At 41.0% G+C, this 72,089-nt stretch overlaps 3 protein-coding genes across 5 annotated transcripts in view; all 3 read right to left on the bottom strand.

Moving 5' to 3' along the window:
• LOC149322605 (keratin, type II cytoskeletal 7-like) overlaps window positions 1-4,151 on the bottom strand; it is a 17,520-nt gene extending 13,369 nt beyond the window's left edge. The window contains exon 1 of the mRNA XM_089529516.1: window positions 3,789-4,151. Within this exon, the coding sequence (XP_089385642.1) occupies window positions 3,789-4,151 (363 nt within the window). The remainder of the gene's footprint in view (window positions 1-3,788) is intronic.
• Window positions 4,152-15,240: 11,089 nt separating this feature from the next.
• Window positions 15,241-26,957, bottom strand: LOC149322604 (keratin, type II cytoskeletal 7-like). Its single transcript, XM_089529438.1, has 9 exons — window positions 26,211-26,957; window positions 24,375-24,586; window positions 23,340-23,400; window positions 22,060-22,155; window positions 20,481-20,645; window positions 19,762-19,887; window positions 16,287-16,507; window positions 15,834-15,862; window positions 15,241-15,728 (listed from the first exon to the last, which is right to left on the bottom strand). Exons 1-9 carry the CDS (start codon window positions 26,955-26,957, stop codon window positions 15,241-15,243), a joined length of 2,145 nt encoding a protein of 714 aa, XP_089385564.1.
• Window positions 26,958-37,984: 11,027 nt separating this feature from the next.
• Window positions 37,985-58,951, bottom strand: LOC149322603 (keratin, type II cytoskeletal 75-like). 3 transcript variants are annotated; one of them, XM_089508603.1, is made up of 11 exons: window positions 58,660-58,951; window positions 58,370-58,623; window positions 47,039-47,253; window positions 45,611-45,671; window positions 44,409-44,504; window positions 43,123-43,287; window positions 42,588-42,713; window positions 39,722-39,942; window positions 38,443-38,477; window positions 38,278-38,346; window positions 37,985-38,226 (listed from the first exon to the last, which is right to left on the bottom strand). In XM_089508603.1, the coding sequence occupies exons 1-11, from the start codon at window positions 58,949-58,951 to the stop codon at window positions 37,985-37,987; spliced, it is 1,776 nt and encodes a 591-aa protein (XP_089364729.1). The 3 variants fall into 3 exon arrangements, with proteins under 3 accessions (XP_089364729.1, XP_089364720.1, XP_089364711.1); XM_089508594.1 differs by having other exon boundaries at window positions 37,985-38,346; XM_089508585.1 differs by having other exon boundaries at window positions 37,985-38,346; window positions 58,370-58,951.
• Window positions 58,952-72,089: the final 13,138 nt, after the last annotated feature.

Below are 72,089 nucleotides of genomic sequence, written 5' to 3'. Positions count from 1 at the left end.
CTACAACTTTCAGAAGTCCTCAGAGATGTGTAGTTTCAATAATACGGATCTTTTCGTATTTTTGGAAATGTAGTGGAAGGGATAACCAATTACCTAGGCTGAAAAGCATTTTAACCCACTCAATCCCATTGGAATTACTCTGTAATCAATGGCTTGAGTATTGTGACCTGAACTGTGTAATTCCCCAGTCCTGTGGGGTTAACAAAAACCAGGTAGTTTAATGGAAATCATAGGGGCTTTCTACATTGCCATTTGGGACGTCCTCCGGACGTCCCATTTTAAAAAAGGGGCGTCTCTTTTAGACGCCCCATGGCCTAGTACGGACTCCGTCCGTACAAGATGGCGGCGCCCCTTCTACATGGGCGCCGCCATCTTTACGTATCGGACGCACAGCGTCCAGACGCGTCGCGCCGCTGCTGACGTAGCGAGCGCGCCCCTGGCGCCTCGCTACGTCGCAAACGCGACGCAAAAAGAAGCTCCATTTTGGAGCTTCTTTTTTCGGTCCGCGCGGGAGTCGGGCCGTCTGAAGGCTCCGGCTCCCCCGCGGACCTTCTGGCGGCGGCGGCAGACCGCCGCAAAGCGGCGGTCTGTACCCCGCCTTAGAAAGCTAGCCTTTGAGTAAAGAACCAATTGGGTAATGCAAAATCTGTTGACTCTTTAGCACTTGCTTATTTAAATAAATGATAACTGATAATTTAATTCTGAGGAAATGTTTATGCTAGTTTATGTTCATGCTAGTTCAAGCAGTTTAAATCAATCTAATAAAAACAATAGCTAATAAAAAAGTTTAAGTTGCCACTTTTGTTAGCAAATGTTCAACTTCATTCATAATGTAATTGGCTCTAATTAGTTAACTCTTACCGCTATGGAGTAATTTGGTCTTTATGTATTATCAGCATTACTGAGAGCTAAGTGAAGTAAGACTAAAAGAATGTTAAATACCATGCTATATAAAATGCAAAGCATGCACCTGAAAGATCTTTCAACCACCAATAAATATATAGTCCTTATCCACACTGGATCTACTCCATATGCAGGTAGGGGAGGGATAAACCCTACCTTTTAGCTGCCCCCACCTGCAAAATGTAATCCACTTGTGTGAGTTATTTTAAAAGAGAATAAAAGCTCCATTAGTGTCAAGGGATTTTTTTAATTTGCAGAATTCGGGCAAGGGATTATATGACTGGCCTGTACAAGGTCCTCACCCAACTTCAATTCAGTTCAGATCTAATTATTCAGATTTGACCTTCATTTGTTTTGGACCAAACAGACCCAACCTGACCCCATTCAACAACCTAAAGTTTAATTAAGATTTCAAAAGCAAATACAGAAAGCCCTAATCCAGTGTGTCCCATTTTTTTCAGCTGCATCCACCATCAATTTTTGATAGAACTTGTTTTAACAAAATTATTAGTTAATTTTATTGTAATTTATTGTTATGCAATGTATATTTTATTGGGTTGTAATCCTGCCTCAACCCACCTGGAAGAGGCAGGAAAATATAAATAAAAATGTTATTATTATTATTTTAAATGTCCCCACTTCAAGTTCACTCTCCTCTTTCCCCACTTTCCCTCTTCATCTTCATCTTACTTCAATTGCTACAAAATTAATTAAAAGTACAATAGTAGTTTGCACACAGTAAACTCAGCAGGGGGAAAGGAGAGGAGGGGGCAGAGCCTTGATCTTCCCAGTAGGTTCAGGCAAAGGCAAACTGCTGCTGCATCTCCTTGCTTATGTGTTCTTCATAATGAATACATTTTGCCATCATGACCCCACACTGATGTTGTTTAGCCTTATGAATCCTGGTTTTTCACTTGTGAAATGTTGAAGAATAAGATGCTGTGAAAGCACAGATTGCATATAGATGTACATGGAAATTGGAGAGGATGAAGCCTTATTTTTCAGTGAAAACTCAGTTTTTATTGAATTCTATATGTACCAAAACCTGAAGTAAATCAGCCATTTTCAGAATGAAGAGAGCCATCATGATGTAGTGGTTTGAGTGTTGGACTCTAGAAAAAAAAGGTTTGAATCCTTACTTGGCCATGAAATCCCCTGGGTAAGTTACACTGTCTCAGCCTCAAAGGATGGCAATTCCAAACCCCCTCTGAAGAAACTTGCCAAGAAAACCCCATTCACCTTAGGGTCACCAAAAGTTGGAAACAACTTGAAGCCGCCCCCCCCCCCCAACATATATGGCTCATGAGAACAAAGCATTCCTTTTCCTTAGTCCAGCTCTCCCTTGCAGATCTCTCCCCTATTCACATAACACCAGACACCTTTATCATCTAGAGAATGATTAATCTTATGGGTTATGACCCACAATCCTATTAAAACTGCTTGCAGCAATATATTGAGTACCACTGCTAAAAATGTACAACAATAGTGCGCAGACTATTCCTAGCCTGATCCTCACACACACTCTGGCCTAGAGAAATATAGTATCTAGATCAAGAGAAATAATGGTACCACTCTATTCTGCTTTGGTCAGGCCTGGAATAGTTTGTCTAATACTGTTTTGGACACCACCACTCAAGAGAGATACTAAAAACTGGAGTATGTCCAGAGCAGGATGACCAAAATGACAAAGGTCTGGAAATCATGCCCCATGAGGAGCATTTTTAGGAAAATGGGTATGTTTAACCTATAGAAGAGAAGGTTAAGGGGTGACATGGTAGAGATGTTTAAATACTTAAAATGATGTGATATGGAGAAAGGAACAAGCTTGTTTCCTGCTGGTCTGGAGATTATGACATAGAACCATAGAGTTGGAAGAGACCACAAGGATCATCCAGTCCAACCTCCTGCCATGGAGGAAATCACAATCAAACACCCCCAACAGATGGCAATCCAGCCCCTCTTTAAAGACCTCCATAGAAGGAGACTCCACCACACCCTTAGGGAACGTGTTCTACTGTTGAACAGCTCTTCCTCTGAGAACGTTCCTCCTGATTCTGAGGTGGAATCTCTTTTCCTGTAGCTTGCATCCATTGTTCCATGTCCTATTTCTCTGGAACAGCAGGAAACAAAACATGGAGCAATGGATTCAAGCACAGGAAAAGAGATTCCACCTCAGTAATTAGGAGGAACGTTCTCAGAGGAAGAGCTGTTCAACAGTGGAACAGTCTGCCTCAGAGAGTGGTGGCATCACCTTCTTCAGAGGTTTTGAAACAGAAACTCAGTGGCCATCTGTTGGGATTGCTTTGATTGTGAGTTCCTGCATGGCAAGGGGTTGAACTAGATTTCCCTTGAGGTCTCTTCTAATTCTATGATTCTAAGACTCATTGAATCAATGGGATTCAGCATTCAATCACTGAGTTAATGGGTCTACTCTAGTTGGGACTATTCAGAAAGACCCATCTTCCCCCTTTCACAATTACATCAGAAGTTTCTTCTAAAATTCCACACCTGAAGTGTCCACCAAATTTCTTCTAAAGCAAAAAATTAAGAAGAGCTGGAACCAACATGCTCAGCGCAAGGATCTTCAGGAATTCTGAGAAAAATTATAAGAGTTTTCCCAAGATTAGTTAAATTACTCAAGGAGGTTTCATGCATATCTAGCAATGTTACATAACATTTGTTGGACCAATGTACTAACGTAGATTTTTCTAAAAGGTATCAGTTTTTACACTCTTGAAGGAAAAATGACAATGCTACCACCAGGTGCCCTATGGAAAAGATCATTAGGAGTTTACTACTGATCCATTCATTCATTGAATGAATGGATGAATGAATGAATGCACAGATGGATGGACGGATGAACAAACAGCCATTCATACTCTAACCTGGTCAATGAAGTGAGCAAACTGGTCATTGAGAGATTTCATCTCTTCCCTCTCTTTCACTCGTATTTTCTGGATCTCTGGATCAACTCCTACGCAGAGTGGTTTCAAGAGCTGTTCATTGAAGCTGATTCCATGGATGTGGTCACTGCAATAGCTGCCAGCATAATTTCTGAGGTCAGCACAGCTCCTTGGAACACCATAATGCATCTTACTGTAGCTCTGACTGCCACAGGTAACATGATGTCCATGTCTCAGTCTTCCATAGCCCACAGTCTGGTAGCCTTGACTACCTAGGTTTGAGAGGCTACAGCTGCTGTAGCCACCAATTCTGCTTCTTCCACCAGTTAGGGATGTGGGAGGCATACTTGGTCTACATCTTCTTAGGCCACATATGTCAGAAGCAGAAGAGAATCCTCTTCTTCCATAGATAGAATTTGTCACATACAGCTGTTGACTCATGCTCAAGCCGTGAAAGATAATATTGGTACTGAAAACGAAAGGAAACCCTGAAGCTTATGCTTTATATCTCTTTGCAATATCTGGGCTTGGTTGATTCAAGGGAGGAGGGGGAAACCATAATGTGAGACCTTCCTTTGGGTTAGGTTTTGCCTGCCAGCAATAAATGCCATTACAAAATAGCAAGGAACCATTGAGAAAAAAAATCACAATGAAAAAGTAAGGGATATATATGTAGGTGTATATTTAAAATGCTTAGTTTGCATATTCAGTAAGCAGAAGACATTATACATTTTAAGGATTCTTGCCATCTAAATTAATTATAGTATGGGAGTCTTGTACCAGAATTTCCTGTAGGTTTGTTTGGTGGGCTGATATGTTCCCAAAGCATATTATGTAATGCTGATGACATTATCTCATTGGAACTTCATGACGAATCTTCTCCCTCTTTGTCTGAGACCTGGATATTATGCTAATTCTGTATTTTAACAGATCTTGAAAAATTACTTTTTTGAGCTACCACTCCTATAATCTGCCAGGCAGTATACCCACTTCTTCCATACTCTACATTTGGGCATGCTAATATTCTTAAGAGCCAGCATGGTACCTCATGTTAAAGCAAGCCCTGAAAGGTCTAACATTCAAAATGGGGCAACTGCAGAAACAAGGGGACTCATTCTCCTGTACTCCTTGTAGAAAGAAAACACTTGATTCTAAGTGCTAGCTGGGTGAGTCAATTCCAGTTCCAGTTCCACTTCATCCCACAGATGAAAATCAGGACATGTGTGGCCAAGCAACCTTAGAGTGCAGTCAAGATGGTAAATTTTATCAACGAGGAAGAATATGTAAGCTAAGAGATGCTGCAGCAGTTTGCTTTTGCCTGAGCCTACTGGGAAGGGCAAATTTCCCCTCCCCTCTTTTCCTCTGCTCAGTTAGTTACTACTTTTGCCCTTTGAACTCAGTCTGTAGCAAGAGAAGTAAGTTGAGGACAAAGGGAGGAAAGAGAAGCAGGGAAGAGAAACAGGGACATTTTAAAATCAATTGAGAAAAGGGAAATGACAGGATATTAATCAGGACTGTCCCTGCCAAATTAGGACTGTTGGAGGGGATAATAATAATAATAATAATAATAATAATAATAATAATAATAATAATTTATTTTTACTCTGCCTATCCATCCAGAATCAAGGTGGCTTACAATAAAAATCACCCCAACTTTCCAAGCAAGAATAACAGCAATGAGGAAACCAAGCTGACCCTTACATTGCTTGAAAAAAAGAAGATGAAAAAGGATGAGGAGGCTGTAGAAGCAGCAGAAAACTGGTTTTTCCCTTCCCTGTTTGAAAGAACACAGGCTCCCACTACTTGTAGTCCGGGGATTGCCAAACAAGAGGAAAGAACATCCTCCTGGCTCCATCCATCAACAGCTGAAGAAACAAGAAACTAGAGCTACAACTTGCTATTCCAGCAAGAGCAGCAGTAAAGGGAAATGCACCTGGCCCCAACAGGATACAAACACTGTTTACATCTCATTACCTTGTTCTAGGCATTGAAAAACTAGTCTCCGTTTTGTCTCTTCTTGCCATTCCTTTCCCCTTACCTGGTTTATTTGAAGTGTAAGCCTAATGGCAGGGGCTCTGGGAGACAATATTAATTTGGGAAGTAGGATAAAAAGGGGAAAGACATTAAACAAACAAACAAACAAACAAACACACCCCACTTTGGGCTTGTCTACATGATAAAAATACTCCTCATTCTGTGCAAATAGAATGTGATACTGCCACATGTGATCTGGAGTATTTCAGCCTTTTAGGGATGAGGGAGGACTACACAAACTCCTTAGAAAAAGGCTTTGCAGTTTTTACTGCAAGTATCCATAAGGATGCATGTTATAGACCATGTGCCCAGCCATCTGCTCCAGATGAATTCAAATGGCTGTGCATTTTCAGAAGAGAGAGGATGAGTAAGTGTGAATAGATGCAAATTTGCACAGGAAAGTGAAGATAATTAAACATCAGTGCAAATGTGCAAAAGCCTGCAGGAATTCACATTAGTCTTTCACCTGTAGACCAGTTCCTAGCCATGAAGTTGAGTCACTCTTTCTCCTATTAACTCTCCCCCCCCCCCCCTCCAGTGTTGTTTATAAGGATAAAACAGAGAATAAGGGGAACTGTATAAACTGAACTTCTTGGAGAATGGGTGGGATATGCATGTAATAAACGAATGCATTGCAATCGAGTATGTAATAACATTACAGTTGGCCCTCCATATCCTCATAGTATAATTTTAAGTTGGGTATTGACATTCCTCCTTTCTTGATTGTCCTGTAGATATCTAAATTTAATCCTGTTTTTTCCCCATTCCAAATAAATGCTGCAAGTTGCTTATTCCAGTCTTTAAACGGTTTAATGTTTGTTATTATTGGTAGATGTTGAAATAAAAAAAGAATCTTAGGTAATATCATCATCTTAAAAGCAGAGATTCTATCTAACATTGACAGTTGTAAATTTTTCCATTTTTTCAATTGGAGTTTTATTTTCTCCCAAGTTTTTTTTGCAATTATTTTGAAACAGATCTGAATTTTTATTAGTGATTTCAATACCTAAATACTTAGTTTTCTTTACTATTTTTAAGTTTGCTTGTTTTTCTAAATCTCTCTTTAATTTATGATCCAAATTTTTGGTTAAGATAACGGTCTTATCCATATTGATTTTTAATCCAGTTAATTTCCCAAATTCTTTAATTTTTGTTAATAATACATTTACATCTTCAATAGGATTGCTCAATGAAATCGTGATATCATCCACGAATGCTTTAATTTTAAATTTGGTACCTTTGATTTTAATCCCTCTTATATTTTTATCTTCTCTTATTTCAGTCAAAAGAAATCCCAAAATCATAATAAACAGCAGCAGAGAAAGAGGGCACCCTTGCCTAGTAGCTTTAGCTATAGTTATTTCATCAGCTTTTTCTCCGTTGATAATTATCCGTGTGTATTGTTTATAATATATTGCTTTCACCCAGTTTTTAAAATTTTCTCCAACATTAAGAAAGTCAAGACCAACAAACAAAAAAAATCCCAGTTTATATTGTACAATAGCTTAGAATCTCTGCAGAAGAGGGTTTTTGTTGTTGTTGCTGCTGTTGTTTTTGGTGGAGACAGAGGAGAGAAAGGGGAGGGAGCAGTAGGTGGAAGAAGAACTGGGAAATACCTCAGAAAGTGATAAATCTGTCATATCGGATATGTGCTAGCAAGAAATGAATTTGCTAGCAAGAAATGAATTTATGTTCAGAAAAAGGAAGCACAGTGCAACATGACTAGAAGATGCCCTCCAGTGGACTTCTGTCAAGTTTGTCTGCATTAAATGTAATGCAAAAATATCCTTGGAACTCAGTTCAAGGTCTGCCAAAACTGATGGGAACCAAAATGAGTTGAACCAGAAGCACTGGTTTCTTTGATGTCAGAACACACACACACACACACACACACTTGGAATTCATCTTCACTGTCTGCTTTTTCTTTAAAACAAAACACCAGGCTTCTTACCACTATGAGACATCCAGGAGGCAACCAGCCCCCTTTCTCCCCATTGAAGCAGCAGATGCTAATCTGAGGATTATCACTCATGTGTGAAAAGAGTCAACACATACTACGAGAGCAAAAATGTTGACAGATTGGGCATGTGTCAATCGGCAACCTCCACTGGGAAGATATTTGTGATATCATGTGAACCATCCCTCCAGGGATGCTCCTCCACAACTCTCGGAGGATACACACACACAAAAAGATTTCCCAACTTGTTCTCTTTCCTGACAAAGCATACAATTATGCAGTTATTACATACTTATGAAAAAGAAAAGGGGGTTAAAGAGGGAAGCAGGTAGAAATAAAACAAGTTCTCAGACAAGAAGTCAGCTTTTCTGCCCTCCTCTGTCTGGAGATGAATGTTTTCCATTTTTCAGTAGATGGCTACAGAGAATAGACAGACTACTTAACAATGCAGGATGACAGAGATTCCTTTTCACATATGCATTTTAAAAGCTGAACTACATTTTGAGAACACAAGGAACAACCCATCTTTTATAGGAGAGTTCTTCCTTTATTTCCTTGCCTCCTGAGCATGTGTAGAACACAGTGCTCCAAGCTATTGTATAAGCAAGATGCTCCTGTGTTACCCCCTTTTTCTAGGGAAGGGAGATCAGAGTATGGAAGTGATTAGTTATGAAAAACTATTGACTTGTAATTCATCCTTTACCTGAACAATGAAGGTACAACTACATCAACTTTTGATTTTAACTTAACAAAAAGAAACTGGGAAATTTTAAAATCAGATTAAAAAGTGGGATGATAGAGGATTAAGTGGGATTTAACCTGCCTAATCAGGACAGTAGAAGGACATGAAATTTATTCCAAATAGGCAGTATAGATGTGAATAATAACTGCTTTTCATGCTACATTCTTTCTGCTGTGGTATTTTGATGATACCTTGGATTTTATAACATAAGGTCATAATTTGCCTTGCAAGGATGGTTTACTGATCTCTCTCTGTCTCTGGCTGCATCTGCCTGGCAGCCTTCCATAGAATTAATGCAGCTGACACTGCTTTAACTGCCATGAATCCTTCATATGGAACCCTGGGATTTGTAGTTACTGTGGCACCAGACCTCTCAGTCAGAGAAGCTAATGCTCTCACAAAACTACAGACATCATAATTCCATAGCACTGAGCCATGGTAGTTAAAGAGGTATCAAACTACATTAATTCTGCAGTTCAGACAGCATCTCTCTTTAAAGCATAGGATCTCTGCTTCCCCTTGTCAATGCATATACAACTTCAGGGCCTCCTCTGTTCTTCGATCCCTTTCCTTATAAGTTTGAAAAAAGCAACAATGGCACAAAGGTTTTGATGGGGGGGGGGGCAGTGGCAGCAAAAGGAAGGCCTTTCAGTGCTGGTCTTCTTCTGCTTACATCACTGGGAGCTCAATGGGACCCTATGTGGTGTCATATTATCTCTATGTTGTTCATCCACTATCACAACATTGCTGTCAGCCAACATATATAAAGTGAGATCCATAGCTTTGTAAGCAAGGAAGAGAAAAATGTTTTTGAGACTTTTACCTCCAGGGGCAATTTTAATTCTAACCTTTACTCAACTTGTCAATGCACGTTCCTACTTTCCCCCTAGGTGGCGATAGTCATTGGCTAGTCTACTGTTTTACCAGCATGGTTGAATTTTACTTATCTTGTTTGGTTGGTTATCTAAACATATCTCACATGTTGTGTAAAACGGTCAAACACCATCAGCATCATAGTCTGTCCAACAGCTATATTCATCCCAGAATCATAGAGCTCAAAGCATAGAGTAGACCATCTAGCTCCACCTTGGGGTTAATCCACAAAGACCAGAGCTGGAGCACCCCTATAGGTGGCTTTCCAACCTCTTTTTGAAGACCTCCAATAAGAAAGAGCCTCTACCACTCCAGGTGCTTGCTTCCACTACTGAACTGCTCTTACTATTACACATTTTCTCCTCATTTTCAGTAAAATATACCTCCCTAACTCAAACTTGTTAAATCTGGACAGCCAAGAATAGGTTTTCCTGCTCTTCTATGTGACAGCCACGTAGCATATTGTGAAAGTGATCACCTGTCCTCCCCTCCGCCGCCACTTCTCCCAGCACTATACAGAAAATTCCTTCAGCCTGTTTTTCCAGGACTTGTCTTCTCTATTCCTGACTACAGAATACTGATGAATTCTGAATTATCCAGTATTTGGAAATCCAAAATACTCTAAAACTCAAAATTGTCCACATGGGTGGCAGAGATAGTGATATCTTGGCTTTCTGATGGTGAATTCCTAGAAAGAGTAAGAAAAATTCTCAAGTGAACAGTGGTGTTGTCTACACTGGTGGAAAACCCCATACTCAGAGTCCAAGTAGACCACAAGTTGAACATGAGTCAACAGTGCGATGCGGCAGCTAACAAGGCCAATGCGATTTTAGGCTGCATCAATAGAAGTATAGTGTCTAGATCAAGAGAAGTAATAGTGCCACTATATTCTGCTCTGGTCAGGCCCCACCTGGAATATTGTGTCCAGTTCTGGGCACCACAATTCAAAAAGGACATTGAGAAACTGGAGCGTGTCCAAAGGAGGGCGACTAAAATGGTAAAGGGTCTGGAAACCAAGCCCTATGAGGAACGCCTTAGGGAGCTGGGAATGTTTAGCCTGGAGAAAAGAAGGTTAAGAGGTGATATGATAGCCCTGTTTAAATATTTGAAGGGATGTCATATTGATGAGGGAGCAAGCTTGTTTACTGCTGCTCCAGAGACTAGGACCCGGAACAATGGATGCAAGCTGCAGGAAAAGAGATTCCACCTCAACATTAGGAGGAATTTCCTGACAGTAAGGGCTGTTCGACAGTGGAACACACTTCCTCGGAGTGTAGTGGAGTCTCCCTCCTTGGAGGTCTTCAAACGGAGGCTGGATGGCCATCTATCGGGGATGCTTTGATCTGGATTTCCTGCATGGCAGAGGGTTGGACTGGATGGCCTTTGCGGTCTCTTCCAACTCTATGATTCTATGCAGTTTCCTGGTCCATACTCCAATAATGCCACCCATACTGTGGTGAGTTCAGAGCAACCCAGAAGAGCAGCCCTACAATAGTCATGCATCCTATTGTGCATAGTATTCCTAGCCATACAGCCATGTCCTCATCACCAATTCTAATTTTCCAGGGAAATGTGAGATAAAAGGAAATCATTTTTTTCTTCAGATTTTTGGAGAAAAGCCCTGCATTGCCTGTGAATCCTAAGGGAAGCTGGGTGCCTGTGTCGCCACTATGAGGTAAAGGTTTGTATATGATCTTTTAATTAATTTAAATGTTTTTAATGTTTAATGTTTTAATTATATAAATTGTTTAATTGCACTTTAAATAACTCTTATAGTTATACTTCTATTAATGACTTTCAGAAGACCCACTTTAAGAAGGAGAATTGTGATGAAGATGCTGTTGTAAGCACAGAATTTCCTTGAGAGAGCTGATTTATTCTGTGTGCATTTACATTGTTAATGTTGTGTGTGCACAGATATCCATGCAAATTGGTTTGATCAGTAATGTCAAGAAAGACCCAACATTTTTTAAAAAAATAGGAAGGCTGCTGATGTACCTCTGTACCACTCTGGAAAACAGATTATTTCATTTCTTTCCCCAGAGTCCAAGGAAAATTGTATCAGTCTCTACCAAAATAATGTCCCTGTGTGAGATAGCCAGAAAAATGCAAAAACAGGAGTGCATTCATGCAGAACCTATGCAGAGGAGGAGCAAATCCCAGATGCTATGTAATGGCATTTATTCTTTAAATATCCAGTGTGTTTCATCCTATCATATTTGGAGACCTTCTTCGGGTGTTAAAATAAGCAGAAATTTCTCTCAGTTATCTTCCCACCGGAGAAACAGGCTGAAACATACCACTTTTAAAAATAATGATCTTCTCTCTCCCTTAATAGGAGCTTGAAAAATCATTAGGTCTTTTCTGCATAGAAATATTATTTTCTGCACTTAAAATGGGATTTTCTGTGCAAAACATCCACTTGCACATTTTACAAAGAATAAGTCCTGAGCTGTGAAGAGTCTCCTCAGTCCAGGATTCTTCTTGCCAGTGTTTCTTGACACTCAAAAATACTTTTCCTGTAATTTGGTCCATTGATCTATAAGCTTAGAACATTGATGTCTGCCGACGTAAGACTGAGATCAACAAAGCACACACAGCAGAGTTTTTATAGCTTTATTTTCTGAATATCTGCCACAAAACCACCACACTTCCATCTATATTTCCCCAAGTTCAGGTGTGGATTCATATTACAGCATAGCTTACATGTAAATTTAGCAAACAGAACCAGCTAGGGCTGCTGTCCTGCCCCTTACCTGTGGCACACCTGGTCTCAATCAAGCCTCCCATAATTTAAGCATTAAAAAAGGGATAGATACTGCACATTTAACATACCCCTAAAAATATTGTTAATCCTACACAGAACAGATCCATTGAATCAATGGAATTTACCCAGGGTTGCCAGATTAAAAACTGGATAGGGTCCCTGTAACTTAAATAGCTGTGTAGAAGACAGACTTTCAGCAGGTATTGCTTGTCACACAACCAGGTAACAAGCAACACTTGAATTTCCCTCTACTGCACAACCATTAAAAATACAAGAGTCATTTCCAGTTTTCAGTCCTACAATCTTGGATTTACCTGTTGAATCAATAGGCTACCCAGTTGGGACTAATCAATTGGTTTCAGTCTACAGTGTCTAACTTAACCCTCAGCCACTTCACATTAAAAATAACCCTATGAAACAAGATGATTTAGAGATGCTGGCCATCATCCTGTTGGGAAGTAAAGAACGCATAAGCACTATAGTTCCAGTGCTACAAAGTAAATCCCAATCTCCTCATTCTGCATTTACCAGATAGCAGCTGCTGCAATTGAGGGAGGTCTGTTCCCTTATCATTCAGGAAGCAGCTGGCCAACAGTCCTCTCCTGCAAGTGATCTCTGGTATGACAAGCGGAGGAAGGATCGTGTTGCAATTCTTCCTCATGGTAGAAATCAAGCTTGTGAAGTGGTACCAGCAGCCAACTGCTTCCCAAGTAACAGGGAAACTGACCCCCATCAATTGCAGTGGCTGCTGTCCAATAATTACAGATTTGGGGATGCTTACAAGTCCTAAGTATCCCCTAAACTAGGGGATATTAAGGATCATGACTGCAAAACAGTCACAAGTAAATTACACACTCATAACTGCCCAACACGGTTCCAGCCACTGTCTCTTTGCAGGACAGAGAGGAAGGTGAGAATAATTTGATAAGTGACAGGTAAGCAATAGAATATTCACTACATACATCTATATTATCATATATTGAGTTGGGCACACAACTCAGATACCCAGGTATCCTTTGTCTGAGATATCAGGAAGTGATATTCATGATGGTTGCCACAGAGATGTTTTCCAAAATGGTATCTTCCCTTGGAAAACTCCTGCAGCAACCCCAACTGTAACTTTTTTATTTTTATTTTTTGCACCTGAGGATGACTTTGCATCTCCTGGGGTTCTTGTTTTCTGTGTGTATGTGAATGCATGGGCATGTGCACTTTTTCCATGCCCCAACAGCCAATGTTCACACGAAGCTGATTTCAGAGCATGCTGTATGAAACTGTCAATGTTATAGCTCAGATTTTTCTGAGGGGATGCCATCTTTGGCAACACTCACACCTTTGGGGCAACAAACATAACTTGTAGATCCATCCACACTCTTGTTGTGATGTTTAGAATCAGGGTGTACAAGATGTGTGTATGTGTGTGTTTAAAGAATCAGAGCCAAACCCAAATGAACACCCTAATACCTAGAGCCCACCTGGACTTTTCAAGACTGTTGTCATGAGAAGGGGAGTTCGAACCAAGCTTATGTTTCCCTTTGAGGTTTAGAATTTTAGAGGAAAAGTGATGCACTCACACAGTAGAAACAATACAGCTTGACACCACTTTAATTGCCATAGCTCCATCCTACAGGATCCTGGAATTTGTAATTGGCACCAGCACTCTTTTGCAGAGAAAGCTAAAGACCTTGTAAAAGTACAAATCCCAGGATTTCATAGGATGGTGCTACAGCACTTAAAAATGCATTCTTTCTACAGTGTCGATGCAAGAATTCCCAAAATCACAGAAAGTGTCTACAGAGTAGGGGATACAAAAGTCCATACTGCAGAGATTTGCAACATCCTAACTTGCAACACCCAGAAAGAGCAGGCGGAAAGTGCATCTTGTTCAACCCTGCTCATAGAAGTGGAGTCACATGAGAGGGGAAATATTTGGACTGAGCATAGATCGCTTGTCATTGGCAACTTTTTAAAACCAGTTAGCTTGATGCATAATTGTTGTTCTTTCCACTAGCAGACAGGGGAAATACACACCCTCCCAACCAAACAGGGCCTAGACTTTATCTGATGGTACGGCAGTGCCTTCCATACCCCACTTGGCAGTGCTTCCTGGTGCTGGAAGCTTCCAGTTTTGGATCTGCATCCCACTTCCTCCATGATGTTGACAGACCTGCCAATACCAGTAGAGCTCACAGTAGACCCATTAACCAGGGATACTGAAGCTGCTGCTAAACTGGAATTATTGTTGTCATTGTTTTTATATTTATTTGTATCCCCCCTTTCCCCCAGTTTGGGACTGAAAGAAACTTACATCAGTTAGAACAAACATAGCTAAAAATTCTTCAGGCAACCCCCCCCCCCCCCCCCCGAAGTTTGTGTAGATTTTTTTTCTTTTTTATCATATTTTTCAAACGGGTAGAAACTGTATAGATTCTGGTGCTTATGTCTCCGCTAGACACATAATTCTTGGTGGGAGAAAAAGCCCCCCAATGGAAAACCAAGCCCCTAGAAGCCTCAGGAAGGGATCACATTTCTCCATTGTAAGGCATTTGCCCCATACATTTTATTTGGGGGCAAACATATTTCCAATTCAAGATTTGAAATAAAGGGTGAGTGTGGCTGCAGAAATCTGAGGAAGAGTGGAAACTGGGGAGAGTGACTGATAGACCCTCTACTGATGTCCATCCCATTCTAGAAAATGAATAGCAAATAGCAAAAATTTTTCCCCTGAATATTTCCAGTAACAGTTTCTCTGGCAAGCTGCCATCCCTCCCCTACTCTCAAATGCCATGGAATGATATAAGATCCAGAGCACTGCAGAAAGCAACAGTATTTTCTTTCTTTTTTGCTGTTGCCTCTTCACCAGCAGCAAAGAAGAAAAAAATGGGGAAAAGAGAAGAAACCCATGACAATTTCTTTTTCTCCTAAAGATAAACTGCAGATTTTTTTTACCCCTGAAAAAATTACCAAAATTGTTCTCCAGAAAGAAAGAAAGAAAGAAAGAAAGAAAGAAAGTTATCCAAAGACAGAGAGAAGAACTTTGAGATGCCATTTACACATTGCTCTAGTAAAGCTCAGTGGTGTATCCCTCTCCTGCACCACTAGTTGTGCCATGCGTGGTGTAGCTGCTGCTTACAACAAAGTTCCCTGTACTACAAATCCCACCAGTTGATGACAGGTGTGGCCTGCATGGGCTGCAACCCTCACTCCTTCTACTGGACCCTCTGCTCCTAGAACTACAGCCTCCACCTCCAATACTTTCTATTTTCACTGGGACACAATCTCTCGGTTCACCACATGGCACCACAGTGCTGGTGCTGCATTTACCAAAGCCAGAGCTCATTGTGCATCGAGTGAGGTTCCCTCCGCTCCTGGAGCTGTATCCAGTTTTGCATCCAAGATGTCCACTTCTAGAGCTGAATCTTGCATTGTTGCCGAGGTGTCTTCTTCTACCACCATGCCCTCCAGTTCCAGGGCTGCTGATGTGTCTCCTTCTAAATCCAGCTCCACCAAAGTGACCTCCACCAGACAGGTTGGAGGCACCTGTCACAGCTATAGCAAGAGAGAAGATGTTGCTTATTACTCACACACATGCACACTTCTAGGACTTTAGGAATTGACATTTTTTTTCATAGGGTCCTTCTAAAAGTTACTTACATATGTTCACAGGTGTAGAATTACATATCCTGTGGAGGAAAGAGAAGATATACTTGTTAAAAAAATCCATGTGTCCCAGAAAGCTAAAAGGAAATGGTATAACAATTCTGAAATAGGCAATATTTCTTTTTCTTTTTTTTTTTAAAAAAAAGGGGGGATCAATTGTACTAGTATCAATGAAAGAGTACTGATGTATTTAAAAGCCAGTCTTGTATATAAACTTGCACAGTTCATATTTTATATCTTCATTGGCCACATTCCAGAATTCATAATTAGTTAAAATATAGCTATAATTTTTAGGATAATTTATACAGTACTACTTCCTGAATTCCAAATACCAGCTAATGAATTCAGCATTTCCTGATTACACTAATCATCAGCATTCCAAATACAACATTATGTGGCATTCCATCAAAGAAATTAGCAATGTCTGGGCAGATATTTTCGACCCACCTGCTTTCTTCTCCTTCCAGAAGTGACTTGTACATTGCAATCTCAATATCCAAAGCTATCTTGACATTCAGCAATTCTTGGTAGTCCCTCAGCAAGCAAGTCAATTCATCCTTAGTTGTCTGCAAGGCCTTCTCCACCTCAGCCAGTTTTTCCTTGGCATCCTTCAGGGTGCAGTCACCCTGCTGCTCTTTGTCAGCAAGAGCAACCTGCAGTGCTTCCACCTTGAAAGGACACATAGTTTAAAAGGTTAGCCATTCTGTGGGAATTTTGCTTAATCTAATTAAATCATTAGTAACACCTTAAGAAGAGATGCAGCCAGGTGTTGCTTTCCTGGGACACTTGTACAGCCTTCATATCCAGGTATGTTGAACTACCATTTGGCCATATTGGTGGAAAGGTATGAGAGTTGTAATTCAATCCATGTTGAGAAAAGCTGTTGTAGAAATCAGATAAGATAAGTGGGGTGGCATGTGGTTCTTCTCAACTAGTATTTGTGATGTTAGGTGCATAACCACAGAGGCAACTAGGTGGTACTGAACAAGGAAGCTTCAACATGTGATGGTGGTGATCCTAATTCTTTTCTAGTCTGGTATTAAAGGCAGCTTACAAAAGTTAAAACAGCTACAACTGAAGCAATTTTATAATCATGGGCCTGTTACAGACTGCCCAAATAAAGCTGCTTTGGGTCTCTTTGGAGGTATGCTGCTTAAATGATGCATGCATCCTAAGAATCCGGAAGCTGCACCAAAGCTGCACTCTAGTGCTTAGGAATGGAGTGTGGCTTTGGCGTGACCTCCGGACTCTTAGGACCGATGTATCATGTAAATAGCATACCTCCAAAGAGACCCGAAGCAGCTTTATTTTGGCAGTCTGTAACAGGCCATGGAAATGCTTAAAATAGGGCTTAAACACCCTAAAGGCACTAAATCCAATCTAATCTTGGGAGCTAAGCAGGGTCAGCCCTGGTCAATACTTGGATGAGAAACTACCAATGAATGCCAGCTGAAATAGGCTATATTCCAGAAGAAGGAACTGGCAAAATCCCTCTAAGTCTTCCTTGCCTAAGAAAACCCTGTGAAATTCACAGGGTCACCATCGGCCAACAGGAGACTTGAAGCCATGCAGACACACACACATGCATGTTAAAAACAGAATACAACTATCAACAAAATTTAAAACAAATAAGTTAAAAGAACAACAAATGCAAACAACATAGCCCTTGAAAAACCTTTTCCCCTTGAGAAGAAGAGTGCTGAAACAAACAGGTCTTCAGATGCCTATAGAAGGATAGCAGAGAGTAAACATTTGATATAAATATTATCCTACTATAGACTCCGTGCTCTCTGTTCATAAAGTACACTGTGAATGAGCCAGTGCCAGAGAGGTCTTTCAGACTCTGTAATATAAAGCAGTGCTAGTCAATGTACTGGCCCCTAGGCCATTGGCTGCTAGACCCTGGCAAGCTTTTAAGGAAGAAAGAAACAATGATAGCCAATGGGGACAATCATGATGCCATTCTTTGATAGACAGAGGACGAAAATGGCCAGTTCCTCATATCCGATAACTTGGGATACATCAATATCTAGATTTTCCATATCACAAAGTTTGCTACAGACTAATCCTTAACTAGAATAATAGTGTAATAATAATAACTTTATTACGGCCATTTGGCCAGCACAATTACAAAATTCCAGTTTAAAACACAACAGATTAGAGAATATAAACAAATTACAGTCTATAAAAAGTAAGGATAAAAAGCAATGATAGGACAGCATGATCAGGCAAACACACAACAATGAGTAGGCTGCCATCACCTCGCAAACAACTCTATCATATTATGTAAAAGAGGACCACATTCATGACATATTGGTTCAAAATTCACAAACATATCCCCTATCCAAGCAAGAGTTAAACTACAAAGTGCCATTAATCAGATGCAATTGATTACTAATTTACAAATTTTACCGTTAAATCAAGCCCTCTGTACAGATTTTGAGATTATATTATAACATATTACATCTGTTTAACAAACTGTTTACGATTTGCAATGGCAGCTGCAAAGAATTGTGCAACTGCTTGCGTTATATCTTCCTTCTGATCTGCTAGTAGAAAATTTGTATAAAATTTCTCTTGTCTGCCTGGAAACTGCAGCACAATTGGTGTTATATATAAAGCACGTATTTCTGTATACAAAGAACAGCCAAAGAGTACATGATTAATATTTTCGATTTCCTCTGAGTCACAAGGACAGTATCTGTGTTCGTAAGGGATCTTTTTAAATCTGCCCTCCAGGACTGCTGAGGGTAAGATGTTAAACCTTGCTGACATGAAAGCTCTTCTAAATTTCGGGACATTCAAATTCTCAAAATATTTCGCACATTTGCCAGGTCTACTGGATTCCCTAACAGGATGTAAAGTTAGTTGGCTGAATAATAGTGTTCAAACTGTAACTGAAGTCTTTCCACTGTGCATAAGAAAAAGAACTGTGACTAAAATACAGTTGTGAGTTGCAATGAAATGCAGTATAACAAAAAAATATGTTATTTTAATAGGAACAACAGAAGAAAATCCAAGAAATGTCTTGTAAATCTATTTCTCGCTATGATTGATCTTTGAGGCCTTGTCTTTTAACATGATCAAAGTATCTATAAAGAATGTAGATTTCTACAGAATTAATGCTTTGATATTTCTCACCAAGACTAGAGGGATGATTTGGTTCCATGTTGTCCTTCCTGTACTTCCTATGTCCTCTGCGCTACATGCAAGATTCATATATTGTCCTCCTGTCCTGGCAGCAGGGACTGATGGCTTACACTTTACTGGAGTTGTGAATCCATATTGGGCTTTAGTCTGAACTTTGAAAGAGCTATCCAAGGTTGTGAACCCTATCCCAAATAGGTTCAGCAACCTGGATAGTTCCTTCATAGTCTAGGTGAAGATCCATAGCAGATTCACTGTCCCACTGACATAGCATCCATCTTATCCTCCACCCTGATGATGCTCCTGCACACAGAAAACTGTATTTGAGCAATGGTGCACAGAGAGCATAGGCTGGATCCTGGATTTTGCCCCAACTTTCTTAAATGTGTACCTCATACTTTAAAACTGAAAATCAGTTTTACAAATTAACAAATTCATTTTAAATTAGTTTTTTGTGGCCATGTTCTAGAAGAGTTTATCCCTGACGTTTCACCAGCATATATATACAGCTCTCTTCTAGGCCTGCATTCTCTGAAGATGCCAGCCACAGATGCTGGCAAAACGTCAGGAATAAACTCTTTTAGAACATGGCCACATAGCCTGAAAAATCCACAATAACTATGGATGCTGGCCATGAAAGCCTTTGACTTCTCATTTTAAGTTGTTTCTTTTTATACTGAATGATGAACTAATCCCTAAATATTTGGACAAAACCATAACTATACACTATTTCTTCTTATTCTCCCTCTCTTCATCTCCAGCCACACCAGCTCACCTGTTTTTTGGCATTTTCCATGTCAGCCTTCAATCGCTGGATAAGGCGGGTCAGTTCTTGAATTTCATGGCGGCTGCTACTCAGGTTGTTGCAATAATCCCCCCAGGTACTCTGCAGCTCTTTGTACTAAAATGTGGGAAAGACAGATGATGAGTTTATTTTCGCAACTAATCTAACTATAGAATTAGATAGAAAGTAGATTTAGCTCAGGACTGGACAACTGCAAGAAGTCTGGGAGCTCATTTTGTGCTGGGAATGCTGTGTGTGTGTGTGTGTGTGTGTGTGTGTGTGTGTGTGTGTGTGTGTTAAGCAGCTTGGAGGAGAAGAGAGATGCAATGTACTGAAAAAGTGAACTGTTATTCCTAGAGATTTCTGGAAGAAGCAATCCACCCTTTAGGGGCCAAATCTCCCTTTGCGGGCCAAATCCAGGAGTCTCTAGAAATAATAGTTCATTTTTACATGAAAGAGGACAATGTCATATGTCAGATTGAGCTCATTGAAGGAAAGACAGGAGATAAATATAAGTGATGAATTATAATCCCAAATGAATTGCCAGCCTCAGGATTCTTTCATTCTGAGTCTGTGTCTTTTGCACCTGGTTTTTGGCTGGTGGATCAAGTAGAAAAGCACTGAATCCATCAAGCCTAAAGCCTGCCCACCAGTGATGCAATTTCAGTGGTAACCAATACCACTCACAGGTAATCATTTGGGGAATTTACCTTAGTTTCATACAGGGCATTGACTTCATCCTTGCTCCTCTGGGCAATCTCTTCATACTGGCACTTCACAGATTCAATGATGCCCTCCATGTCCAGGTCTCGACTGTTGTCCATAGACACAACAACACTGGTGTCAGATGGTGTTGTCTGTAGGCTTTCCAGTTCCTGCCAATACATTGTTTCAAAAGATTTTTAACCATTTGGGATGGGGAAGCATGCCATCTTGACTTTTGCCTCGGGCAGTCTCTGGATAGCAATGACTTTTGTCAATAACAACAGCCAGTAGGAATCCATGGGTAGAGATCTCAGATCTAAGGACCTGGACTCTCTTATTAGGGAGACGTGGTGGCTCAGTAGTTAAATGCCTGTGCTGCAGCCACTCACTCACAAACCACAAGGTTGTGTGTTCAATACTAGCCAGGGGCTCCAGGTTGACTCATCCTGGCATACTTCCATATGTTGGGGGCAAGTAGCTTACACTTTGGAAACTCCTTAGTACACCAGTAAGTGGTATAGAAATGTGCTTGCTTTTACTATTGCTAAGTTCTTAAGATGTGTGAGAGAATTTTAGTGTAAGGATACTGCCTTGAAAACTATAGTACATGTTTAATTTGCTAGGCTTAATGACATAACCAGAGGATGACCTTTGTAACCTCACCAGGGCCCATCTCTTGTGACATAACAAGGGCCCATCTCCAAGGTTTTTACCACATGCAGCTAAAAAGCAGAATTTTAACAGGATCAAAGGGTATTTGGCCGGTACTTATCAGGTGACAATGTGTTGTTCCTGCTACCACCCTGTTACGATAATGCACCTTTTAGCTGATGGGCAAAACACATCAGTGACCTCTAAATGTCACTACAGTGTGCCCGTGTCAGACTCAGGTGCAATATACACAGCTTTCATCTTACACTGAAAGTCACGTCACAAACAATAATGTCATGGAATGTGAACAGTTTCATAGTGACTGACTGTTCTTTTCATGAACTGTCAATCACAAGTCTTAGCAATTCATTTCTAATTCTGGATCAGGAGAATTTCACCAGCATCTCTCCTGAGTAGCCAAGCATCTTTAGTTATCAATAACAGCCCTTTTTCCACTGGACCCCTAGAATTTACAAAAAGGGAGGGAGAAAAGGAAATATTGGATCACTTTGCACTCATCTCTGGGGAAGGCAGAGACATCAAGACTCACATCAAATCTGCTTTGTCTAAATCAGGCAGTATCTTCCCTTACCTGGGTCCCTTTGAGTGAGATGTAAGGGTTCCCCCACTCTCATCATTTCATGTTGGGTTGTGGGAAAAGGGAGGGGCATCTTTTGTGACTTTCCCCCTTTCTCAGTGTTTGGTGCAAAGCATGGCAGAAAGAAATTCATGGGAGTAACACAACCATTTCAGAACAAAAAGAGAAAGCAAGAACAAGCCACAACCTAAATCCAAATGTTAATCTTAAGTACAGCAAACCCAAGAAATTAACAGAAATTACATTATTGTTGATTTACTTGGCCTACTCTAGTTAGGACCAGCAATAGAATTTAGTCCCACATGTGTTGGTCAGGGGTGGGGATGCTTGCTTACCGCATCGTAGACACATCTGAGGAACTCTAATTCCTGTCTTAGGGCTTCCTCTTTCACCTCCAGCTCCACCTTGCCAGTATAGGCACAATCCACATCCTGAAAGACATGACATAGTCAATGTTGTTGGCATCAATTATAAATAAACCGTTTGAAGAAAAAGAAAGAAATTATGTACAAGAAGATCTTCACATGTTCAGTCAAGACTTAGGTGCAGTGAACAATAAAATCCAAATCTTCCCCTTTGTACTCACAATATTAAAGCACTTAAGACTTCAGTCCCAAATACTAAATGGGGTAATTATGCATTTCCAGTAGTTGTTGGCCTACAACTCCCATCAGCCCTAGCTAGTATAAACACTGGTGAGAAATGTTGGAAGTTGTGGTCTAACAACATTGAGAAGGCTGTGTGATTCCTTATCCTGTGGTATACAACTGCCCTCTTCAGAAGAACTATATTTAAGCAGACATGCATAAGAGTCCACAGAAACTGTAGATGTCCCAACTGGAGGTAGAAGATAGGAGGGGTACAATCAAACATAGAGATCCATTTCATTAGCTTACTGTCTTTCAGGAATTATATACCACCAGATTATCCAACAAAATATGTGACTGGTAATGGTGGGTATTTTTCTCTCATTTCAAGTAGCTCTTGCTATACTTTCTGACTGTAAGCTCCATTGAAATATGTGCTGTGACTCACTGCAATGTTCTCTAGCTTTCACAAGAAGCACCACATTGCTTTTACATTTGATAGACATCTGAATGAGATCTGTGTTTATATAGATTTAGGAAATGCAATTAAAAATATATAGAAAAAACTGCAATGTAAGAATGACCTACAATATGTATGGTGTAAATGCATGTCCCACTTTATTAGAAAATATTTAAAGTGGCTTACATCATTATAAGACAGGAGTAAGAAATGTATGACCCTCCAAATATTGTTAGATTGCAACTCCCATTAGCCCCAGCTAGCATAGACAATGTTGAGGAATGAAAAGAGTTGGAGTTCAGCAACATCTGGAAGACCACTTTTTTAAAAAAACCTCATTGTGCTGTGAACATCAAGGGCCTTTCTTTTGATTGCATGGGAACATAAATAAAAACCAATGGGTAAGACTGAATTTCTATCTGGTTCAGCATTGTTTCCCCACACATGGCCAACTGGATGCTCCTAGGAAGCCCATTACCAAATGTAGGACTTTGATGTCTATTCTACATCTAATCCTTTAGTCATTTTCATTGCCCATTTATGTCATTAACAGTCAAAGATTACTGACCTTTTTCAGCACCACAAATTCATTTTCTGCACTCAGACGTCGATTGATTTCTCCTTCATACCTTGCAGTAGAAAAAATTGAGATACTAAAAACTCTGAGAGCGTGACATGCCCTGCTTAACATTAACAATATAGGAAAGTCCCAAGGAATCACTGTCTATTAGAACAATGGACTCTAGCACAAGTGTTTGTAAGGCAGGAAGAGGGCTTGACTAGGCTAGCAAAACATGATCTAGCAAAACTGGACCACCAAGGCTCCTATTCGAACCTCCCTAGGCATTGCCAGCCAGAAGTGTAAAATGACCAAGCACTAAAAAAATATTGAGACAACTGTTGTCATTGAGCTATCTCAGAAATAATAAAAGCTGTCTGCAACCTACGCTAGGCACACTTACTTTGGTATAACTCCCCTAATCCCATGGATGGCACTTTTAAGTCCATATTGTGCTTATACATGCCTTCATAATTAATTATGTATGAATGACAGCAGATGGGGAAATTACTTTGCCCTCCTCTTGTGTCTACCTGCAAGCAGATAAAATTAACAACAACCAGCCTACCAATGTTGAGACACACCCTGGTATTTTAAAATCAGTTCCAGGGTTCCTGGGTAGAGCACTGCACTAGTACTGGGGAATTTTAGGTATCAAGACCTTGTATGGCCATAGAGCATATAATGGAGGAAGACTTGTGTCAGTCAGTATTTCTGATATGCTGTTGCTGGTGAGTTCTGTATATGAATGTGCCTTCAAGTCACCTGTCAATGCATGGTGACCGGATGAATTTTCCTAGGCAAGGAATCCTCAGAGGTGGTTTTGCCAGTTCCTGCCTCTGAAATATATCCTGCAGCACCAGGTATTTGTTGGCCGTCTCCCATGATCTCACCCAAGTACTAACCAGATCTGACCCTGCTTAGCTTCCAAAATAGGAGAGGATCTGGTGCCTTTAAGGTATTTCGACCAGCGTGGGGAGTATTACCCCCGCCTGAAGTCAGGATTGTGCATGTAATTTTATTTCCTATTGCTGTGTATTGTACCTGCATTTGTAATCTTCAACTACATCCTGGAATTTGACTTGTTCCAGTTTGAGTTGCTCCCGTTCATTCAACAAAATCTCCAGCTGCTTCTTCAGGGTTGCAATATATTTCTGAAACAGATGTTCAATGCTTTTCCTCTCCTGGGGTTCCTGTTGTTGCAGACAGCCCCATTTGGTTTCCAGAAGTTTATTCTGCTGTTCCAAGTGTCTCACCTGTAATTGTAGTGGGTGTCAAGATTATACTATGTCAGTACAAACTGCAAATAAAGACCTTGAGTCCTGCCTGTTAATGAGAATGGGGAATCTTTTTTTTTCCCCCTTTGGAAAATAGATGGGAATTACCTGGAAAATAAAGCATCAAACACAATTCAAAGTTTAATCATGCTATCACATTTTCCTTCAGGGTCAGAGACCAATTCTCTGGTGATTTTTACTGTCTTTTAAATGATAAATTGTAGAACTAAAACAAAACTGGTCTGCAAAAAAATAAGAAAGCAAGATTTACAGCACAGTCCTAGGCATATTTATTTTGCAGTGAACCTCCCCAGTGTTGTTTAATTCCTAGAGAAGGGAGAATAGTAGCTATATTCACTGCTACATTAGCCAGCTATAAGCCTCAGTTTACTGGATACAAATAAAGTGGTGTTTACTGGAGAGAGTGTAGAATGGAATCTGTGCAATCTTGCAACAGTGAATCAAAACATATATATCTTCCTCCCCCTTCACCATAGGCCAGTGCAACACCAAAAAATCACAAGGTAGAGAGTGGAAAAAAAGGGCACAGGAGCAAGGCACCAGTTTGCTCCACTGAAAAACTTGGAGTGATTTGTTTGCACTTCTGCATCCTGAATATCTTGCTTCAGAGTGGCTTGAAAAGTAAAGAGCCCAAAACACTGTAGACCATCAGAAAATACTAGAGGCTGTACCATACCCTGCAAGAGCCAACCCAGCAATTTTTTGTCCTCTGAATTCCTGGAGGTGCAGTTGCTCATTCTGTCTCTATACTATAATGGTGTGTTAGGCACTGCTGCAGGCCATATCATTCCTCTTCCCCACTCCATTTTCTACAGTCTTTATTATACTTTCCTTGATGTTTCCCAGGGATGTAGCCAAGGGGGGGGGGGATCTTGGGGTCCGGACCCCCCCCCCCTTCCATTAGAAAAATGAATGGTGTGTGCTGCTGTGCCGCTGCACCCAAGCCCCATTATAATGGTGGCACTTAGTCTGGACCCCCCCCCCCTTCCTAAAATCCTGGCTACGTCTCTGTGTTTCCATGATTGTTGGAGCCAAACTGAAGCACTGTGCGGTGGATATGACATCTCAAAATTGTGCCCATAAGGCTTTTATCGATGGATCTGTACACAAGCCAATGGATTTATACTTTTTACCAATGCCGTAGCAAGCACACATGTAAATAAAGGCCACATGCCTCTGGTGTATTCCTGTAAGGACATTTTCCCACCAGATATTGACTTTGATAAGTTACTGTATAAGGACCATTTTCTGCAGAGCTCTTTTAATACTTGAAAAACTGCCCATCCTGCAATTTTGTTAACATGCAATTGCTTAAATTAAATTGACTGATCAACAACAAATGGTGTTTAACTGGTTGATGGAGTAAGATTTTAGTAAGACAAGCAAAAGATCAACAAAACAAGATGTTTCAAAAAGATGGGGAAATGTAATCACAGTGGCAGAATATGGTTTATTTTGTTCCATTTCCCCACTCAAGCCCAGCTGAAAATATAATTGCAGGCTCTTTGATCAGTATGATGTTTTTATTTTGTCTATTTACAAAAGACTCTTTAAAATGAAATTTGTAGATGACGATCCTCACCTTATCAATGAAGCAGGCAAACTTGTCATTGAGAGTTTTAATTTGCTCTCGTTCTTCCTCTTTCACACGGGAAATTTCTGGATCCACTTTGATACAGAGGGGTCTCAAGAGGTTTGCATTGATTCTCACTGCATGGATCCCCCTTCCATCACCAAAGCGGCTCATGGGATCATAGCCCAAACTACCACAAGTAAAACTACCACAACTAAGGCCTCGCTTGCCATAGACACCACCACCAAGACTTCGGCTACTGAAGCCTGTTTTCCCATACCTTTTGCTACAGCCACCACCAAGGCTCCGGCTGCTGAAGCCACTACTTCTATAGCCACCACCGTAACCTGTGTCGTAGCCTTCAAGGCTGTGGCTGCTGAATCCTCCACCTGGGCTATAAACCCCTACACTGTGACTACTAAAGCTCCCATGCCTTGCAACACCAGCACCATAACCTATGGGCCCAGGTCCATAGCCTAAGGGCCCAGCACCATAGCCCAAGCTACTAAAATCCCTGAAGCCTGCACTGTATCCACCAGAACTTCCTCCATATCCTCCAAGGCTTCCTCCTGAAAGTCTCCTGCTACGGCCAATGTTGTAGTGGCTGATGTTGCTGTAACCACCACATCTCCCTGCTCCAGTGTAGCAGATAGAAGACAAACTGTTGGCTCCCCTATATCCACGGCTGATGGCTGAAGCAGATGTGACACACTGCCTTCCATTAAGAGATCCCGAGCTGCAGCATGGTTGGGTCATGGTGTTGTGTGGAGAGACGAGACCAAGGTTGCTGAAGCAAAGCTGAGCTGCAGATATCCCAAAAAGGAGGGCAGGCAGGCAGAGAGTGGAACCCCTTTCATGTGTCCATCAGAGGTTACTCTTTATATACCTCTGAAGGTCTGGGCTTGGCTGCAAGATAATGATAATTTGGAAGTCATAAATGTTAAACATGTTTGGTTTTTCCCTCCCCCTTCCCCAAACATGCAGACAAAAATGCATCAAAGAGAGCTAGCCTTATGTCAATGAAGTAATCTAAATTTTTAAAAAGTCACTTGGCTTGCAAGCATTCTCAATGTTGTGTTGCTTAATTGAACCTGTTTTCCATGGAGCAATTATAGGCTTGAGCTAAAATGGTTCCTGAGAGGTCCTTTGCATTTTGCCTTTCCTGGGTTTCATCGTTTCATCAGCTTGTCCCTTCCTTCATAACACGCAGGACAGAATATTTTGCAGACTGGACTTCTAGGCTTTTGTGACTCAAGAGAGGCAAGTTACCCCATTCTAACAGTGGCCCAGTGCCATGAAAGGAGCAAACAATCAGAAAATGATGCAAACCAGTGCTACCGAAAGTGGTAGTTTGTGGACTAGCATCTGTCCATAAGTCATCAGCTGTTTGTCCTGTGATATGGGACCAATACAATACCAGTTCCTGGCACTCTCTCTCTCTGTGTGTGTGTGTGTGTGAGAACAAGAGGAGTTGTCACTCTGCCACATCACATAATTTGAGAAGTGCTAATATAAATAAATCTAAGGAAAATTTCAGGTCAAAATTTCCAAGCAAGGGTGACATGTGTTAGCTTCACTTTCTCCCACACAAAATTTATTTAAAACTCAAGTTCTGTCCACCTTTCACCTGAAGTTTGCAAATTCTTGAAAAGTCTTCAAAAACAAATGTAACCAGCATTCTGATCTCTTTACACTGGTAAAATTCAGTAAATGCAGTTGTTCACAGTATGGAGATGGACATGTTGCACTTGCCTTCAGCTTGCCTTAAAGGTGTTAAAGATGAGGAACCCAGAAGGAGGAGGAGGAGGAGGAGGAGGAGGAGGAGGAGGAGGAGGAGGCAACAGAATTCGATCATAAATGTGGTTGAATACACAGGATTTCAAACCAAAACTTTTAAGAGTTAAGTTCTGAAAGGCCCTGGGCCAAGATGGGCAAATAAGCCACATTTGATCTTTTAAAATCTCAAATTCTTGTGAACCTGAAGGAATTGGCAAGATTTGGGGAAATTCTAGAGCAAATTCTGGAGCAAAAATTCTCACTCGTCCCTATTTCCAAATGGTTCTTGTGGTTCTTGTCACACAAAGAGAGAGCAGGCAATGACCTAAATCAAGGGTAGAACACATGTGGCCCTCCCAAGGTTGCCAAGCTGGACAATGGACAGGACTCCTGTTTGTTGTTGTTGTTGTTGTGTGCCTCAGAGTCATTTTTGACTTATAGCAAGTTTAAAGCAAACCTATCATCGAGTTTTCTTGGCAAGTTTCTTCAAAGGAGGTTTGCCATCCTTTTAGGCTGAGAGTGTGTGACTTGCAAAAGGTCACCCAGTGAGTGGAATTTCCATGGAATTTGAAGCCTGGTCTCCAGAGTCACAGCCCAGTGCTTAAACCACTAGATTACGCTGGCTCTCAATCCTTTAGTGCTGTATAGTACTTTTATTTACTTGCCTGTTTAAATACTTATACATCAGCTCCCAGTCCCTGTTATAGGAACAAAGCTGGGCCCTTCTCTGCCCCCCACTCTCCACTGGCCAATAAATTTCCATGTTTGGGGGTGGGTGGGATTGTAGCAGCCAACTGGTGGGTTTTGGGGAGTGAGGGAGGAGACATCATGTAGTTCCACTATGTCTTCCTTCTCCAGAATCGGGTAACTAACAGATATTGTTGGGCTGCAGTTCTCAGGAGTCTAGACAACTTATAGATTTATAGTTTTATAGCCTTCTCTTCCAAAGAGTGTTGGTGCCTTACAAAACTATATAGTAAATCCCAGGATTCTGTAGGATGGAGCCACAGCAGTTAAACTGGTACCAAACTGCATTATTTCTACAGTGTAGATGCACCCACTGTCGGCTTTGGCTTGCACAAGGTTTAATCAATGTCTTTGGAGAGGCTTGGTGATTTGTTATTTGGAGAGGGTTGGATTGTGATAAAAGCCACCAGCTTTGGGAATTGTTCCTCAAACTCTTCTTCTTCCCTGGTTGCTGCTTTCACAGTTCACATCCTGATCTGGAGCCACCAAGTCTGATGACTGTGGGTCAACACCAGGAAGATCTCTTCCTGTCCCACCTTCTTCCGACCAACTCCCTTTCATTTCAGAGGTATGTATCAGTTGGGGATAATGAGAGCAGCTTTTGCTTAGCACTGTGTCTGGGGAATCTTAAACAAGACTCATTTGCTTTGTTAATCTTCTGCTAATTTTACTGGGTTGTGTGAAGAATGTCAGGTGCACAACATCTGGAGGGAGGATCCATCCTCCTCCTCTCAGATGTGGTTTGCTCCATATGCCTTCTATAATCTTACAACACCTTGCGGCTACTAATGTTTTCCACCTCTCATTGCAAAAGCAAAACATGTAAGTGGGGGAGGAAAAAATACACATGAAATACCCAGGTGGAGAAGACTCCTATGGTAATGCATAAAGGCGTCCCTTATTCCTATATAAGGGTGGCACTCACACAGGCCTCCAGGCATTGTTGAACTGCCATTCCCAACAGCCCTAACTAACAGAACCAGAAGTGAAGAGTGTTGGGATGGCCTCTAGAATGGAGCACTCAAAGAATATTTCTTCCAAAGTTTTGGACAATTATTTCTTCCAGAGTTTTGGACAATTAATTTTGAGATCTACAACTTCATACCTTCCAACTTTTCACTGATGAAAACTGTCACACATGTAGCCAAGCAAGATCAGAATGTGGCCAAGATGGAAAAAAGTTACTAATGAGGGAGAACAAACAAGCTAGGAGAAGCTTCAGCAGTTTGCTTTTGCCAGAGCCTACTGGGAAGGGGCAAGATTCAACCCCCTCCTCTCCTAAAGAAGGCAGATATGTTAATAGCTAGCATGTCAGTTTGCTACTTGTAACAGCATTGTTACAAATTTCAGTAGTAGTAAGTACTACTGTTGGAGATTTTTCCTCCTTGAGTCCTGATACTTTTGTTAGACTTTTCTAATATGCAGTCTAACAATCCTCACTTCTGGATTGTCCCCACACAAGAACCATAACCTCTTCTAATGGAGCAGAGCCAAGTCTTCCATTGTTTTTTGGGGAACGTTGTTACCAGCACAGGAATCCCTTGCACTGGACTTTCTAAACATATGAGGAAGGGACAGTGACTACCAAAGTTACATTCACTTCTTTCACTTTCTTAGCCAGAAGCAGCACCACTGCTTTGATTTAATTGACTCAGCTGGAGATGGAATTGACTTGGTTCTACTACTTGCACAGGTAACCAGACCTTGATCTTGTCTCCACAGGCCAGGATCTCCTGGGGACAGCCTGGAGTATCCTGGCCCCAGATCTGCCCTAACTTCCCCCTGTTATGTGGCCCTCCATTACAATAATCCAGAACCCTTCATTGTGACACTGGGCAGCTGTTCACATGCATCCCACTGAGCCACCCAATGCATCCACCACTGCTGCAGGTCACTTTGCTCTGCTGCAGGTCATTTTGCATTTTGAAATACCTTTGCTGGGTGGAAAAAATTCCTATGGTAATGTGCAAATGTGTCTCTTTGGGTGCCATGCTCTGACCTCACGGTGAATGACTGGTGGCAGACACACCAGGTGGCTCAGATGACATGTTTTAAACAGCCACCCCTCATCACAACAGAGGGCTCTGGATCTTCCTAAAAGATATGGAGTGAAAAGTAAGTTTTTAAAATTCATTATTGAGGGAGGGGTACAGCCGGTTCTGGTGATGAATGTGGTGGACATCATCTGGTTTGTTCACATCAAATCTGGTGTTTGAGCCCTATATCTTCAGAATCCCCACTCAGAGGACAAGGGGTGGCTAGTTTATTTGGCCCATGCAGACAGGGCCCTTGAGAAACATATCCACCTGCACCAAATTCATCTCTTCCTCTAACACCATAACCATCAACCCTGTCAGAGCCAATATTTACACTGCAACCATAACTTGCTCTTCCAGATCTAACCTATATCCTCAACCAGTGTCCTCATCAGCATCATTTCTGCTTCTTCCAAAGCTGTGCGCTACCCCATCTGAAACTGCTGTGCTGTGCACTCTGCTTATGCAGAACTGCCAGTGCCTGTGGAACCAAAGTGTTTATTTCCTGAGTTGTGTCTGGTGACTATGATCATTTCCATAGTCTTGTGGCTGAATTCATACATCCCTTCCAGTCTCTGCAACAGGAGTGCCTCTAGTACAGTACAAATTTGATCCAGATTCAGTTTTTCCTTTAATAATCAATCTCCCACTCACAAACTGATATCCTCAGTAGAATTATACATGCTTCATCCAGGATTGTTCTCCTCTCAGAACAGCATCTTTCACTCTCACAAGATTCTGTTCTACGTTCTCCACCTCCAAAACAGCAATCGAAGCCAAGCCCTCTGCTTCCAAAACTATGCATATTTCTTCCATCCTCGCGAGCACATTAATTAGCTGCATATTGGTGTAGGCATGTGTGTGTTTTAAATAATTCTTTGTTTCTTGATTTGCAATAAGGAACAAGAAGCTGATTGTATATAACTGGGAAATATCATCTTTCTCCTGCCTCCATCTAGCATAATCAGTATTGGTAAGAGTCAGTAACAAAGTTAATTTTGGTGTTGCTATCATCAGGAATGTAAATTTAGAAGCCAATGTCTTCTCTCCTTTTTATTTATTTATTTATTTATTTATTTAGCAACTGTGTAGTATTAAATTGCAATTTCTATCAGAATCTGTTATACCAGAAACTCAGTTGTTGCTCTGGAGAACTCTCTGAGGTCATTGACATAGAAAACTAAAATGTAGCCACCACCTTTCCTACTACCATCTGATGGAGATCTGCTTATAGAGTCAGATATAACGTAATATATACTTACTTCTTCCAGATTTATTCTTAAGTCTAAAATTATGCCTTATAAGTGTTTGAAGCCCACCTTCTGAATAGCAAATGTTTTGCTGCCATATCACTCATTTTCAGAGCTGAATCCATCTTTAGTTGAAATAGATTCAACTATTCTAATTCCATATCTTCTACTCTACAACTCAGTGTGTCACCAACTTATGCTCTCATAGCACAATGTGGGATCTTGAACTCTTTTTCTCAGATGTCCATCTACTTAGGAAAAGTCATTTAATTTTACCATAAGCACATTTCTGGTATGTTTCTTCCATCCACTCATTGTGCAAAGAGCAAGCAAAAATCCTAAAGGGCTTCCACCTGCAGATCAAATAGTATTTGGAAATCACATTATCTTGCTGCCACCAGGCATTAGAAGATAATAATTAACTTAATTAATTTCCAAATGGCTTAATCTTTGATGACATTTGCCTTGGTGACAAGCTCTTCACTTTGAGTCCTGTTTATCTGCATGTACTGAAAGATTATAAGAAGATATATTTTCTAATGGGATATCAACTGATTTGTGGTTTGCTGTTAACTGCCCTCAAGTCGACACCGATTCATGGCCACCATGGTGACGAGACATCTCCAAGTTCTGTATCCTCCACTGCTCTGCTTAGGTCCTGCAAATCCAGGCCTGTGACTTCTCTGACTGAGTCTATCCATCTGCACCTTCCTCTCTTTCTACTATCCATCCTAGCATTATTACCTTTTCCAATGAGTCATGCCTTCTCATCATGTGGCCAAAGTATGACTGCCTCAATTTGATCATCATTAATTTTGAATTTTATTGTATTTTTAATATAGTTTTACTGTTGTAACCCGCCCGGATTCCTTGTGATTGGGCAGGCTATAAACAAATAAATTATTATTATTATTATTGTTATTATTATTATCGTCATCATCATCATCATCATCATCATCATCATCGTGGCTTCCAAGGAGATTGCAGGCTTGATTTGTTCAAGGACCTATTTGTTTGTCTTTTTGGCTGTCCATGGTATCCTCAGCACTCTTCTCCAGTATCTCATCTCAAATGAGTTGATCTTCTTCTTATCCACTTTCTTGACTGTCCAGCTTTCACATTCATACATGGAGATGGGGAATACAGTGGCTTGGATGATTCTAACTTGAGTGTTCATTTGTATGTCTTTACTCTTTAGGACAGTGGTTCCCAACCTTCCTAATGCCGCGACCCTTTAATACAGTTCCTCATGTTGTGGTGACCCAAACCCATGAAATTATTTTCATTGCTACTTCATAACTATAATTAAATAGGTGTTTTCGACCCTCATGAAAGGGTCATTTGACCCCCAAAGGGGTCCCGACCGACAGGTTGGGAACCACTGCTTTAGGATCTTGTCTAGTTCTTTCGTGACTCGCTTTCCTATTCTATGATTTGTTGACTGCAATCTCCATTCTGATCCATGTTTGATCCTAAGGATGAAAGCTCTAACTATTTTGATTTCCTCATTATCTAGGTTGAATTTATGTATTTCTTCTGTGGTCATTATTTTTGTTTTCGTTATGTTCAGCATTAACCCTGCCTTTAAACTTTCATCTTTGACCTTCCTTAGTAATTGTTCCAAATCTGTGATGTTTTGTTCTAGTAGTACGGTGGCTAATAATATCATCAATTAAAAAGAAGCATTGGTATCCAAAGAGGCTGAAATGCGTATTCCATGGAAATAAATCACTGTGTGTGGTATAGTGGTTTGAGTGTTGGATTACAACTCTAGAGAACAGGGTTTCATTCCCAGTTTAGCTATGAAACCCACTGAGTAAACTTGGGAAAGTCACCCTCTTTTAATCTCAGCGGGAGGTAAAAGCAAACCCCCTCTGAATAAATATTTCCAATAAACCCCTGCTGTGATATGTTTGACTTAAGGACACCATAAGTCAGAAACAACTTGAAGGCACACAGGAGCAGCATATTACAAACCAATAAAAGCTGTATAAAATGTATAAATGTGCTATTTAATTTCCTTCTCATAGAGTCCTGGTGGCACAGTGGTTAAATGCCTGTACTGCAGTTACTCTCTCACAAACCTCAAGGTTGTGAGTTCAATACTAGCAAAAGGGCTCAAGCTCGACTCGGGCTTGCATCCTTCTGAGGAGGTTGCTAAAATGAGTACCCAGATTGTTGGGGGCAATTAGCTTACACTTTGTAAACTACTTAGGGAGTGCTTAAGTGCACTGATAAGTGGTATAGAAATGTACTTGCTATTGCTATTGCTATTCTCAAGAGATCTCTGGGAAATGTGCAGTGAGGGGCTTTTCCAATTGCTAACTGAGAGTTCTTGCAGCTCCTCACCAAAATTACTGTTCTCTAGGGGAGATGTAATGCCCAGATTGATCTAAAACCCACACAGGCTTGTTGTCTGAACAGTCCCTTTGAGATTACATTTATGCTGATGGTCAGTTCTGAGGGAGAATAGTCAGTCTCCTATTTTTCCTCAAAACAGTTATTGTGGGAAGACCTGCTGGATAAGATTCATCAACTGAGTACACTGAGTTTAAAATAACAATAAAGACCACTACCTTCTGGCAAGCCTACCCAGATGATTTTTAAAGCAACCATCTTGAATTATGTACTGGTTGTTTTTAGTATGTATTGGTCTGGAGTGAGAGACAAGTAAAGAAGGAGGAGGAGGAAGAGAAAGAGGAGGAGGAGAAACAGCTTTGTTTCTACCTCCTGCGACAGCAAAAATGGATCACTCCCCCCTTTTCACAGTCTCAAGGTAGAAACCTGTTGGTTCCTGTGACAATGACGACCCTCTCACTAACTGAAGTGGCTTTATTACGTGTTTGTTGTTATCTGTAAAATTACTTCAGGCCACTCCATGTTGAACATGAAGAAAAACAAATAACTTTATTTACATTCAGAACATATGACTGTATCTCTCTTAGTGGCTGGTTCTCAAGCTTGTTGTTACATTACATGAGTTACTTTTGCTTTTACACATGTACTGTGTTTACATTCCCTCACTGACTTAGTTCTCACAGAACATATTCCCTTAATGACACTGGACTTCTTTCATCCTTTAAAAGGTCCTTTCACGGAATTGGGAGTCTGAATCCCATCCAGCTGAACCCCTATTCCTAACTGCACCTCCTGGCAGTTTTTTAAAACACCCTCCTGCTTCTGCAGGCTTGACGCACTCTCCTCAGCTTTCTCTCACTCTTCCTTTTATATCCGCTCCTCAGGCAGGCCTCCACCTTCTCAGCCTGTCCCTAATTGGATACTCTGGACTTTCTATGTTGCCAGTGCTTCTCCCCAGTTCCTTACACCAGAGGATGTCCCACATCGGCATACATCCCCTTTCAACTGAGGTTGCTGCTATCTGTAGTTTGGTGTGGCACCAGAGCTCTCTGACAGGGAAGGCTAACTATCTCACCAAACTACAAATCTAAGAATTCCATAGCACTGAGCCATGTGAAACTGGATTATTTCTGCACGGTGGCAGCAGCCTGAAGCAGTGGGGAATGGCAGCAAAAACCATACTTCTTAGGAGATTAAGCTGCCCTGCCAGCTCCACAGCAGCTCAGGAGACATCAGAGTAGCCTTATCTCCTGACAGGGATGGCTTTTCTGCTGATATCCTCCCTGTTGTTGCAGCACTCACAGTGTCTTTTCCTCGGCTGCTAGATCTTGGGCCAATTCACACTACAGAATTATAGCTTTATTATTCCACTTGGTCTGCCATTGTTCCATCCTGTGGGACCCTGTATCCTATAGTTTCTCTTATGCAGAATGATAAGAGTCCCTCCTCCAACTGCCAATCCCAGGATTAGATAGGATGGAACCATGGCAGTTAAAGTGGAATTATAGTGCTATAAGTCTGTAGTGTGAATGGGCCCCTATTCCCTTTCTGCCTTTTCCTCCTCTATTAGTGTAGTGGCCATTAGGATATTGGTCTCTGGAAGACTCTTCTTAACAAGAGATGATTTCATCAGCCATATTGGAGCTATTTGTTCCCATTACTTTATAAATATCTAGCTGTGACTGAAGGACAAAACACACAAATACATAAGGATGACGTTTCTACACAAAGCCGTTTTTTTATTATTTCTAAAGACAGGAGAAATGTTAGAACACTCACAAAATTGAATGGAAACTATACAAAGGCCTGGTCAATTTTATATCCCCCAGCATAGCAAAGTGAGAGAAGGGTGGGAGAATGACTACAATCTACAAACAGATGCAGAATGAGTAAATTAAGTAAGAAGCTAACACAATAGATGTAGCAAAGGCAGAGGCTCATTGGTTTTGAATATAGCACACAGGTAAGAGTTGCTGATGACTAAAATTACATCCAATTTATTGCAAGTATCATACCCATTGCTTTACAAATGGAAGATAGCAGATATAGATAATTTGCCCCCATGGCAAATCCCTTAGAAGTTCTTTCCATGGTTGATCAGAGCCAAGTGTGGCCAAAAAAAAAAAAAAAAAGTGGTGTATATACATCACAAAGAGAAAGTAACAGTACTGCCAACTTTCTTCCAAATTATTTTCTCTCTAGCCATAGACCCAAAGGAAGATGGTGCTAAGTGTTCCTTGGAAAACTTAAGGGACAATTTCAAGCTCCTTAGAATTTTAACAAGATGTTGACTTTTCCCATGCCAGATTTTTTTTAAAAAGAAGTATAGCTTCATACAACATTGTCATTCCTTTTGCTGTTCAACTCTCTGAACATCCAAAACATGCTTACCACTTCACATAGCTGGTTCTCACAATGACTTCTCATGAGTTGGTCTTCAGCCCTTTTTTGTATAGTGAACAGACAGTAAGGGGAGGTTCGCACGAACACTTCAGTCCATAAAAGTATCTCTCTTCCCATTTCGTACAGAGATACTATGCTTTCAGCTCTAAACACAACAAGGAGCCTAAAGATACCTTTAAAATGAACAGCTTTATTGTTCATAGACAAGAGTTTACTACAGCAGATACATGAGGTGAGTAATGACCCTGTTGGATGATTGAGCTGGGGCTCATTGTTAGCAATATGTAACGTCTGAAGAGAGATGAAAGTTGCTGAAAATATAAGTTGACAGTATCTGCGTAAAAACAGATTACAATGAAAATACTTTTAAGAACATGGAAGCTTTCAGAAGCAGCACTTCTGTTGTTCTTGTGCTATTGTTTTTTGTTTTTGTTTTTTGATTCAGCTATAAGTTAATGTTCTTTTTCCCTTTTGTCAGGAGAAAAAAAAGGTTTGTGGTGATCTCCTTTACAGACAGAGATAAAATAAAGAAACAGAAGCCCCGGAACAAACTGTGCTACCTGTTTGCTGCAGAGTTATGCATCTTTATAAGTAAGTGTTGGGAAGCTGCCTTGGAACGAACATCCAAAAACTACTAGAGAGTGATGAAGATGTATTTTTTCTGCAATGTTAGGTGGCCTGGTGTCCAGCTGAAGAGGCTGGAGACAGGTAAACCACACACAGTCAGCACAGCCTGTACAATTTCAGAGCCTGTAGGTGGGTAATTCTTTGGTCAAACATTGCTGCCAGTTATTAGGAAACAAGCAGTGCTTTTATCAGCCTACAAAACTAACTTGTCAGGGGAAAAGTCAGGCTAGACAGCCTGCTTTCTAAGTAGTTAGTTTTGTATGTGCAAGGAGACATTTCCATTTTTTTTTTCAAAATTAATGGAGGGAGGATTATTCAAGTATGCCATGCCTCATCTAGATCTTGGAGATGTACAAAGATACACCAAATGATCATATCTTTCAGCTTAATAGGTATCATAATCAACAGAGCAGTAGCATATTTGCCATTTTAAACTAGTGCACTGTGCTCAGGGAAGTTATCAATAGATATATACTTGTTGCATACTGTGGGGTCTTATAATCATTGGACATTGTTGTTGTTGTTTCTTGAAGTAAGGAATGGCACACTTTTTTAATAAAAAACAAGCAAACATAAAAACAAAACTTTAGCTGCTTATTCTGTTGAAGGAGCTTGGGGATGATATGAGCTTCACACCTGAGCTGCTCATTCCATAGCTGTATCCACCCCCAGTGATGCTGCCGGAACCACTCAGGCTGCCTCCGCTGCTAAACTGGCTGGATTTTACTCCTCCAACACTGATGGATCCACCACCACCTCCTCCACCAAGGCTCATCCCACTTCCTCCTCCAAGGCTGTATCCACTTCCCCCTCCTACACCATAACCACCTCCTCCACCACCAAGATGCAGTCCACTTCCTCCTCCGATGCCATAGCCACTTCCTCCTCCGACACTGTATCCTCCTGTTCCACCACCACCATTAATGGTGCTGGAACTGCTGATCACAGCTGTAGAAATGGAAACTCAGGTTAGAGATCTCTTTCATTCCCTCATGCAGCAAGATGATTTCCCATTTTAATGGAATACTGAAGAATTATACTTACAGATGTTGACAGGGGTCGGGTACTCTCCTGACATCCTAATGGGAAAGAGAAATAACAAGTTAAGGTAAGAACAAATCTTGTCAGACCAGCCTGAGGCTCTTCTTTGTTGCTGGCATTCATCTAGTTGACAGGGGAAGTGATCTTAATCAAATTCATCTGCACCTCAAGGAAGATTTCTGTAACTGTTCTCCACATAACATCCTAACAACACTTGGACAATGAAGTCTGGGATCCTGTTGGTAATTTATGCATGTTTAAACATTATACTTATGGTGCTACACAGTGAATCCTGTCCCAATCCGCACAACCTCCATGTGCCAGAAAACAGCCACTGTGATCAGTGGGAGTCTGTTTTTCTGTCAATTGGAAAGCAGCTGACTGACAGTTCCACCCCCTCCAGTGAACAATCTCTAGTATGACAGCCAGATGAAGCTCCCTGCCATGTCCCCTCATACCAAGGATTGCTTGTGTGGTGGTGGTGGGGTTGTGAACATCAGCCAGCTGTTTCCTGGTCAACAGGGGAACAGGCCAATATCAATTACAGTGGCTACTTCCCAGAAAATGGAGACTCGGGGACTTTCATGGTCCATATGTAGCCCCTAAATTAGGGGCTATGTGGGGATAATAAAAACAAAATAGTCACAAGTGTAGAACTCTAGGTTGCACATTAGTAACCACCATAGAGTCAAAGCTGAGAGGAGACCATAATAAAATGAGGATGCAGCCAGTAAAAAAAAATACATACAAAACACAAGACACACAAAACTATCCTTGATGGTAGCCCCTATTTATGGAATTCCCTTTTAAAGGATATATAATTGCCCCTATTAGTTCTGGCATTAAACATGCCTTGAATTGGGTCATGATCTCATTTGTCTATATTATTGCTCAAGGAACTCTCTGTGGTCCTAGCCACCCTTACAAAGCAGTGATTCCTCAGTATTCCAATCAGAACACGCAGTTATTTTGGAAACATGTCTGTCTGTCTGTCTGTCTGTCTGTCTGTCTGTCTGTCTGTCTCTCTCTCTCTCTCTCTCTCTCACACACACACACACACACACACATATATATACACACCAAATAGGTAAAAGATCTTTTGCACCCTGCTACCTATTCCAAAGAGGAAGGAACTGGCAAAAACCATCTGAGCACATTCCTTGCCTAAGAAAACCTTATGACACTCACAGGGTCAGCATAACTCAACAGGCAACTTGAAGGCTCATACACACATCCACATCTGTTCCATCAGACATTTTCTGATTCCCCGGCCTCTGCCTACCTGCTCTCCTCCCCTTCCAGCAGTGTCCTGTAAGTGGCAATCTCGACATCCAAAGCCAGCTTCACATTCATCAGTTCCTGATAGTCACGCAGTAGGCGAGCCAGCTCATCCTTTGAGGTGGTTAGGGCAGTCTGAAGGTCAAGCAGCTTTTTCTGAGCATCTTTGAGGGCCAGCTCTCCACGTTGTTCAGATTCTGCAAGGGTTGACTGCAGGCCATTAACCTGAAAGGAAAAGAAGAATGCTTCCCTTGGTTAATTTGGCCATTAAGAAGATTGCTTGGCTTCCTCCAAATACAAATCCACAGAAAAGAGACAAGGTCCGCAGGATACCTCAAGCCCTAAGCAGCTTTGTTCTCAATGACATTTTATACAAACTGTTTGTGAGCTCTTCCAGAATAAAAATTATTTAATGGCAGATGTTGCTTTCTAATGGTGGAAATCATTACATTTTCCCCACTCAGTCAACAACATTTTTCTGTGCATATTCAAAGCTTTGAGACAGCATAGTATAGTGGCTTGAGTGTTGGACTAGGACACTGGGAAACCAGAGTTTGTATCCCCATTCAGCTACAGAAACCCACTGTTTAACCTTGGACAAGTCACATTCTGTCAGGCTCAGAGGAAAAAACTGGACAACATATACTGCTGAAAGTTCCATGGCAGGGTTGCCATAAATGGATGTTGGCTTGAAGGAACATAATAATAATTCAAGGCTGACCATCTTAGTGGATGGCTTGGTATAAATGTTGCAGCCAGAAATTAGAAACATTAATTTTAGAGATACTTAACTTTTAAAATCCCCAGCTAACATGACCAGTGGTTATGTTGCATGGGGGATTCTGGGAGTAGAAGCCCCTAATGTAACTTTTCTATGCTCTGATCCTAGACCAAGCTGTATCTACAATTAAAGCCATTTGACACAGCTTTAACTACCACAGCTCAATGCTATGGATTTCTGAGACTTGTAGTTTTGTGAGCTATTCAGCCTTCTATGTCAAAGAGCTCTGGCACCACAACAAACTAAAAATTCCCAGAGGGAGTGGTACTTTGGCTATATCTGACATAGACATAGTCTGGGTGAAGGAAGCAATGAAGCCAAACAAAAACATGGAAAAGACGCATCCAGAGCTTGGTTCTTCACTTGACACCCTGTTGACTATGGCCAAGCCTACCCACACCACAGACTCTGAATGCTATACTCCAGTTCCACATCCTAAATTCTGATATTAGACATGGTAGTCTGTTGCAGCCAAAGCAATACAGGATCCTGTGGAATGTTCAAGATAACGAAATTTATCCATGTGATGTGTTGGTTTGAGTATTGGATATCGACTCTGGAGACCAGGATTCAATTCCCAGTTTGGTCATGAAACCCACTGGGTTACCTTGGGCAAGTCACACCCTCACAGCCTCAGGGGAAGGCAATGGCAAACTTCTTCTGAACAAATCTTGCTAAGAAACCCCTTAGGGTCACCAAAAGTCAAAAACAATTTCAAGGCACACAACAACAACAACAATAACAACAACGGGTTGAGAGCTATTCACAATGCCACTCATTATTCTATAGTGGCGCAGTGTTAAAATATAAAACACTAAGCAGACGATTCTATCATTGGAAAGGATGAATTCAGACAATCAAGAAGTATGCAATAGGCATTTAAAATTATGTACTTTGTTGCACCTTGGCTGCTAATTCTGTGGCTGACTGACTATGCCTCTGTGCAATCACTCTATGTTCTGTAACTTGAAGTCAGACAACTCAAACACAAGAACTTTGGGAGAGTATAACCCACTCCATTTATTAATAAATGATTGGCCAGATTTCAGGTTTATATGTGGCGCATGTGGTTGGAAACTGTAGAGAGTGAAGTCTTAGAGAGGGGGAAAAATGAATGGTGAAAGGGTTCTTGGAAGTCTTTCCTTCAGAGGGTCTCCATAAGCTGATGGCTAATGCCCAAACAACAAGAACTAATTTACAATGACATTTTCATTATCAGTGTTAATAATGATGATAATGATTATGATAATGTTAATAGCAAAAGTGTTAAAAAAATATCAGACACACCTCTTCCCTCAAAAGCAGATTTACTAACACACTGATAGCTTCATGTGGCAAAACATAGTGGGATTCTGCTAGTAGGGACAGGTGTTCAGGTATTTGGGATACATGAAGTCTATAGTGCTGCAATTGTACTGATGCACCTAAGCAGGTCTGGCCCAAGCATTGTCTAAGTGGAAGAACCCCTCCCTGGAGGAAAATAGGTCTAATAACCAAACAGGAAGGACCAGAAGGAATTATACCTCGTAAATTGCATGAAACTAATTTTGGATAAACTGGTCCTGTTGTAGGGTGTGTGTTTTGTTGTTGCATTGTGGGTTTTTCCCCCAGGAGTTGAAACTTGGGGCTGAATGTCAGTGAGGATTTGGCTCCACTCTGGACTTATCCATTTTTGGATAGGATCCATGGACTTCCCCTTTAAAATTCAGATCGAGACACAGCATGGATTCACTGCCTCACTGAAATGGGATCCACTAGCCACCATTATGGATCTCACAACCTCAGGAAGCCCTACTAATTGTTTCTGGGTGCATCCACTTGAGAAATAATGCAGTTTGACACCACTGTAACTGCCATGTTTCCATCCTTCAGAATCCTGGGATTTGAAGTTTAGTGAGGCACCAGCACTCTTTGGCAGAGAAGGCAAAAGACCTTGCAAAACTATAAATCCCATGATTCCGATGGAGCTACAGCACTTAGAGAGGTGTCAAATAGCATTCTCCCTACAGTGTAGATGCACCCTCAGTCAACTGATTGCCCTAGAACAGTCACAGCCTATATGACAACAAAACAAAACGTTGTGCCTTACCGCTTTCTTCATTATTTCAATTTCTGAGCGAAGTTTTTGGACTATCCGACTCAGCTCTGCAATCTCATCTTTGGTAGATTTCAGTTCTTCGCTATGTTTGTGAGCTGTAGTTTGCAGTTCCTGATACTGAAACCCACAAAACAAAGCAGAAGTCATAAATAACTCATAACTCATAAATATCTCTCATACTCAAAACAATTTCTCCATATTGGGGGGGGGGGTTCGAGAGAATGATAGAATTCTTTGGTGCCAAGTTAAGCTTCCATTAGCTTCAGGTTACAAAGAGATAGAGGATGAGGAAGAATAGACATTACTATCAGTTCAGAAAAAGTTTCTATTGATTGCCCTTCATTTTGTGTGACAAATTATCAATTTCAGTTCCCAAAACATTTAGGGATGAGCTGCACTGTCTGAAAAGGCAAGAAAATCTAATATTGATCAGATAAACAGGCTGGGAGAAAGTGAATTCAGATTGTTTGTTTGTTTTTAATGCTGATGAAATTTTGCCTCTCTCCGCTGTCCAAGAGATCCTCACCTTGCTTTGGTACCAAGCCTCCGCCTCAGCTCTGCTCCTGTGGGCAATATCTTCATATTGAGCTTTGACTTCAGTGATGATGCTGTTTAGATCCAGATCTCGGTTGTTGTCCATTTGTAGGACAACGTTGGTGTCTCTAACCTGGATCTGCACCTGAGCCAGTTCCTGTGGGAGTTATAATAGTTTGCGTTATCAGAATATCATAAGTGGAGCATTTTAGTGCCCTATATTTAAAATGGAATGTGCTGGAAGATCCTGGGTGCCTCTTTAGTAACTTTGGGGGCTATACACAACCCAAAGACCACACTTTGCCCAACCTGGCCATAGGTGAAGAAGTGTTGTTTACTTCTAATGGGAAAGTAAATTACTTCCTTTGGAGATACAGCCATAAGGAGGGTGGGAACTTTCCGCAATTCCCTTGTATTTCATGCAGCCACTTTCACTTGCTAACAGTAGCACATTACATGGTTCCAGTGGTTGTTCCTGTCAACCCACTTCTTCTAATGACATGAATTATTTTAACTAATGTTAAAATGATGGCCATGTGTAAGAAAAAATGCCATTACTGAGTAGTTTTAAAAAATGACAACTTTAATTTTATGAACAAAGACGAAAGACAAGGCAAACTATTCCAGTCGATGCACTACACTGGCATTGGTGCCGGGGCAAGAGGGAAAAAAGACAGCAGACATGGAGAAAGGAATGCACTGGAGAAAGGTTTGCTCAGAGCCAGTTGATTTTTTTCCCTCCTTTCCTCAGCATTGCTGGTCAACCCAGTGGCGTTCCCACCCTTGGTGTCATCCAGTGCAGAGGGGACTGCCAGGAAAGGCACAGACAGTCAAAAGATGGATTCAGCCCTCTCCTTCACTGTGGCAGCATTGCTGGGAAGGACACACTCAGCCCTCCTCACCCTTCAGCAAGAGGAAGGCCCAACTAGGTGTCACCCCTCTTCTGGAGTGTCACCCAGTGTGGACCACACTCCCCATGTACCCCTAATGATGCCACTGGGTCAACCCTGGGAAAAGCTCAACCATCCGTTTATTGTACTTAAAGTACTTAAGTGCATTGATAAGCAGTATAGAAATGTACTTGCTATTGCTATTGCTATTAAATGACATACATTACAGTGTGTGTGGCATTTCCAGCATAGATATGGGCCACATATTGGATTAGGAGATAATTAGGGGATCTGTTGCCCCTGCCAGTGCTATTACAGATTTTGGATTTTGAAGATAATTTAGAAGTGTGGGACTAATCAGATAAAGCAGGGATGAAATTATCCTTACTGTCTCATAGAGTGCTCTTAAGAACTGGATGTGTTGAGTCAAGGAGTCAGCCTTGGATCCCAGGTCTATCTTGTGCATATAGGAGCCATCCACATCCTGAGAAAAGAACACAAAATCACTGTTCGGATAGGATTACTCTTAGTACAGAAAAGAACATATTTAAACGTCAGTTCAGTAAAGATTACATTATGCATTTGTATGATAGACAATGAAAAAAAGTATTGCAATTAAATGAAGTGAAAGTATCCTGTAAAAATCAAGCTTTTGTATTTCTCTCTGTGTAAATACTTCTTAAATTTAATATAATATTCCCATTGAATCCTATTGTGTGAGAAAGGTGGGATATAAATCCTTGACAGAAATAAATAAAAATAAACATTTTAAAATAGCAATTTTTTTTAATACGTAATAAAGTTTATTCGGTCATTGACCAGCAATTTTTTAAACATTCTGGATGGGAAAGGAAAATTTGCAAAACTGCAGAGTTATAACAATTTTGTTTGACTCCTAACCTGAACTGCTACATCAATGCAGTGGCAAAAGACCAAAACTGCCTGGCTTTTGTATGCTTGTTGCTGTGACAGTGAATTTTTGAAATATAAGACTGTAGATTTTAGGTATTACTTTAGTGCTGCACAGATACACATTTTTGCACCACAGTCTACATGAAATAAGAATGAACATTCTCTCTTCAAGTTTTCTTGAGTCAGTGGCCAAACTCCTCTGCCCTTGGAATATTCTGGCCCTCAATTCCCCCCAAATTCTCCTCTTATCTGCTCTCTTTTGCTGCTGATGCCCAGCTCTTGCAATGAATGGCAGAGGGCTGCCTTCCCACATGGTCCCCATTTATCACTGGGATCAGAAAGAGGTGCCCAGCCATGCTATCGATGCTGGACGCCTGAAGTTTTGGCCCTGCATCATATAAATAGATGCAGTGAGCTTGGGTGGAATTTAGGGGAATTTGTCCATGTAAAAAAGGCCACTGTCAACAGTACCAGGATTACTAGACACTCTTTCACATCACTGTATCCACCCCACAACCCTGAGAACTGCCTGGTAAAAGTTTAGGGCTTTGTTTTTGTTTTATTAACAGCCTCCTGGAGCAGTTTTTTAGTGTTCCAGGGTTGACCCCTAAGTTTGTACTGGATTCCACTCTTGTCTAAGCAGAAATCTTGCACTGGATACAGCCCAATGGCACTTACCTTTTTGAGCACCACAAACTCATTTTCACAAGCTGTACGTTTGTTAATTTCATCCTCGTACCTGTTAGAAGGATAATATTATTGGTGGTGTTTTTCTTCAGTTTCACAGTCTACCAGGTGCTGCCAACTGGAGTTTTAGACCATTTGAGATTCAGATTCTTTCTAGTAATATGGTATTTTTATTGTAGAAAACACAGGAAACAGTGTTTTTTACACTGAAAACTACATGTGGATTTTGAGTAGAATAAATCACCATCTACTGCATTTTCTGCACAGGAAACAGCATTTACTGCCTAGGAAATAATATTTCAGCACAGCTACTCCCTGGACAGAAAATGCAATTTTCTGGACAAACATACCATGTGCAAATTTTGCACAGAATAAGTCCCAAACTGCAAAGTCTAGGCTGATAGCATACTAAAGTTTTTTCTTATACAGGCCTGGGACAGACTTTGAAGATGCATATCAAATGCTTTAATCGATGAAACTGTCACTTGAAAAATTGATGCATTATAAAATATGCACAAAAAAATCTCTCTTGAAAATGCATACAAAATACATTTATAGGGTTGAGGAGTGAATGAAAGGATGCATAAACTTTTATGCAGACTGAAACAATTCTGTGCAGCTAACAGCATTTTCTTTACAGAAAAGAATATTCTTGTACAGAAAAAAAACGTATTTTTCTACATAGAAACCCTGTGTGCACTTTTTAAAAAACATAGAATAGTTCCCAAAGAGCAAATAATCTGCAGCCTTCAACAGTTTCTGCACAGTGCAGAAAATGATGGTAAAATTATTTGTTCTTCCCTAAAGGAACAAGTATGACTATTTGTATCCCCATTGTGAACAACTGCATTCTCTAGCCAGCATATTTTAATGTGCCTATCTTTCATGATGGTGTGGCACTGAATCCACTGGGTATTATTCTGAATTTTGAAGGAGCAGTCCATGGTGCTAGACTAAGTGAAGAGGGTTGATGTGGAAGAGGGGAAACAAAAGAAACTTGGGCAAATAGTAATGAGAGATCCAGCATGGTGTAGTGGTCTGAGTGTTGGACTGTGACTAGGGAGACCAGGGTTTGACTCTCCACTCAGCCATGGAAACTCTCTAGGTGGCCTTGGACAAGTCACAATCTCATAGCCTCAGAAGAAGGCAAAGGCAACCCCCCTCTTAACAAATCTTTTTTTAAAAAAAAAACCATGATAAATTCATGACTTGAAGGAACATAACAACAACAACCTAATGAGACCATCAACAGATAGCAGTAAGAAAAACAACAGCGACCATGGGATAGTAAAAAGAAATATGGGAAATCTTGGCCTTCACTTGGATAAGAAAAGAACCACATAACTGTGTTGTTCTGCCTTCTCTTGGCTGAGGTCTGAGGTCTCCCAGCAACCCTGTACATCTCTCACTCTTACATACTTGTTCTTAAAATCCTCCACAAGCTCTTGTGTGTTCTTCAGTTCTATATCCAGGTGGTTCTTGTCATTGGTGAGGCTATCGAGCTGCCTTCGGAGATTGTCAATGTAAGCTTCATAAAGTGGCTCCAGATTGTCCCTCAGAGCTGGAGTGCCCTGCTGATACAGTAAGTCCCATTTTGTCTCCAATACTTTGTTCTGTTGCTCAAGGAATCGCACCTGAAACATCACAGGGGAAGGGCAAAGAAAAGGCAATATCGGGTTATCTTTTTTGAACTCAGTTTGTGCATGCCAGTATTCACAAAGTACATGATTGACCATGTCTAGCCCCAGAGGCAGATGAAAGGCCACCCCTCCATCTTAACTGCTAACACCTTGGCCTCAGAGGGAGAGAAGATGAGACAGGCACAGCTCTACCATGCCTAGACACAGAACCAGATGGAGGACCCTTCCTCCATTCCAACTGTCACCATCATGGTCTTGGAGGGAGAGAAGAACCAGCAGTATCTGCTGGACTTGATCCTCTTCCCTAATGCCATTACCTTTTCCTTTTGTATCATGTCTTTCTAGACTGTAAACCTGAGGGCAGGGAACTGTCAAATTAGCAATCTGCAAGCCACTCTGAGAGCCTTTGTGGCTGAACAGCAGGATATAAATACTCTAAATAAATAAATAGATGCTATGTTACTGACATCACGTCAAGATGTCCTCACGGTGTGTGCTCTTAGGTGGTACAGTCTTATGAGAGGACTCATACCACCATGTGATAAAGTACACTGGGGAAAAATGTTAAGCCAGTATGAGAAACCAGTAAGAGGAACCAGTCTGTATGCATCATGCCAATACAATAGAGTACAAAAATGTATGTGTTTCCCTGTCCTTTGTTACAATTCTTCAGGATACAGCTAACAACTTTGTTATTGTCAGCCTAACAAGAGACGCAAATAATGGAATACAGAGGGTACATGAGAGGAAAAAAAACTACAAGGCCTACTAGAAAACAAAATAGATCACAGGCACCAGAGTTTAAACAATGCCTGGGATAGCTTGGATGCTTTCCTGGGTTGCCAGTACTTTTTACTAGAATATGAGTGAGAAATGAACTAGGAGATTTGAGCTTAACCCCATTGTCAGTCCTAATTATAGCAGACATCCTTAAATTAAGGGGACCTCAGTACTTCAATCGATCAATGAATTTGTTTACAATATAAAGTAAGCTCCATTGATTCAGTATGTCACCTTGAATTGGACATAGGCCTAAGGATTTTTAAACTCACTGGTTCACCTTGGGTAAGTCACACGCTTTCGGCCTCAGAGGATAGCAATGGTAAACCGCCTCTGAAGAAACTTTCCAAGAAAACCCCATGATAGATTTGTGTTAGGGTTACCATAAGTTAGAAACAACTTGATGGCACACAACATCCACTATGGATTGATGATTTTGCAAGTGTGTAGATCTAAATTAAAAGATCCACCCACTTTCTATCCCAGTTTAAATAGTCCTCTGTTCTAAACAGGTTGGGTCTTGAGACTCCATTCCACTGGGAGATAGATAGGATTTCATCAACAGACTTTTGCTCAGAACACTCCAAGCTGTAGAAATTTGGGCCAGACATCTCCTCCCTCCACAGCTGCCTTCACATTTCTCCCACTGTTCCAGAGGGTCTCCCATCCCTCTGGAGCAGATGTTCCCAGGGCACAGGTGACTGCAATCTGATAAAAGAACTGGAAAATATTGGCCTGAATCCTGTTCTTAGTTCCAACTAGAGCAGACAGATTGAATCACTGAGGTTTAACCATGTCTTGGCTCACTCTTCAGCCATTGACCCAATAAGTCTGCTCTAACTGGGCCTCACCAACAGGATTCCAGCCATTGCTTTCTCCATATTCAACCAGTAGAAAAGCTCCACTATATCAATAGCTTCTGGTGGTGAGAGGATATTCTTGCCAACTTTGAAAGGGTTTCTGTTCAATTGAGTTCATTCAGTGTGATGCATTTGGTTGGGTATCACATTCTTCAACTGATTGGCAGCAGAGGAATTGGTAGAGCAAAATACTTTTCTCTATTCTGCACGAATATGTCCGTAAGGCTCCATTGGCCTCGCTCTCTTTTTTCTTTGTCTTGATCTTCTCCATAGTTCAAAACCGTGCCTGAAATACAACTTGCCAGAGAGGCTGGGACTACTGGGAGGCTGTCCCCCATTCTGGGATAGAATCATAGAATCATAAAATGATAGAGTTGGAAGAGACCGCAAGGGTCATCCAGTCCAACCTCCTGCCATGCAGGAAATCCAGATCAAAACATCCCCGACAGATGGCCATCCAGCCTCCGTTTGAAGACCTCCAAGGAGGGAGACTCCACTACACTCCAAGGAAGTGTGTTCCACTGTCGAACAGCCCTTACTGTCAGGAAGTTCCTCCTAATGTTTAGGTGGAATCTCTTTTCCTGCAGCTTGCATCCATTGCTCCGGGTCCTGTTCTCTGGAGCAGCAGAAAACAAGCTTGCTCCCTCCTCAATATGACATCCCTTCAAATATTTAAACAGGGCTAGCATATCACCTCTTAACCTTCTTTTCTCCAGGCTAAACATACCCAGCTCCCTAAGGTGTTCCTCATAGGGCTTGGTTTCCAGAACCTTCACCATTTTAGTCACCCTCCTTTGGACACGCTCCAGTTTCTCAATGTCCTTTTTGAATTGTGGCACCCAGAACTGGACACAATATTCCAGGTGCGGCCTGACCAGAGCAGAATATAGTGCCACTATTACTTCCCTTGATCTAGACACTATACTTCTATTGATGCAGCCTAAAATCGCATTGGCCTTGTTAGCTGCCACATCGCACTGTTGACTCATGTTCAACTTGTGGTCTACTTGGACTCCTAGATCCCTTTCACATGTTGTCTCCTTAAGCCAGGTGTCCCCCATCCTATATCTGTGCATTTCATTTTTTCGCCCTAAGTGCAGTACCTTACATTTCTCCCTGTTGAAGTTCATTTTGTTAGCTGTGGCCCAGCTTTCTAGTCTATTCAGGTCATTTTGAATTTTGATCCTGTCATCTGGAGTATTAGCTATTCCTCCTAATTTGGTGTCATCTGCAAATTTGATAAGTATTCCCCCAATTTTTTCCTCCAAGTCATTGATAAAGATGTTGAACAGTACTGGGCCCAGGACAGAGCCCTGTGGGACCCCACTGGTCACTTCTCTCCAGGATGAAAAGGTGCCATTGTTGAGCACTCTTTGGGTTCGTCCGGTCAACCAGTTACAAATCCACATAACAGTTGCCTTGTCTAGCCCACATTTTACAAGCTTGTTTGCAAGAATGTCATGGGGAACCCTGTCAAAGGCCTTACTGAAATCAAGATATACTATATCCACTGCATTCCCTTCATCTACCAAGCTGGTAATTTTATCAAAAAAAGAGATCAGGTTTGTCTGGCATGACTTGTTTCTCTGAAACCCATGTTGACTTTTTGTGATTATGGCATTGCCTTCAAGATGTTCACAGACCCTCTGTTTAATGATCTGCTCTAGAATCTTGCCTGGTATTGATGTCAGACTAACTGGACGATAATTGTTTGGATCCTCCTTCTTCCCCTTTTTGAAGATAGGGACAACGTTTGCCCTCCTCCAGTCTGCTGGGACTTCTCCTGTTCTCCAGGAGTTTTCAAAGATTATTGCCAATGGCTCCAATATTACATTTGCCAGTTCTTTTAATACCCTTGGATGTAGTTCATCTGGTCCTGGAGACTTAAATTCATTTAGGTTAAACAGGTATTCCTGTACTATCTCTTTACTTATTTTGTGCTGAAATTCCCCTATTCTGTCCTCTGCTCCATTATCCTCAGGTTGAGCACCCTTTGCCTTTTCTGAGAAGACTGAGGCAAAGAAAGTGTTGAGTAATTCTGCCTTTTCTCTGTCTTCTGTTAGCATTTTGCCATCTTCTCCATGCAGTGGCCCTACCATTTCCTTCTTCTTCCTTTTGCTGCGGACATATCCAAAAAAGCCCTTTTTGTTGTTCTTAACCTCTCTAGCAAGCCTGAGTTCATTCTGTGCTTTAGCTTTTCTGACCTTATCTCTACACTTGCTAGCTATTTGTTTGAATTCCTCTTCGGTGATTTCCTCATTTTTCCATTTCTTATACATGTTCCGTTTAGCTGAGCTGAAAGTTCCTTGGTCATCCATCCTGGGTTCTTGCGACACCTCCCATTTTTCTTTCTCACTGGAACTGTTTTAATTTGTGCCTTCACTATCTCCCTTTTGAGAAACTACCATCCACCTTGAACTCCCTTCTCTTTTAGTATTCCTGACCATGGATAGCTTAAGCAAAAGTCAAGTCCTGAAAAATTATTGACTAAATAATAAACAGGCATGCTTTAATTTGGTCAGTGGGATAACCATGACTAAGAAGTTAACAGAACCTTGAAGTGCACTTTTTATTTGGTAGAAGAGTCTTGAAGAGGAGGAGAATGGCCCAGTTCACCAGATGCACTGAATTTGATTTAATATGTCATTATTATTTTGTAACAAACTCTAACAATTTTAACTTTGTGAGACGCACCAGGTGAAATAAAAGTTTTACTCTTTGTATAATATTTTAGTGGCTCTTGTTAGGAATAAAAGCTGGTTGTTAGGTAGGGAGAGACAGATATGCATACAGATATATATATATATATATATATATATATATATATATATATATATTCAGGTAGCGAGATAGATATACATGCATGAGCAATTTTAAAAAGAAATAAACAGTTAACCATCTCAGAGCACATGGAACATGTTTCCTAACAGTTTTATGTATATTTACACACACACACACACACACACACACACCTACTTTTGTAATATTAAAAGCTTAACAAGGAAACCTCTTTAAAGCCACAGTCCTCATGGATTAAAAAAAGAAAGAAAAAGAACTGAATCTAGATAAAACACTCAATCAGTTTTAAGGCAGAGATGAAAGTTTTGCTCTTTGTATATCATTTTGGTGGCTGTTGTTAGGCGTGAAATCTGATTGTTAGGTAGGGAGGTAGATGGGTTTGTGCTGGCTGTAACCTTGGAGAATCGGTTTAAGGTCTGCACAAACTGTAAATAAAGATCTACTCAAAGTCAGTTTGGGAAAAGACAATAATATTGTGCAGGGAGGAGGAGCTCTTTATGACAACATGAGAGTTATTTGTCTTTATTTGGGGAGTGAGCATAATCTCACTAACAGAATGACTGTAGGAGGAATCAAATGTTTTGCTTTGTTTTCACTTTTGTGGCTTTCAGTAAGATGATGATTTATTAACAGATATATCAAGTATAGAAACATATTTCTTTACAGATATTCAATCCTCAAACACATTTTTAAATTATACCATAATACAGGCTTTTAGACCATGGGAACCAAATACATATTGTAACTCAGCCAAGGATGCTCTGGGTGGCCCTGGGCAAAGGACTCTCTATCTTACAAATTCAACTCCTTCATCTGTAAAGCTAGAATTACAGTAATAAACTACTTAGCCTAAAGCGATGTTGTAACAATTAAGGAGATAATGGTTTAAAATCTTGGCAGGAGAATATAGTGCAGTTGCCAGACAATCACTAGTTGCCAGACCTTAGAAAAGTTACTTGGTTGGATTACATTTCCTTCTGTACCAGCTAAGAAGAGTAACTATTCCTAGTTCTGTTTCCAAGATTTGGAATCTTCAAGCTCTTCGTTGCCAAGTTGGGTGGCCATCTTTCAGGAGTGCTTTAGATGTGTATTTCTACATGGTAGGAGATTGGACAAAATGGCCTTTTGGTCTCTTCCAACTTTATGATTTTAAGGGACTTATCACATGAGAAAAGAAAGCTGAAATAGATTAGCAGAGTTGTAACTTTCTCCTTGCTTCCCCACATGCCATGTCTTCCTGAGGAGACAATCGTAAAAGCATGTCTTTTGTTTCACTGGAAAAATCCATTTGGCAAAAGGTTTGACAGCATGCGGAGAGGTAAGAAGAAAGCCACAACTCTGCCAATCCATTACGGCTTTATTTTCTCATCTGTCAAGGCTTTAAGTTCCTGGGAGAGAGAAGATCACTGTTCACTAAACTAAACAATGGACTTCTGTGTTGTTTGTGGGAAAGGCCTGCAACTAAAAAGTAAAGATATAGGGAGCTATCTCCCTGTAACTTGTTACACACCTAGCTGAGAGCATCTTTGGATGCTTCTTTCTGTGTTCAGACACAGAATTGTGAATGTTTTGTGCATCTATTCTTTTTCCATAATAATGCTATATCTGAAACACAACCTTGGCTCACCTCTCCCATTCAGAAATGCCTAAGTTTTAAGGCCTGATGGAAAAGATGATGTTCAGAACTGACATTATGGGTGAGCAAGCACAGAACATTGAACATACATACCTACCCAAACACAAGGTCTCCCCTGATAAAGTGAAGCCCAAAACTATTTGGAAAGTTCACACTTGCTCTTGATAGATAGTTGTTGCAGAATAGAACAACTGTTAGACTTCCCAAGTGGCATCAAGAACCTGGATGGAATTTTATAGATAGGAGAGTGGTGGTATAATAACTGAAAACAGAAGTTCTTTGTAGATCCTATGAAAGTTAAGGTAATGGTTCCTTAGGAACATCTAAGACATAGTCCACCTAATTGTGAGTAAAACACATTTCAACATCCTCAAGGATTAATTCCTAGAAGACATTCTAGTATACTATGCTATGGGATTTGTAGTTTGTTGTGTCACCAGACCTCTCTAACAGAGAAGAGTAAATCTCACAAAACTACAAATCCCAGAATTCCATAGAACTGAGGCATGGCCATTAAAGTGGTGAAAAACTGGACTGTGCCTTACAGCCTTTTTCTGGTCATTATTCTAAATAATGGCATGGTAATCCATTCATAGATTATGCCCACCTCATTCTACTGACTATGAAACTGATTACAATTGAGGTTTGGTTTTTTGTTTTTGTTTTTTTGAATGGGTGGGTTTTTTAGTGATTTACTATGATGAAGATATATCTTTAATTACTTTGTTATATCAACTCATCAGCAGCTTGGAAGACAATTAACACCCCAAAAGGTATAAAGCCTGAGTGAGTGCTTGACATGAAATTCTCATTGTTAAGTTTCAGGGACTGAGGCATTTGGCCAATAAATTGCTTAGCTCAGTGGATTACAACCTTTTTGCTCCAGTTAATCAAGTGGCATTAAGTGACAGCAAGTGTTTATCATTTTAAGAACAGCACAGGTCATAGGTCCTACTTTAGAAGAGGTGTTTCTTCTTCTCTTACCTGATGTGCCATATAGGCATACCTTTAAATTAAAACCCAAAGCATTTTTCCAATTCCATACGTCTTTATTCATGCTTATGATTATATTTTCTAGAAGCATGTGACTAATAAAATAATCCTATCCTGTCTTTTCAGAATTAAGACCCACTGATACAGGTGAGTGTCTGTAGCAGGGGAGGCCAGACTGTGGCACAAGGGATGGATGAAGGGAGGGAGGGTCATCTAACTATTAGGCAGAGAACTCTTACTTTTCACACAAACATTCACACCTCGGGCTGAGAGGTTTTGAAGAGAACAGCTGGTAAGAAGAGCAACTGAAGTGCTTCAGAGTACTTGCTAGATGTAGGACCCAACTTTTCCAAGCAAAGTGTCTGTCTGGGGGAAAGACCAATGAGGAGAACAGCAAAGAGAACAGCCAATACAAAGAGCAACTAACTGGATGTTGTTGCTAAAAGGACTTTTGAGATCTATCCCTTCCCTGTCAACTTATCCTGCTAGTGTAAAGACACCAAATTCTGTCTAATCTTGGAAGATAACTAGGGTCAGCCTTGGTGAGTACTTGGATGGGAAATCACCAACAGATGCCAGGTGCTTTGGTTTATATCTCAGAAGAAGGAACTGGGAAGACCATCTCTGAGTATTCCTTTCCCAAGAAAATAATCTAAAATCCATGGGATCACCATAAGTAAACAGACAATCTGAAGGCACTTACAAACACAAGGAACAAAAGTGAATTTTTGTGTTTGGTCCCTCCCCCCCTCCCCACTTTCCAATGCTATTTATATAACGGTTCCTGTTTTCCAATGGATCCCACAATCAGTAACCAAAGCTTCAGGAGATGAAAACCTGTAGCAACATCTTCCTTTTTAATGATGCATGGTGTTCATAACATGAATTTGAACACATTATGTAAATTAACCACAGCCCCTGCCCTGTTGTTGCTGTTATATGTGACAGTATCCTTTGATATGAACAAAAGACTCCACACCTGGTTTTAGGATTACAATCTATGGGGTTTTCTTAAGGTAGCATTCCTAGCCTGGACTAATTTTAATATAAGCTATGTAGATGATGTAGAGAGATGTTATGTAAGACAAAATAAAAAGAGCTGCTATAACCCTGACCAACCACAGGTTAGGTTTTTGCAATAGATAGAGACATGGACACCCATACTCACCATACAGTTCCCCATACCTGACTGACAAGGATGAGGTGATGAGCCACTAACAATTTGATTCCCAAGTAGATATTCTGCTCAAGAGCTTATGGTTGGCAACCAGAATACATCACCATTTTGGAAACTCCTTGGCATTTAAAGAATCATTTGGTAGGGTATATGTTGTCTTAAGCAGATACTGGTAGGGGTTGCAAACAGGAGGGAGAAATACAGCTAGCCACCATGATCACCAGTATTACTTGTATCATTCTCTGCCTCCTGGCCCCTGAACCTAACCAATTAACACTTACTATTACTGCTATAAAAGTAATCCAAGAATTGGGTTTTTAAAAGTAACCTGGGTTCTCAAAAACATCCACTTCAAAAACCATATCTGCAATTGTCCCAGTTTCAAAACCTGAAGTTCTGAAACAATCATGAATTCTATTTCTATTTCTTTTGGAATTCATAAAAAGAAATTCACGCTGCATTTACAAAAGTAGTCCAAACCCTACTTGTATGTCAGAAGTTTATACATGAAGGAGAACAGAAATAAAGAAAAGGTAGGGCAGGGTTAATTTTGCTAGAGTTCAACTTGCATTTTACCCAGAAGGCTTAGCTCTCATGCAAATTTTCTACTTAAAATATGTTTTCATTTAAAGACTAGTGGGGCTAAAATCTCAGAAGCATCTCAGGAATGATAGGGAATGAAATCATGTTTTGAAGAGAGATGTATTCTGGTTGCCAACCATGTGCTCTGGAGCAGAATACCTACTTGAGAATCAAATGGTTAGTGGCTCATCACCACATCCTTGTCAGTCAGGTATGGGGAACTGTATGGTCCTCCAAGTATCATTAGCATCCCTCACAATTAACCATGATCTCTCAAGCTGATGGAAGTTGTGGTCCAACAACATCTGGAGGACCACAAATTGCCCACTCCTGTTTAAATAAATATGAATGACTTGTTGAGCACAGATACCCCTAAGTTACCTGAAGAGCACTAATTCACTGTTAGTATAATATTTTGTTTTAAAGGAGCTGCCTCCTATGGGGTTAAGCCAGCAATGAATCTAGTCATTGGTTTTCAAATATCTCAGTGGAGATCTTTCTTAGTTCCTGAGCTAAATGTATTGCAGTCTCTACTTAAGACAATATATTGTGTATCAATGAGTTTAGCCCAATCCACATCCCAAAGTATCTCAAAACAAGCCACAGAATCAAGCCCCTAAATATGTAAGTTCAGCACCTCAGAAACTATATCCAGTTCACTTGAACAAAGGGTCAGATGAGAATTTCCTGTCAATTCCATTTTTATCATCAAGAATGAATGCTTAATTCATAACAATGGATAGGAATCCCTCTATATTCTTTCACTTCAGTTCTCAAATAGGTTTGCCATATGTTTCTGTTGCTAGGCTTCTCATCTTTACTTTAAACTTTGTATTAGAAAGCCAGTGTGGTGTAGTAATTTCAGTGTTTGACTATGACTGTGGAGTTCAGGATTTGATTCCTGCTCAGCCATGAAGCCCACTGGGTGACCTTGGGCAAGTCACATGCTCTCAACCTCAGGGGAAGGCAATGGCAAACCTGCTCTGAACAAATAATGCCAAGAAAACCCCATGATGGGTTCACCTTAGGGTCCACATAAGTCAGAAATTATTTCAGGCCACACAACACACACAACTCATATGGTAGGCAAATACAAATGATCTACTTCTTCCTAGAAATAGCTGTACCTAATACATCCGGCTGGTGGAAACCAAGGAGAATTTAATTTCAGCTAGTACCTGAAGGACTGATCAAAAGTCTGCAATTAACATATCCAGAACATAGGAAAGCCTTAAACATTCCAGTTTTTTGGTGGGGACCAAAATTGACAAATTTCCATCTCCGTACATGTACCTGAACATGATGACTATATGGTACCCTAAGAACTGAAGCATCCAGATGGCCAGCCTTAGAAGCTTATAGATAGTAACTCCTAAAGTATAACCAAGTAGAGTTTCTCTTTTTATAAACCCATCAATGAACAGAATTACATAGCTGGAAAGTTATCAATTAATCATTTCCTCTAAATGTTCACAATCAAGATATCTTTCCAATGTTTTTAGCATCTGTGATAATAGAGATGGGAATTTTTATTTATTTATTTATTTTGCTAGATCCACAGTCTCAATTAAAGCACCTGTCTCACACCCCTGAAACTTTCAGCAAGAAGAAATGTACTTCGCTTCAAGAATTTGCATATTTCTCAAATTAACTGGGCATTTCAGAAAAACAAAGCATGTAACAGTCTTGTTAAATGTGAACATACTGCCTTTATGTTATACTACCTGAAATGGTAGTATTATTTGTACACATGTGTGTATGTTTATATGTGTTGTCATTTGTAAATGCACGTCTTTGTATGTTTAATAAAAAAAATTCAAAAATAAATAAATGTGAACATACAACTGAAAAAAGCATGCACAAGCATGGGAGTGGATTCTGTATGAATCTGAAAGAACTAAAAAAAGTCTTGCAACCAATATGAAGGAAGGCGAAAGAAAATGTGGGTAGGATTCACTGAAACACAACTGAAACTGTGAGGTTTCTGTATCTATGACTTACAGGTTCCCATTCCACCTTGTTTGGACAGCGTCCAAACAAAGAAAAGATGCTGTACAATTTCCCTAAGAGTAGCCAGCTCCATCAGTGAACTTTCACTTATGAAGTTGCTACTAACATTTAATCGTCATTTAAAATCATATTCTGAATGGTACCAATTTAGCTACTTGAACCAAAAGCACAATCATCTCCATTTCTTGTTTTTAAAATATTAGGAATTCACTTTTGTGCACCTCTTCTTCTTTATTCCTTCTGCAGTCTAAATTTTTTTCCACCCCAGCTTACCTTGTCAATGAAAGTGGCAAATTTGTTGTTGAGGGTCTTGATCTGTTCTCTCTCCTGTGTCCGAACCCTCTGGATATCAGGATCAACCTCCACACGAAGAGGAGCCAGTAGGTTCTTGTTAACAACAACATTATGGATCCGCCCTGGTGCTGGTAAGGGACCTGGGCCTGAAAGGGCATATCCGCCACCACTAAAGCCTCCAATGGGACCACCAAGGCCAACACCACTGCCAAGGGCAATGCCACCTCCCAAGCCTGCACCACTGCCAAAGCCTGCACCACCTCCCAGACCTCCATAACCTGAGCTAAAACTGCTGAATCCTAGACCATTGCCCAAACTTCTTCCACCAAAACCTCCTGCAAAATGACCTCCACCTCCACCTGAAACTAGGCCCATGGATATCCGTTTGCTTCCACCAAGGCTGTAGAGGCTTCTGCTGCCAAAGCCATCAGAAAAAGCTCCTGTTCCACCAACTGGAACAACAGAAGTTGAGCTGTGGCCCGTTCTGAAGCCACTGCCTGAAACAGAGTAGCCCCTTCTTCCACCCATGGAGAAGGATCTGGAACTGAATTGCCGGCTCATTGTGGCTCCTTGGGAATGGCAATGGTTATATGGAGCAGGAAGAGAAGAGAAGAGGCTGGAGGAGATTGAGAGCCCCCTGTGAAGTGAGACTGGGTGACTTCTCCTTATATGTGTTTGAGGTGTTGGGCTTGGTTGCATGAGAATGCAAAGATAAAGGCAGAATGTTTCATCAAGGGCTTGGCTTGCCTTCAAGCAATGAGTTCTCCAGTAACGGCTCAACCCCAGCAGCAAACGCACAACACACCTATTACATCGTTTTCATTTTGTCAAAATTGCTGTCTTTGCAATCCTTGCTTGTTTGCATCTCTTTCATGTTTACCACTATCATGTTTGCTTTCTTCAAATAGGTTTAATCTCAGGTGCACAAGACAAGATAGTGCAAGGGGATGTATTCTCCTGGACCAATTGGTAGTGTCATGTGGAAAGAGATATCTAAAATACAAGTCAAGATGAATGCTGCTTTACAGGAACTATCATTTCCACAACTTTAGAGTGAGATTTCCCCACCACCACAAACCATCAAGAATAAGAGATTCAGAAAGGTGCGGGGGGGGGGGGGGTATTGGCTTGTTTGCATATGCTCCATTAAATATATAAATGGTTCAACCAGATTAATTTTAAGGGTGGGGGAACCTGCCAGATTTAGAACCACTACATCAGTCATCCTTGATCTGGCAGTGACCTTTAGATATCTAGGCCTTCATCCACAGTCAGTATGGCCAAGGAGCAGGATTGTTGAGAAGTGTGCGCTTTGTTGTTGTTGTGTGCTTTCAAGACATCCTGGACTTAGGATGACCCTAAAGTGAAACACTCACAGGGTTTTCTTGCAAGATTTGTTCTGAGTTTTTCTTTGCTCTCTTTTGAGACTAGGACAGTATATCTTGTCCAAGGTTATCTAGTACGTTTCCATGGCTGAGCAGAGATTCAAACTCTGCTCCAGAACCAGAGTCCAACACTCAAACCACTATTCAACACTACCTCCAAAACAATTGGAGGGACCCAATTTGAGGAAATCTGTTTTGCACAGATTGATCTTCTGTGACCCCATAAAGATTTGACCAGCATGCCAGCATGAGACATTCAAATACTTACATGCTTCTCTTCATGGTATAGCATCACTGATGCCTTAGACCTGCTTCTTTGCAGATGTAAAAGTCTGATGTACCAGATTATAATGTGGAACACCTCCATTTACTTAATCCCAAAAGGATTCCTAATTTTAAACAGAAAGATCTGTTTGAAGGGTGAAGTGTTTTTGTGTCATGTTCTTTCAGTGGAATAATTTTAAAATGATATTTTAAAAAATGGATCCAGTTTGTAGTCAAGATAAAAAGGATCCCTTCCGTGTGTGTGTGTGTGTGTGTGTGTGTGTGTGTGTGTATTAGTAAGGATTATCTGTTATTGGTACAATTCCTACCAAGAATATATTTTGCAGAGGAATAAAATCCCTCCTCAGAAGGAAGGCTTTCACAGGAATCAATAAAGCCCTGTTTCTCGTCTCTCTTTCTTAGTATGTGTGATCATTGTGGTGTATGCACATGTATGCTGGGTCTATCATTAGGTAGCATCACAGGTGGTGGCCAGTGGATCAGCTGGCACAGTGATGGCCACTCTTGATTTTGCTGCTGCTCTACTTGCATCTTATCCAAGCTGACTGGGAGCCCTCCTGGTGATGAACCTCTGAAGGGGCAAGGTTTAGCACTGAGGGAGTTTCCATACACAACTCATAGCAGCTGTAGAGGAACAAGCAGTAAAATCAGGGGTGGTTCCACCAGCAGCCCTGCTCAGCCTGTGCCCAGAGATGTATGCCAACTCACCTTAGGCAGCTGATGCTAGGAAGCAATAGTAGCAACCCCTTGATTGCTCCCCCAGGATTTCCTGCTATTTCCATTTGCTGTAAGACAGAGTTGTGTATGCCATACAACCTGTCCTAGTTTCTCTAAACTACTCTAATCCCTCAAGTATATTGGAATTCACTCTCCTGTCCCTGGTATTGAAGCAAAAAGTAAGACTGGACTGACAGTGCAGCCAAATACTGTTCTCAGAATGTGGAGGAGGGCCATTGTCCCCTAGGCTCAAATAATGAAAAGTCTTGACTCCCATTATGACATTGGGTGACTGTTCACATGCACAATCTTCTGTGACACCCATTGCAGCTGCTGCCACAGTAAATCACTTACTCTGATGTCAGAACAAGGCGCCCAGCATCAGTCACATAGCTTAGCACTTCATTCTGATCACAAAACGAATGACTTGCCACTAGGACAGCAGCACAGTAGGATACGTGGTAAACGGTGTCACAATGAAGGGCTCCAAATCTCCTAGGTGAGTTATTTTAATCCATTATGGTTGTGTTTGGGAGGGGGAGATACCCTGGACTCAGCACTGAACTGGCTGGACATTGTCAGAAAGTGGAGTCTGGACTCCCTACCAAAAGACAGGGGAAGATGTTTTATTTGGCCCATGCAGACAGGGCCTTAGTCATTTGTTCTGTCTAAGTAGAAGACAGAAGTATCATAATGTGTGTACATACGTGCTTATGATATTTTAAAAGTGTTCCATGACTCCAAAAATCTTTTTCCTTCTGCTACTTCTTTTTTCCTGGAATGTCCTCCTTTCTCAGGAGAGATCCACTAGGAACCTCAAACAATGTGGATCTATAGCTGTCATCCTATACCAAAGTATACCCCTTTTCAGGCAGGACATATCTGAGGAACATGTTCTGGGAGACTAAGACAGCACTCTCTTTGACTGAGTTTGTTAAGGATGCAGAGATGGTCAGAGAACTGTTTTTTACAGATGCATAATTTTGTTTGGACTACTTCGTGGTGATTTTGCCCCCTTTCAATTTTCTCTCTTGGGAATGGTGCTTTTCCTAAACTTCTGAATTCAACCAGACATGCAGATATCCTTCTTCTTCTACACAATGGTATATAAGCAATGCTACCCATCTGCTGAGTATTGGAAACAGAAGGGATGGAGGCTACTTAGTGGCATCACCAAGGCTGGAACTACACTGCAGAATGAATTCAGCTTGACACGATTTTAACTGCCATGGCTCAATGCTATGGAATTCTGGACTTTGTAATTTTGAGATATATTTAGCCTTCTCTGTCAGCTCTGGTGTCACAACAAAGTCCAGATCTCAGGATTCCATAGGATGGAGCCATGGCAGTTAACGTGGTGTCAAACTGCATTCATTCTACAGTGTGGCAGCAGCCCAAGACTCTAGATTCTAGATGTTGTCCCAAAGCATTCAGATGAAGTATAACAGCATTCTTGATTTATGCTTGGTCCATTGTGTTGTTGACCCTACCAGATTTTGGAAGGGGTGAAGGCAAAAAGAAAAAAAATCTCTATGTGAACAGTTTTGCAAACTCGAAGGAGAACATTACTAGTACAAGTGTGAATTCAGAACACAGTGTATTACAGCGTGGGGAACCAGTGATCCTCCACATGTTGGACTCCAGTTCCCATCAACTGGAGCCAGCATATCCCATGGCCAGGGACTGGGGAAATGGCACTATGAAAATGTCTGAAAGGCCACAGGTTCCCTACCACTGGTTTACTACATGTTCCCCATGTGCCGCCTACTAGACTCCATGTGCCCTCTACTGTAACTGGTATGCAGACAAGGAATGGGTGAGAGAGATGGAGACAGAAATAGAGTGGGGCAGGAAGAGAGAGAGAGAAAGGAAAATGTTGTTTCATTCACATAGGGGCTTTGTGTGCTTTCCAGTTATCAGGGAAGGGGAATAGTCAAAGCTAGGCTGATAATTCAAGGGCATCTCAAGTGCAAACATACATGAATTAGCATAAACATCCATAATTTGCCCACCCTGGTTGTGCCCACTCTGAGGCCATGCACTGCCCTTGGGGGAGAGGTGTGGAGGACATGTGCCCACTTGTAACATTTGCAGCTGCAGAAGTTAAATCCTAGTTCAGGAATACATCTGGCCAAAGGAATCTGGCTGAAGCAGGGGTGGACTCCTTATGCCCCTTCAGATGTTGTTGGGCTGCAACTTCCATCACACCTAACCAGCAAAGCCAGTAGTGAGGAATGGTGGAAGTTTCAATTTGTCACCATCTGGAAGCCTACATGTTTCCCATGCTCTGGTCTTGAAGGGAATCAGTCTCAGGCATGACATGACATGTCTCATATTTTTATTTCTGTCTGTTTAAATTGTGAATATTCAGCATCCTGAACATTCAGTGTGATAAAATGGTAAATATAACACATGGAAGGGCAAACTTGAGACTTGCATTATGCCATCTGCATTTTGTTAGAACCCTGAAACACAACTGAAGTATGGTACAAGAGATATACCCTTTAAATTTCAAGTTGGAACTTCTAAACAATTGCTGGGCTTTAGTGAAACCATCACGTCTTTCATGCTCAAATACAAGAAAAAAGAACTTCAAAAGTTTTCACACCTTGGGTGATATTATAAGAAATTTGTGAATTGTTCAATGATTTTTCACATTTAGGGACTTTGTAGGAGGATATTCATTTGTGTAAAACAAAACAAAAACAAAAACCATCAAACCTTGTTTTCCATACCCTCCACATTTCACAGGTGAAAACTGGGACTCCAATGGCCATACAACATAAAAGTGTGGTTAAGGTGAATCATAGAATCATAGAGTTGGAAGAGACCGCAAGGGCATCCAGTCCAACCCCCTGCCGTGCAGGAACTCTCGATCAAAGCATCCCCAACAGATGGCCATCCAGCCTCTGCTTGAAGGAAGGAGACTCCACTACACTCCAAGGGAGCTTGTTCCACTGTCGAACAGACCTGACTGTCAGGAAGTTCCTCCTAATGATGAGGTGGAATCTCTTTTCCTGTAGCTTGCATCCATTGTTCTGGGTCCTAGTCTCTGGAGCAGCTGAAAACAAGTCCGCTCCCTCCTCAGTATGACATCCCTTCATGCATTCGAGGTAGCAAAAGTTATTTATGAGAAAGAACAGACAAGCTAGGAAAGGCTGTAGCTTTATGCTTATGGTTGAGCCTACTGGGAAGGTCAACTCTCTGCCCCCCCCCCTTTCCCTAATGCCTTTTTCACTGAGTGCAAACAGTTTTTGCATTTAGTACTCATTTTGCAGCAATTGAAGTAAGCTGAGGACAAAGGGGGAAAGTGAAAGAAGAAGAGAAAAAGCAGAACATTTTACAAGTGCCTGAAAAAGTGAAATGATAAGAGGTTTGATCAGGACTGTCCCTGCCAGATTAACCAATTGGGGTCCATGGTTCTCTGAAGAAAGTATTGTCCTTTGTGCAAAAGATACTACTTTTTTTAATGCAAAACACTGTGGGTGGTTTGTTCACAAACACAGACACTCACACACATTCCAACACAATATATATGTGAGTTGAAAAAATGCTCCAGTTTCCAGTTATCCCATCAATTTTCTGAATGTCTAAGTAACATAGTACCTGCCATCGTAGAAGCACTGACTTCTTCTGTCATAAACTGAGTGGCGGCAGAGAGGGGAGGGATGATAAAACATTTGCATAAATTGCCTCTCTCCAGACACAAAAGGAAGGTGGGAAAGGGGGAGACTCTGACATCATCCCAACTTTTTAATGAGCGAAGGGGTGTGGTGGCAAGATCAGAGGACATCCCCATCCCATCCCCACCCACCCCTTATCCCATAAGCATTAGGAGACACAGCCTAATTATGTTTTATAGAGTCCCTGGGCAAGAAAGGATCCCTTTTTCCTTACTCTTTATTCTGAAGCCGCCTCCTGTGCAGAGTAGCAAGGCTGGTCACAACCTGTGATGCCATTATAAGTAAGTAACACTGAGTAAGATGCATCTAAAAGTCACCAGTGCAGGGAAGACAGGAAGGGATGGCAGGGCTTGCTCCCTCTCTTTCCCTTGTGAACATGAGCACTCTTCATTCATCCTGGGCCAGTGGAGTGTCTAGTCCAAGTGTTTGTTAATAATAATGCAGGACTGAACATGATATGAAGAATAAAGGGTTTCCCTGATAACATCATATCTTAAAACCCAGAAACTCCTTTGTGATCTTGTCTGCACATGTCTGACTCCAAGACAGATACTGGCTCTCTGATAGCTGCCAAGGTCAAAAGCCAATCCCCTTGTTTGCAAAGGACCCAGAGAAAGGGAACCATTTTGCAACGTGTATAGCAAAGTGCATGACATTCATGCTGAGATTTGCTGGTCTAGGGGCTCAAATTCCTACTTAGGATGCAAGACTAACCATGTTTATGTCTTGGACACACCTTGCCTGGGGTAAAAGGTAACCACCTTTAATGGTTCACAGCTCCGTGTAAAGAGTACTTTGTCTACAAAAGGCCCCAGTTTCAATCTCAGACATCTCAGGTGAATAAGGCCAGGTAGAAGGGAGGGGATATCAGGTTCTGGCTTTAAGGATATAATTGTTCAAGAAGTATAATATTCTTCTTGAAGGAAACAGTGACTAATGTTTGTCATTTTCTTCTTGCTGCAAGAAAATTTTCAAAAACTTAAGTTTTTCGAGACTATTTGCAGTTCAAGACTTATTCTGCACAAAATTTATATTTTTTGTACAGAAATCAGACTCTTCTGACCAGAAATAAATAAACAAAAAATGCTGTTTTGTTCTAAAACCTGCAATTTTTGTCCAGAATAAATCTCAAAGAGTCTCATCTTTCCAAGATTCTTGTCATTGGGGTTTCTTAACACTTGCAAAACACATTTTTAAACCAATTTTCAAAGATTTTTGAATGCCCTCCCTGTTTCCACTTATTCTTCTCTGGTCTTCAGGGCAGGAAAGTTGCCTTGAAAAGTGTGTGTGTGTGTGTGTGTGTGTGCGTGCATGCACACGTGCATGTGCTTCCCATGCTTTTTCTTGCCTTCTTCTATGAAAAAAACAGGGCTTCTTCTAATTCCCTAACAGGGAAATATAAGCCACAGTTTTGTGAGAAGGTGACTAGGCCAGGGGACCTGGCGGTGGAGCCAGACATTATATTCTGAGAATAATATAAGGAACTGAAAAGCATTGGCTTAAGTCCGAAATGCCTTGCAAACTGCAGGTACAGTGCATGCAGAGTAGCTGAGAACACAGATTTAAGTCCTCAATGCATTTTTGTTCCTAGGAAATCAGATCAGATTAGCTACTGTATTGTCAAAACAAGAGGTAATTGCAGTCCTAGCACAAAGGTAGGACAATAAACATTGGTTGACAATTGTCCTGGTAGTAACAATCAATCACATTAGCATTGAAGAATTTCTGGCACAGCTTTGCATCTGACAAGGCAAATAATGGAAGTAATCTCCTTGGCTTCCCTTTGACTTTCTTTTTGCCTGCTTGCTGATATTCTTATTAGACCGCCAGTAGATGGACCATGTGGCTAGACTTAGTATTAGGACAATGGTTCTCAAACAGTGGGGTGGGACAACCCAGGGGCATGAGAGCTTATCAAGGGCAGGCACAAGAAGGCTCTGATCCCTACTCCTTCTGCTCCTCTGCCTCCCAAATTTTTCTGACCTGGAGGAGAAGAAAGGAGGGCGCGTGGAGCAGCCAGTTCTGCCTGAGGGAGGAGGAGGAGGAGACTGGGGAAACTCACTGGATCATGGCCATCCTAAGCCATTGCTTCTTCTTCCCCCATCCATCCCATAACTTCCCTGAGTATGAATATTTCTATGTTACTCTGGGTTTGAAAGAGTAAATGAGCATATGTATGAATGAAAGAAAGACTGAATCTGCCTGATCTGCACTACAGAAGTAATGCAATTTGACATCACTTTAACTGCCATGGTTCAACACTATGGAATTCTGGGATTTGTAGCTTTATGAGATAATTAGCTTCTGTCAGAGAGCTGTGATGCCAAAACAAACTACAAATCCCAGGATTTCATAGGATGACGGTGAATATGGTGTCAAATGCATTATTTCCACAGTGCTCATTCAGCCTGGATGTGTGAGCACTGGTACATGTACAGGTGGCTGTGTGTGAGACAGTACATGTAATATTTACACATATGTTAAAAATGGAATGTATTCAAATAAAACTGTCCTAATGTTAGTAATGTTATTATAAAATGTTAAAATAAAAAATATACATGATTGAGGGAATGAAAATATGCACACTAAGCAAACAAAATATTTTGATCCACATTCTATATTGAGGGGGGCTCGACATCTACATGTAAAGGGTTAAAAGTTAGAGAACCACTGTGTTAGGACAATCAGACTTTCCAGCCAGACTTTGTAGGCATGACATTAATAGCAGCATTATAGGCAGCAATTAGCAAGCAGTTTTCACAGCCAGGGATGCCCTCATCTTTATGGGGAGACATCTGGAGCCTCATGATGCTAAATGAACAGATTATTCCTCAAAGACAGTGGGGCTGCACATCACATTTTAAAGAGGAGGGCCTATATAAGGTTGTTCAGTCCACAGTCTAAAATTATCTAGCTGAAGCACAAGATGAAGAACATGACAACATGGCTAACATCCTGTTGACGACATGGGATAGTATAAGTTTTCATAGGCTGGTGGCTATACTTCTTCTCTCCTTGTGAAATAGACATACAGTATATACTCGTGTACAAGTCGAACTCATGTATAAGCTGAGGATATGTTTTAGGGCCAAAATGACCTGTGGATAAGTTGAGGGTAAAACATAGGGGCATGTAACAAAGGATGTAAAGAGGAAAACACCACTTCCCTCCCTGGACCTCTCCCGATTACCTAACACCACTTCCCATGTGCTGGAGGAGAAGGGTATAACATTGGATTGGGAAGGGAGGGAAATGGTGTTAAATGGTGTGTTTGGTGGGGAGAGAGATCTAGAGGAGGAGGAGGTAGGGAGACAAAGTTTTTACATTGAATTGAGAAAGGAATCACCTCTTTCACACACACAGAAACACCTGCCTCTGCAGCTGTTTCAGAAATTACTGCCAAAGCACATAAGGTGGTGCTTCTTTCAAGACCATTCTAAGCAGTATTACTGTATTGACTCATATATAAGTTAGCCCAGGATTTTAGGGTCAATTTTTGGGCATAAATGTTTTGACTTATAGTCGAGTCTATACAGTATTCACTTCATGGTGTGTAAGTGGAATCTGTCAAGTGGAATTGTTGAACAAGCATTTGCACTTTTTAAATTGATCATGAGTCGAGAAGTGATGGATTGAAGAGTAATTATGAACTAAGGACCCTGATTTGTAACTTCTCCAACTGTCTCCTTACATTTTCCATTTGCTGTTGCAGAGTGTACTTTCAGATACATAATAGGTTACTTAATGTCCCCATCCACTACATGGGTGGCATAGCACCACCACTGAGTAACTCCAGCTGTCAATTATGCTGTGCTGCCCCATTGTAGGATCTCAGCCATAAAGAGCTAATTTCCACAGATCAATTTCCATCAAAGATGATTACAGAGGCTAATTAAAAAGCTGGCCTATTTGCTATGCAGAGTGGTGAAGGGAGTGGTTGGCAGTTGATGGTGTATGCTATGCTGGAGGATAATGAAACCCTGTTGTTCTAGGTGAGATTATTAAATCCATGGAAGAGATATTGAGAAAGAGGTGGCAACTGGGTGTGCCTCATGGTCAGGTCCCTGTGTCTCAATTTTTGTTACATGGTCTGTTGATACTGTTGAGTAGCTTTTTCCAATGCAGTGGATGGTGCCACCAACATCAGTGGGCTAGCGAATCCTCTGGTTTTTCATCTAAATCACTGGTTTCCAAATTTTGGTCTTCCAGATGTTTTGGACTTCTACTCCCAGAATTCCTGATTGTTGGCTACCGGGAATTGAAGTCCAAAGCACCTGGAGGACCAAAGTTTGGGAATAGCTGATCTAAATGTAAAAGGAACTCTCCAAGGTGCTATTTGGAGATGGGCTTCAGGATCTTGATACAAAAGACAGCAGTCATCTTTGGCTGTTCATCTTAGGAGACCCTTCAGAAACAAGAACAGCTTCCTCTCTACAGCTGGACTTCTCCAATGTAATATATATTTCCCTCTCTACAGCTGGACTTCTACAATGTGCTATACATTGAGCTATCTTTGTACCAAGTCCAGAAACTCCAACTGGTTCAGAATATGGTAGCCAGATTATGGGGACATCCAGGAGTGATCACGTTACACTGATTTGAAAAGCACTCCACTGGCCGCCAATTAGTTTCTGGGCAAAGTACAAAGTGTTGGTTATTACCTTTAAAGCCCTACATAGTTTGGTTACCCAAAGGATTGCATTCTCCCATATAATCCGCCCTGTGCACTCAGGTCCTCTGAGAAATTTTTGCTCCAACTGGCCAGGACTAGACTAGCAATAGTTTCCCAGAGGACCTTTCTGTTTGCTGCCCTTACTGCTGGAAGAGATATGACAGCTGAAAATGCTGACTGCATTTAAAACAGTATTAAAAACACATCTCTTCCAACAGGCATACCAAGTCAGTTTTAAGTCATGAATTTTTAATTTGTATATGAGCTCATATGAGTGCATGTTAATGGTTTTATAGTATTGTATTTTAACTATTGGTTTATGTATTTTAAGTTATGTTTTGTATTTTAACATGCTGTATCCTGCCTCAAGCCTTGAAGAGAGGCAGGAAAGATATAATAATAATAATAATAATAATAATAATAATAATAATAATAATGAAGTTGAAGGCTTTCATGGCCAGCATCCATAGTTTTTTGTGGGGTTTTGGGTCTATGTGGCCATATTCTCTGAAGTTTCTCTTCTAGAACATGGCCACATAGCCCGAAAAACCCACAAAAACTATTATTATTATTATTATTATTATTATTATTATTATTATTTCTGTGAGAGGAAAGCACCATTGTGTAGGATTAGCTGCAGTAACTGACAAGACATTTTAGTCATTTCAGTTGGGAAGTAATGTTGTGGCAGCCGCCTTAGGCCCCAATATGGTGGTGGTGGTGGTGGTGGTGATGTGGGGTAGGATATTACATAAACAAGGAACTAAGCAAGAAATGAAGTTCTTCCATTTTCTTCCCTAGATTTACCCTATGGTATATTACTCCTAGATATCAGGGTGGCCTTTCTGATCATTCTTCCCCATCTCCTGTCACTGGCAGGAGAAATGCCTGCTTTCAGTTCTTAAACTGTCACTCTCTTTTGATGAATCTGAATATTTGCTATTATATTATAAGGGTCCACTTAGTCCTAAGGTGGGGGAAATGTGGCCCACCCGCTGCATGCAGTTCCCATTTCTCACTTTTGTTCCCCCCGCCCCCAACCTTCTCTGAGAGCCAGTGTGGTGTGATTTCAGCACTGGACTAGGACTCTGAAGAAGTTTGCCAAGAACAATTTTTTGTGGGTTTTTTGGGCTATGTGGCCATGTTCTAGAACAATTTGTTCCTGACATTTTGCCAGCATCTATTCCTGGCATTCTCTGAAGATACCAGCCACAGATGCTGGCATAACATCAGGAACAAACTCTTCAGAACATGGCCACATAGCCTTTTAAAAAACCACAAAAACAATGGATGCCATGAAAGCCTTCGACTTCACTTTGCCAAGAAAACTTGTTGCCTGCCTTCAAGTCATTTCTGATTTGTGGTGACCCTAAGCTGAACCAATCAAGAGGCTTTCTTGGCAAGTTTCTTCAGAGGGGGATTGCCATCCTATGAGGCTGAGAAAGTGTGACTTTCCCAAAGTCACCCAGCAAGGTAATGGTCAAGCAGGGAATCAAACCCTGGTCTCCGGAATCATAGTTCAGTGCTCAAATCAATATGGAATGCTGGCTCTCAAGGGTTGCAATAAGTCAGAAACAACTTAGAATCATAGAGTTGGAAGAGACCACAAGGGCCATCCAGTCCAACCCCTGCCATGCATGAACTCACAATCAAAGCACCCCTCAACAGATGGTCATGCAGCCTCTGCTTAAAGAGGCAAAGAAGGAGACTCCACCACCCTGAGAGAATGTGTTCTACTGCCCCTAGTTATATTACAAATTGAGTACACAAATAGCAGACCAAATAGTCTCCCCTATATTTAGATATTTAAATTTCAGTGATGATTTCCAAATTTGCATCTATACATAGGCATTAGCACTTGTCAGTTTTAGGCAGATTGCTGTTTTCTTTTGCTTTCTTTTTTGGCAATGTGTAAGTGGTGACCCTGCCTAAGTTTTTATGACAGCCTTACAACATATCAGTTCATCTGCTACATCCAATGCGTGGTCTAACATGTACACCATGCAAGGATAGCTGTAGAGCTCTGGCAAAGGGGCACCAGCAAAGTGATAGTGAGATTATCCTTTGTGCCACAGTACAGGATTTAATCTTGATCCCTAGGGTCCTCTGATCCAGAGAACAGCCATGCCATGTGATGTCCACCATACATGTTAGGTCTGTATAGTATGTCATAGAAACATAGAGTTTGAGGAAACTACAAAAGCCATCCAGTCTAAGACCATGCCATGCAGGAATATACCATCAAAGCACCCTGGAACAGATAGCCATGCAAGAAAACTAGAAAACATGCTAGAAAACAAGGACCCCCAACTTGTGGCCCTCCAAATGTTGTTGGACCACACCTACCCTCAGCAATAGCCAACATAGCCACTGGTGAAAGTTCTTGGAAGGTACAGTCAAACAATAAATGAAAGTCCTGATAGAAACATAGAATCAATCAGTTACAAATGACCACAAGAACCATCCATAGAATCATCAAGTTGGAAGAGACTGCAAGGGCCATCCAGTCCAACCCCTGCCATGCTGGAAATCTCAATCAAAGCATCCCCGACAGATGGCCATCCAGCCTCTGTTTAATGACTTCCAAGGAAGGCGACTCCACCACACTCTGAGGAAAAGTGTTCCACTGTCAAACAGCCCATACTGTCAGGAGGTTCCTCCTAATGTTGAGGTGGAATCTCTTTTCCTGGAGCTTGCATCCATTGCTCTGGGTCTTAGTCTCTGGAACAGCAGAAAACAAGCTAGCTCCCTCCTCAATATAACATTCCTTCAAATATCCAGTCCAACCTGCTGCCATGCAGGAATATATAACAAAAGCAGTGCTATTGTTGGCCATCCAACCTGTGTTTAAAGACCTCTAAAGTATAGCCCACCACCTTCCAAGAAGTCTATTCCACTGCTGAATATCTTTTATCATTAAGAAGTATTTTTTTTTCCTTGTATTAGCTGGGGTTTTA

Source organism: Sceloporus occidentalis, unplaced genomic scaffold (assembly GCF_023333645.1).
Source record: "Sceloporus occidentalis isolate IW3139 unplaced genomic scaffold, rSceOcc1.0.p SCAF_1, whole genome shotgun sequence".
NCBI classification, from domain to species: Eukaryota; Metazoa; Chordata; class Lepidosauria; order Squamata; family Phrynosomatidae; genus Sceloporus; species Sceloporus occidentalis.
This window is presented reverse-complemented; position numbering and strand designations above follow the sequence as displayed.

What these genes read in the sequence shown, in the direction of transcription:
- LOC149322604 (XM_089529438.1), bottom strand. Translation starts at nt 26,957, where the DNA reads ATGACCCAACCATGCTGCAGCTCGGGATCTCTTAATGGAAGGCAGTGT. An exon ending in TTGCCTGCTTCATTGATAAG is followed by an intron (nt 24,587 to 26,210) that starts GTGAGGATCGTC and finishes CTACAATTACAG; the next exon opens with GTGAGACACTTGGAACAGCA. An exon ending in CTGGAAGGAGAAGAAAGCAG is followed by an intron (nt 15,863 to 16,286) that starts GTGGGTCGAAAA and finishes TTTCCTCCACAG; the next exon opens with GATATGTAATTCTACACCTG.
- LOC149322603 (XM_089508585.1), bottom strand. Translation starts at nt 58,951, where the DNA reads ATGAGCCGGCAATTCAGTTCCAGATCCTTCTCCATGGGTGGAAGAAGG. An exon ending in GTGGAGGATTTTAAGAACAA is followed by an intron (nt 45,672 to 47,038) that starts GTATGTAAGAGT and finishes TCCTTCTAACAG; the next exon opens with GTACGAGGATGAAATTAACA. An exon ending in CTGGAAGGGGAGGAGAGCAG is followed by an intron (nt 38,478 to 39,721) that starts GTAGGCAGAGGC and finishes CTTTCCCATTAG; the next exon opens with GATGTCAGGAGAGTACCCGA.